This window comes from Anser anser (genome assembly GCF_964211835.1).
Source record: "Anser anser genome assembly, chromosome: 8".
In the NCBI taxonomy this organism is placed as follows: domain Eukaryota; kingdom Metazoa; phylum Chordata; class Aves; order Anseriformes; family Anatidae; genus Anser; species Anser anser.
Window position 1 is genome coordinate 14293412 of NC_139728.1, and position 72089 is coordinate 14365500.

The 72089-nt window shown below is 37.4% G+C and overlaps 1 long non-coding RNA gene across 1 annotated transcript; it reads right to left on the minus strand.

Moving 5' to 3' along the window:
• Window positions 1–39394: 39394 nt before the first annotated feature.
• On the minus strand, window positions 39395–49890 carry LOC310903013. Its single transcript, XR_014587229.1, has 3 exons — window positions 49857–49890; window positions 44897–44982; window positions 39395–39944 (listed from the first exon to the last, which is right to left on the minus strand). It is a non-coding gene; the product is annotated as an uncharacterized lncRNA (long non-coding RNA).
• Between the last annotated feature and the right edge of the window lie 22199 nt (window positions 49891–72089).

The window sequence follows — 72089 nt, forward strand, 5'->3', positions numbered from 1 at the left end:
CCGTGCATGGACAGCTATGATGCTCATGAATCAGCTGCTGAACTTTGATGTTTTATGACACAGCAGCAATTTAAAGTAAACCATTAGTTTTGCCAACCTATACCTTTCTGCTTGTCAGTCAGATTTCTCAAACTGATTAGGAGCATAGGAAATTCCTGTGTGAAGCAAGAGTGAAAAGACTGAGACTCCTTGTTTGATAAGGAGTAGCATCAGTGACAAATGAAAGAGGGTAAGTCACAAATATACACAGTAGTGAAGACTTAAGCACAAATGTTACCCCTTCTGACAATAGAAAAAACAAGTATGGTATGATGACATGGAAGGGTGGCTATCCCAGGGAGAGGGAAGGAAACACCCTGCCTTGTAAAAGAATACACAGAAGAGGACACAGGAAGCAGTAGAATTCTGCTCAACACTTTGGGGGCCCAGAGAGATTCAGAAAAAAAAGATTGGAAATGTAGAAAATAATAAGAGTAAGAAAATAATAGAAATAAAAAAATAATAAGAATAAGAAAAAAAATAATAAAAAAATAAATAAGAATAAGAAAATAATAAGAATAACATGATTCCATTTTGCACAGCTTCAAAGATGTCTCCATAGAAGCTCAGGAAGGCTCACGCTTAATACTAGACTTTAAATCATCTTATTACTGACTCACGTAGGGGCAAAGGTGACCTCAATTCCGTTGAAGATGTTACTTGCATCAGGAGTTCTCTCTGGATGGGTAGTAAATTCACCATCCTGTTGTACTTTCTGTATGAATAGTTTTACCATTGAGGGGACAGCAGGAAATGAAAAATATCTGCATAAGTAAGAGAGCTGGTAGACAGTTTCTGTCCTGCCTGAAGTACAGGAGGAACCAGAATTTAACTCTTTGTAACTACTTCAGTAGAGCCCCAGCAAAGATTGTGATTTGTTTCCTGGAAGTTTGTAAATTATGGCTGCTACCAATTTGTTGCATTAAATTTTAATGAATCCATGTTAATGGTTCATTCTCCACCAATCTGTTACCAGCTCATGGCATCCAATTTACAGACTATGTTACTTAAATTCTCCATCAGTGTTGCATTACTGCCTGTGCAGTTTACGTGGCCCAAAGGAATACACCTTATATGCAAAACCAAGAATGTATTGTTAGCTTAATTAAAGTTGTAACAGTCTAATAAAATATTTTTAGTTCAGTTACAATGAAGCTAACACTGAAAGTTCACATTATATATAGTTAAATCTGATGCATACATTTTTCTTCTACCTCTTTCTCTGATGCTACGCTCTTTGTTGTGCCCCTTTGTCTCCTGAGATGGATGATTTCAGCCAGGGAAAAGAGAGTTCAAGTGAGTTGTCAGCATCTGATATGCTTTGCCAAGAGGTGTATTTTGCTGATGGTATGCATTTCTTCCTTTGCATTTTTGGGTGCACTTGAGCTAATTTTTATGCCTTTGCTAATGCAGACTCATTGCTTGCTTTTGGTTTGCAGTACCATGTTACGTGTAAGTTTACTACACAGTGTTTATTACTGATTTGGGAGATTTGTTCTTTGGTCTCTCTGTTACTCCTGAGGTGGTTTTACCTACCTCCTTAGTTTGTATTTCTCTGGTGATCAATGCCTAACTGCTGATAAGTCTTTATACTCCTGGGGACTCCAGCATCATCTTTTGTCTGTACTTTGTCTGTATTTTCTGGTATCTCCTATCATCCCAGGCTTGTATTCCTGTGTGATGCATTTTATTATCTTTGTTATTACTCTCTATTTGTTACAGAAATATGTATGTAAAAATAGATGTTAACCACACAACTGTACAAAGCTAAGCAAAAGCAAAACCAAATAATAGCTAGTAATTAGACAGTTGTTTCTACACACGCAGACCAGCAATGCTATATTAACTGAGCTACAAAGTTGCAGGGCATCATCAACTGAATGACTGCTGACTTCCCACACATTTCTTCTCACTGTTGCTTGGTGATGTTTCATGAAAAGATGAAAGTGGGAGAGCAACAGGTCACCACGGGGCACTGTTTCCTCTGTATTTAGAGCCTCTTCTGCTCATAGTAAGATCCAGGATTTGGCATTTGGCTAATTGTCATCTGGAAGGAGACGAGTGAACTGCTATAGGAGAAAGCCATCCTTAGTATGGTACAACTTTGTACCACCCTCCAACACACACTTCTAAAAAACATAAAAGCCATATATTAAACCACAAGTTGAAATAATGCCAACTTACTGGTTTTCAGAAGGTGCTGAGAAAACTGACTTTTAACTCTACTTCAGCTTTCAAGCCTTATATACTTTAAGGTTTTCATCTAAATATTTTTCATTTGCTGTGAGGTACATGGTCACCATGGGAAAGTGAATTGAAATGCTAATTTGTGAATGATGAATAATTGTTACAAAAACATTTATCTTGGATATCTGCAAAAACAGGGAAGAAGGAAATAGGGATAATGGAAAGAAAAATAACCATATATATGTAGTCTTTTGAATTTTTCACCCTTTCTTTGTCTTCAGGTATAAACTATTAGCTTTACTTTTGGGTTTAGAGCTTGTGCCTTGCCATTAAGTGCCAAGGAAACTTTTTCTTTTGTCCTTCTTGGCCTGCTTAAACACTTTCATGATGTGAAAAGATTTCTTTATTACAATACTTTGCTTTATGGCAATAAGATAATTACATTTTGATGTAACTGCAGTAAAATTAAAGGATATGATGAAGGGTTGAAAATACTACCAAAGTGGCATAAAATGATCATAAAAGCCTGTCTTGATAGACAATTTACTGGAAAATTGGGGGTGAGAAAATAAATGGAAAATATGCTTCCCTTTTTGCTTATATGATTTAATTTCTCAAAACTTGATTGTATTTGTAAAACCATGAAACCTTATGTCTTTTACTCTATTGCTTTTTTGCAGTCTCTCACAAAGAAAATACAAATCTGGAAAATTCTGGAGTTCACTTCATTCTAGATGAACTATGAAAATCTGAGGTTTTATCTTACAGGTGATATTTTTGAGTTTTCATTACATGGATCTCATTATTTGAGAATGACATATTCACAAATTTCACCTATCCTTCCTAAATTCTGTCTAAGTTAAAAAAAAAAATAAAAAAAATTCAAAATAAGCTGTACAGAAATATTTTTTTTTTCATTTAATTTTATTCTTACTTATCTTACTTATCTTACTTATCTTTATATCTTACTTATCTGAAGATTACCCACCCAAATATCTGCAGTTTAGGTAATGAGATCTGACCTTGCTGCTGGTGATGGCAGTTGTGAGATCTATTGAGTCCTTTGGAATTTTGTCCTTTTCACAGTCATATTCATAAGGATAAACTCTTGCATGACTTCGTATCTTTGCATCTACTCCACGTAAAGAACAAGAAATACAGAGAAGAGAATAAAAATGCTGAGCAGAGAAAACAAGAAGAAAGGAAGAATAGTATATCTCCCTGCTTGACCTTTTTTGTATTCAGTTTGGAAACTGTAGCATCATGTTGTTCTAAATGGTTCTTTCTTTCTGAGAACCCCAAAAAGCTTAATAATATAGATCACAGAATCACAGAACTGTAGGGGTTGGATGGGACCTCGAGAGATCATTGAGTCCAACAACCCTGCCAAAGCAGGTTCCTTAGAGCAGGCTGCCCAGGTAGGCGTCCAGATGGGCCTTGAATATCTCCAGAGGAGACTCCACAACCTCCCTGGGCAGGCTGTTCCAGTGCTCTGTCACCCTCACAGTGAAGAAGTTCTTTCGCATGTTGGTGCGGAACTTCCTGTGCTCTATCTTGTGGCCATTACCTCTTGTCCTGTTCCCACAAACCACTGAAAAGAGGTTGGCCAAATCCCTCTGTCTCCCACACTTCAGGTATTTATAAACATTGATAAGATCCCCAAATCACAGACAGATGATAGGAGGAGGTATTACTTATCTCTAACAATATAAGATGCTTTCTAACCAGAAAAGCATAAAAATGAACGTTAAAAAGTTTCACTTCAAAAAAATGTCAGATAAAAAAAAAAACAATAAAAACAACCTTAGAACAACATTTAGTTTGTAAAATTCACCAGTTCCATGGACACTGTGTATGTGTATAATTAAATGATGTCAGATAAAATTCAAGTCTACACTGTTGACAGCAAAGTTAATTGTGAGTATTATGATTTCTTGTTTGTATCTGGGGAAACTAAAAAGCAAAGATTCACAACACAAGAAATTCAGAATAGCTACAATATCCTTCAGGTACGGATGTACTGGTTCCTCCCTCATTTGTTTTTTATTTCTTGGTTGATGTCATCATGCCATTATAATTCCTTGGAGATTTAACTTGTTTCATAGCATTTTTTATTTTATTTTTTATTTTTTTTTTTAGAACATAATATGGCCAGAAGAAAGAAGGGAATAATATTAATTAAATATGCTAAGAACTGGAGTCAGTCTCACTTTATTCCTTTGTCTGACATTTAGAGAACACTTTCCTGAAAGACTTGAACCAGATTTTGATTTAAAAGGAATAAAGATATATATATATATTTCTATCCACAGTATCATAAAATAGAACAAGAAGCAAAACCTATTGAGTTTCTAGTAGAGATCTGGGATTCTGCCAGCATGTTTATTGATTCCCCTATATTTCTTCCTCATTTGCTCTTGTCTCATGTAATTTCTTGAGATAATTCTGGGAACACCTCTTCTGTCTCACACGGAGTAAGCACTGTATGGTGTGCTCAACTGACATTTCTATCTAAATAATTTAAGTGATTGTCCATTAAAGATTTGCAGCCTCATGACACATTTCCCAATCATGACAGTCAATCATTTAGGTCAGCTCAACCTTTCCTGCATTTACTTTTCAGTAAATTAACATTTCACCATAAAAAAATAAAATTATTATTATTATTATTAATAATAATAATAAAAATACTGCTGTCAGAACTAAGCTAAGTTACTTTAATATGTTGGCGATGATTGAAACTACTGCATACCAATATAAAACTAAATTCCTAGGAAAATATATTTTCACATCCCTTTACCCCAAATCAGTATTGTTTTATTTTCATTGGCACCACTTTTGTAGTAATGAAAAGGTAGGACACTGTGATTTGACTATTTGAAGTGGTCGTGAGCTTTCTTCCAATTGCAACAATAGAAATGAGTATTTTGAGGTTTGAAAAATGAAATCTATTTCTACTATTCCAAAAATTAAGCTTAATTTAATTTGATCTCCATAGTCTTCCTTTCTGTATAGATGGACTGAAATCCAAGGAGTCCCATGTTTCAGCATTTCTTATTCCATAGTGCTCATGGCACTCTGATATGAGTCAGCTGGAGGAAGAGCTCCATATATGGATATATATACATATATATATATATATATATAACTCTGAGCTCCATATATGAAGATGTTCTGGGAGTATGTAGTTAAAAAACTTCTTACGAACACTTTTTTGGGTGTTAGTATACATTTCACGGGATTTTGGTCAGATTGGAAATTAAGAATACTCCCTCTAAGAAAAAATGAGAAATACTCAACTTCTATAATCTCTGGAGTGAGATTCTTCAACTTTTCTAAAATGTCATAGTTGCTATAATTTTATTGTTTGGAAATGACTTGCATTTAAGTGGTCTAATTAATTCCTGCTCTTTCCCTGTCTTTGTCTCACTCTCATCAAACTTCGGAAGAGTCCCCTGTAAGTCAGGGGATCCTCTATGTATATATACATATATATGTATATATATGTATATACATGTATATGTATATATATACACATAGAGGATCCCCTGACTTTTACATATATATATATATATATATATATATATGGGAAAAGGGACACCACCATACTCTTTTAATAGTTGTAATAGGTTAAGGGCTGGAACCAGACTTGGATGTCTTTCCAAGCCAGGCTTTGTTGTATTGTACATCTTCCACTTCCCAGTGACAGCTCTGCTGAACATAAAATAGTAGCAATCTCCAACAGATGTTCCACTAATAGATATTTAAAGAAGAAGTATGATGAAAGCAAATTTGTACTGCTGTCACCCAGTTGTTCTTAGAAGAGAACAAATGAAATGAGGCTACAGGATAGTTCTTGCTGAGGTGTTCTAGCTGTGTTACTGAAACAGTGAATGAGTGTAAAAAGGGATTTCAGATGATATTGCAAGCAAAATGAACCCTAACATACCAAAGAGCTTTTGTGTGAGTGGGTGGGACGCGTGGCATCATTTTATAACCCCCAAATCTTTAAAGAGTTCTTTAAAGGTCTTTCTGAAATACTTTTAGCTTCATCTAGTAATAAAGATTCTTACCTTGTAGTTGATTCTTCCTTCAAACTCTCCCAGTGAGCGAGCTTCTTTCAAATGAACAGGGAGAGTGCAGTTAAGTACTTAGATAAAATCCCTTTGCATAACCTACTATATACTCCAGAATTCCTTCCAACTACAGCCTTCAAATTCACTTTGCAGCATAACCTGTTTTTGTTCATGCCTTTACTAAAAATTGTCCCTCAGAAGGTCCAGCAGTACATAACGAATCAATCACTGCTTTTGACTCATTAGACTCAATTTCCTTCATTACAACTATAAAGCTTGTAGGAGTTAATTGAAAAGCAAAACAGCAAGGAGCTAATGGAGCAAAAGGAACATTCTGCATGGGCAGTATTAGTTGTACCTGAACTATTTTGGAGAGTTTATTTAACATTGTAACAAATAGTTCCATTAGACCATATATATCAGTTTCATTAACTGTCTCTTTTTCTGGATATGTCTTAGACATGACAGAGGGAAAATAAGAGTGAATATGAGTGAAAAATGTCAAATATGTAACTGTGTGTAGATGATTCCATTGTCAGAACGGGAAAGGATTTCAGTGAGCAGGTTCAGAAGAAGACAGCTTGGTTTAAATGCCTTTTCTGCTGGTTACATGTATTTCCTTTTGCTTCTAAAATAGAATATAGCTAATGCGGTATGAATAAGGCAGTTATATTATTTATTTTCTTTTGTTTCTGCATCTCCATTGAAAAAAATAGAGATACTGACCATTATGCTTTGCAAAATCTTTCGCAATCCAGGATTTGTACTTTGTGGGTCCCTTTCAACTTGGGATATTCCATGACTCTATGAACTATTACTAATATATATATATATGCATATGTACATATATATATGATGGTATGCACTTGTATTACAATTATAAATGAGCATATGTCTGTAGATTGACGTTCTACACATAATATGTTTTCAATTTATTTTCTTACATTATTTAATTATGATAGTGATATGATATGACAGTCTACTGAATTCACAAGGTCCAGTGTGAGTTCATACTTATCTAAAGTAATTACTAATAAATTCTGTGAAGTTGTTAGCTTAGTAACTCCAAACTTATGCAACATTTTATTAATACTGCAATTTCAATTCAGCAATTTCTACTGGAGAAATGTCTTTAAAATCAGTCAGTGTATGTAGTATTTTTGAATTTATTTCCATGGTGAAATAAATCTTTTTTTTTCTTCTTTCTTTCTTTTTTTTTTTTTAAAATAGCATTATCCCTGTACTTTGAGATGATGGTTGTTATTCAGGGTATTAATTTAAGAGAATTTTAAAAAGCTTTCTTCTCAGCATGTTTTTTTAAAAATCTGCTTTGAATTGGAAGTTTTCTTATTTCAGTCCGTGACAAACTATTAAAGCAGCTGCAAGTTGTAATGCTTTGTCTTGTATCGTTCACATCTTTTTGAACAGATTTCAACACTTTCCCAATGTGCAGGAAACTAGACTGATGTGTTACGTGCTAGTACTTACAGTGAAAAGTTCTCTGATAAGACAGTTTCTACTGTATTCCAGTATCACTGGATGGTATTTCAAATGCATGTGTGTTGTAAATCCTGACATTATAAGAAACAACTGTAGCACACGAATTCCGTTCCAATTTTCCAGTTTGGAGGAAAAAAACAAACAAACAAACAAACAAACAAAAACAACAAAAAGAACACTTCTCTACTTCCTATGCTGTTTATCTAAAAGTTTGATCCAAATGTTCCAAACATATGGATTTCTTTTTACTCCCATTTATTTGCCTTCAAGGCTACTGAAAAAGTTCAATCTTAATTTGATCTAACATTCATACACATTATGGCTCATTATTCAATATTCCTCTCAAATTTTGTTGTGCTCTCTGCCATGCTGAATTGCAATTGGGCTGGCTAGTTCTGCTTCCTTGTAAGTCCTGTTTGTGTTGTCTGTTCTAGATGAGATAAATTTCTTACAAACCTTTAGAAAAGCAATGTATCAGCACTTCAGGATCTTCTAAGCTCTTTAGAGATTTCCTCTAGATGGACAAAAATCTCCCATGCTGCATAGAAAGAACAACAGAAACAAGTTCATTATCCTTAATATTTCATTGAATCCATTGTGAGGTTAATATTTCTTTGGACAGGTATTGCAAGATCTTTCAAACCAAAGGTTTTTTATATCTTTTAAGCAGAATCAGGTTGAAAGAGCAATTTGAGGGTAGAAACAGTAAACCAAAATAAATTACAACAGTAACATCACCACAACTATCTATCTCATTTTTCTTATTTAGCCCAGATAGGAACATAGACCTACATCATCTTTACTGCCTTAATTGAAGGAAAGTTGATTTATCCCTTGGAACACAGGCAAAATAATTGCATTGGCACTGGCTTTTAAATGCACCTGGTGATTTTCACCACAGAAGGAACCAACATTTTTCTGTTATAATCCTCGTTATGATGATACACAGCTCCTTTATTAGTATCTCATTTCATTGCTTCATCTATCAGGGACTGTTACATAGCCTAAGATTTGTCTCTCTGAGTATTGCTTGATGGAAGGGTGCTTACTTTTTCATGACCCCAGACTGGGTTAAAATCCAACTTGTTCTTTCCACAGATGCATTTCAAACAGAAGTGTTTTGGAGAAGCTTTACTTCTCCCTGATAGAAAGAGAATGTCACTGTTTTAAAATAGTTAATTGCATCTTCCTTGGCACATGGAGTATAATTGCTCTGGATGTTATTTCTGGCTCCTTTCTTAGAGGGTCTTATAAATATACTGAAAGTCTCAACACCAGAACACGTGCATCTCAGCATATCCAGCATTACTTTACCTCAGTAACTGCCTTTTACAAGTATCTCTGATACGTGAGTTTACTACATGTAATTGTAATGGCTGCATTTCTTTCTCAGTCAATAGTTGTAGTCACTGATAACAAATTACATAATACTTCCCTATTCTTAGTTCATTTCCTTTAATGGTCTTAAGATCAATTTTCTATGTAACTTACATCGAAATCATCTTGCAAGTTAAATGGAGGATCTGTTTTCATTCCTATGTCAAATGCTTTTAAAACAAAAACAAAACAAAACAAAACCAAAACAAAACAAAAACCACTCTGATCTTGTTCCCAGGCTTTTGATGTTTTTATGGCTAAAATACCTGGATATCCACTATAATCTTCTACATAGTGTTGCTAGATCATTTCATGATTGGTGTGCAGAACTTTGTTTTGTTTGTTTATTTGTTTTTGTCCTATACATGATCCTTTATATACTGACTGAGAAGGGAAAAATCAAGCAAGAAATGTGAAAGTTGATAGCTGACGAACTGTGAGATGAAATACAAATAAGGTTTATTTGTCTTTGGAACAGCTCTCTTAAAAAATAAAAATGGTCATGAGAGTCAGATGTTAGTTGAAGTGCAGGCAGGTAGTCTCCCATTTTTTATATTTAAATACTTTTTCAAAGATGACCACTATGGCACATTACTTGGGCATATACTTCCCTTTAAGGCTTAACTATTTGAGTGGGATGCGACACAGAAAGCCATAGGATAGTTAAGGACACACTCATCTCATAAAAGACTACTCTCCAATTATTTTTTAAAAAAAGGTAAAATTCAGTTGAAGCTCGTTAGTGGTCACTGAGCAAACTGAAGAATGTGTGACACTAGCATATTTCCTAAAATAAGTTTTTAATATTTTCATATTTATTTGTAGATGTTTTTGACACAGATATGCAACCCTTTTACAAGTGATCTGTTACTATATTTCACAAATAGGAAAACGGAAGGTTTGAGACAGCAACTGGATGGTTGAAGGTGCTTCATCACATTCAGACCAGTCAGTGGATGGAAAATATGATCAAAATAATTTGTGCAACAAAACCATTTATTTTCTTCTTGCATAGCTTCCACATCAAGAAAATCCAGCAACCTGCTAAAAAGAGTAGAGTTCCAACAACATTCTTCTTTAACCCACAGTGGTACTCAGATTCATGCTAGATAGGACCAGCTGTACTATACTGTCTAGCTCTGCATTATAATATGTCAGTTTTGGAGCAACAAGATATGCAACAAGCACATGAACAGTACTTGCATTAAAGTATGTAATGTATGTATTTGGAAAAAATACTGACTGTTAGGTGTTATTACCATATGTATATTTATTATCCATTTGAATTAATTAATATTCAACTTAAGTATTAGTATTGTCTTTTTAATTTGTTTTTATGAACATTTATGAGAAATGATCAAAAGCAGAATGACAGACAATGCCACCGTGTCCTGCATTTTCTCAATAACAAGAGCGCAGCCACTGAAATGTCCAGACTGAATGACGTTGGGTGTTGGACAAAATACAGAGATGTGTGTGTTTGTGTGCATGGGCATCCAAATAAAACCATCCCCTGGCTGCTAAGATTTCCTCTGATTAATGTCCAGTCACATCTATGCCAATTCATTTCTGATTTACAGGGCTTAATGTTGTGCTTATATCACTGCTTGAAAACATCCAGAATTGATACTGTCAAGGAGCTCTGGCTGAGGAGAATAATGTATTATACAAAGTGAGCAACAGTGGAAAGCACCAGGAGCAGCAAAGGCTGCAAGTGGAGAATACACCTCTCTCTCTGAAAAGGCCATCAGATAAGTAACTGCTCCGAGAACAATGAGCTGTCAGAAAGGCGTTGTGGTCTTGCAATAATTACCAATCTTTGTCCATACAGACAACTGAGAGTTGTGACAAGTAATCCTCTCAGTTGTCAGTTATACAGCTGTGTACTCTAACCTCCTGCCTAAGGCTCTCTATGTGTGAGAGATTCTCCATGACCCTCTGTGGGACTTTCTCTTTCTCTCTCCATTAATTGCATGACCAACAGTTTGTGGCCATGAGGTACAGATGTGGAAATAGTAACAGATGTGATGGAGGATTTGGTCTGCCATGTGACAAGAGGACTACTTTCATGAAGGTTTAGGATCTGCTTTCAAGCAAACACATCTACAAAGTAAAAAATCATTATTTTTAATTGCAGTTATCCCAGTAACACATCTATGAAACCTAAAGTCTATGTAAGATTTTGTGTGTAAAATTTCTGGTGCAAGGGAAATAGATTCTGTTTCTAGGGATATTTTTGTTTAATTTTGTAAAGAAGGTTTGTTCTTCTAGAACACACACAAAGAAAAATAGAATAAGTTATGTAGTTTGTGGGAGTTTGGTCTGAGTAATGAATTCAGGATTTTGGAATAAAAGTGATAAGGCTGAACATCTCATAAAATGGTCTCTTTTTTACACCCCACTCCATTCCCCACCACCACCCCCTAAGCATTATAGTGCTCCGATCCATTTGGTAACGGGGGAATAAATATTATTTAATCTTTATCACTTCATTGTTGCTGAAGTACCTTAGAATACTGTTTATTACAGAGATCATAGTTTAGACAAATATTAAATGATGAATAAATAATTCTGAGGCCATCCCCTAAATAAGCTTTAATTTCCTGAGAATGACAGACACCAGCTCTCTTCATAACCCTGGAAGCCCAGGGAGGAATAAATGGTGGTACGTTCCCTTTGTGAGCCTTTGACTTTCGACCCTTAATGATAAAGACATTTATGACATCACAACAAAATTCTCAGAGGCAAACATAAAGCACTGGCAATTCTCTCTCCTTTGACAAGACCATTTGCTGTGGGCCCGGTCTGAGCCAAAGTTGACTTCAGGAGATGAAAACTGCCAATAATAAAGAAGTTTCCCCTGAAAGCTGATAGACAGCAGCCTTCTCCTTAATTCACTACAGACAGTCGGCAGCAAATCTCTCTTGAGTGCTCTTTGTTTGCCTTGCCTTAACCCTACCTGCCAAGCCACGAAGAGGCATAAAACTGGGGCATTCCTCACCCCCAGCAGAAGACTGAGGCAATTTTATGCCCAGGTGATATCTTAAACCTACTCTCGAGCCCTGGAAATGTGAAGAGATGCTAAGTTGGAGCAACCTTCTTTCCACAAAGAATGAGTCAACTTCTGTCTAAAGTGACACCTTCCAAGCTCTTATCTCATAATCACAGCATAGCACTCCTGTAAAGCTGTTTCTGCATATTCAACTGCAATTCCAAACCTAAACTTAACTTATGCTTGACCCAGAAACGAGCTTACCTGCTGTTGTTTTAGTCTTTGTTAGCACCAGCTGACTTTTCTTTATTTGTCCTTCCTGTAGAACCTGAACAAACATATTTGATTTGTGATGATTCTTTTGTTTCATTGTATCCATAATTTTAAGTGTAGCTGTGAACATCACAGCTGTGAACTGGTGATGCATCCCCTTTACACATCCCATCTCCATAAGCAAAGTGCTCTTCTTTGGATAAACTGCATTCTGACTTTTTAACTGACCCTTCAAATGCAACAATATGCATCAGGGAATAAAGATAATTTGAGTTTCCTTAAGTAAATCTGATTCAGGGCTATCATCCTTCAGTGTAAAATTTTATTCATCCTCAGAGTCAGATGACACTGACCCAAAAGCTGTAGCCCTTTGAACATACTACTGAAGTTTTACCTCTTAAACGTTTTGTTATATTACCTGACATAACTAACCTCAAACCCAACCCTAATCTGATGTCTACCCAGAACACAGATATGGGAGAGACATTTCCTTCTCTTAAATTATCTATTCAGTTTCAGGTCCACATAATAGCCAATCTCTTCCACAGCCTTCAAATTATCAACATACTGAAGTAAACTTGGTCCTTGATCCTTTACTTTTCTTGACCCTGACTCATATCTTTGCAGTAACTCAAAATAGATTTGAGCCAGAGAAAACACTTTTTTTCAACTATTATCTTAATTGATCCCAGGTATTGGCATCACCAGTCCCCTTCCTGTAAACAACCCCAAGAACAGATAGCAAGAAATTCTCCACTTGCATCTTAATTTTTTCTAATCCTGATCTGAATCCAAACCCTTATCTAAACCTGCCACAGTAAAATTACTGATTTCAAAGTTCGCATTGCTAAAAGAAAATACTTTTAAATAGCTTCAGGTTTTAATTCTCTATCAAAGTAATTTTCTGTGGCTCTCCATTGTGTACTAATGAGCAGCAGAAAGACAGCTGTGTTTTAGCTTTGATAGCTGCAAGCACTCATCTATTTTTGGGGAAGGTAGATTTTGTAATAACCTAATTAAGCAGAAAGATTATTGGCTATGTGTAATGGTATAGTTCTCCTTTTCTCTTGCTACTTCTTTTTTCTTTTTGGAAAGTATCAGTTTATACTCCAGAACATCATAAATTTCAGATAAACACAGTGTAAAACATTTCTGAATTGCCATAAACAACCCTTAAGGATGTTAAAGCCATATTCTATTTCCTGTACTGAATCTGTTTTGTCTCCAGTGCCATAATAATCTGTCTCACTCATATGCACAGTGGCACTGCTAATTGTTCTTAATTGAGACTAGTAGTATCTAATATGCTACAGTGGCTTTCTGCTGAATTTGGATCGTGTGCTTACTGATAAGGGAATCTAGACTCAGCCATTAGACCTGCTTATTGCTATTTGGACAGTCACAAACATTGCAACATGAGAGACCTCCTCCCTTTATAGGCAATATTTCCAGACTCACATAATTGTCAACAGTTATCTAAAGATTTTAATATTCCCTTCCTTCTCTCTGACTGCTGAAATGCAATCCCTGTGAATATAACGATGAAGAGGCAAATTAGTTTCTTTATGTGGAACCTAGTTTTCCTCAACATTTGTGCTGGGTATTAAGAAATAGAGGGATAATAAAAATATTTCTTCCAAGGAAAGTTATCTTAACAGAGTTTTACATCCTCCATATTTCCCAGGTGGGCATATAAAGGAAGGAAAAGACGGCATCGGAGATTTGATAGTTTCCACTAGCACACATTAAAGCATGATACAAACACCAGTAATTTCAGCCAAGTATGATTTATATTGATGTACCCAGCCTATGATGGGGGCAAACACCTATTGCCTTCAGTAGTCTTCAGATGAGATTTAAATATTAACATCATTTCCTTTGATGTTGACTCATCTTCTCCCCTTTCTTCTTCTACGTGCTGGCTACCCAATATGCATTTTATTCATGATAGCTCTACAGCAACTATCACATTTCTCTTTTTTTCTGAGCCTGCATCTCAGAAACCTGAGCTTTCTGCAGCTACAAGGCAGAATTTCTTTGGCATGGGTTCAACTGGTCAGAGGTGCGAAGAACTGTGACTCCCTGACACTGCTGGGTTGGTAGATGGCTCCAGTACAAATTCAGTTACACCAGCATCAGACAGCATATTTCACTTTTAAAGTATTGATATTCTGTATGAGTACTAATGAAGTTTTATTATTAGTGCTGAGTACACCACAGGAGCACTTTTCAGGTGTGAAATACTGTCTGATGTTTCCAATCAGGTATTGCTTGTGTAACACAGCCTTGTTTTCAAATGTAATCTTATTTTTTAACTTTACACCATGCTTTGCACTGTACATGAGCATGCCTAACAGTGAGAATTAGGGTGAAAATTTTGCAGTATTAGCTTCTGATCATCTTGACAGTGATAGGATTGCTGCAGGCATATGAGATTGTGTTGTGCGATGGCTGCAAGGAGATGCATCAAGATTTATTCTTTGTAGCGTCTATGATAACTCAGGAAGCACCAAAAAGCCAAAATACATTAAAATGTGCTTTTATATGGTATATCAGAAAAACAAAAATTAAACCCAACAGTTTATCCAACTTTTCTCTTCCTATGCAACCTCTCAACTGAGAGTGTTTGCTGGTTCCCAGCTGCAAAAAGTAATTGGTGAAATTTTCCAACTTTAAAGATGATTTATAAATTAATTCATGGTGTAGGTTATGTCACCAGTGGGATGAGCTTTCGGCCTGGCGTAAGTACAGTATCAATTCCTCTGGCATTAAATAACCTTTCTTTTTCTGACTGACATTAATGGCCTTTCAGGTAGTGGCATGTAGTTCTTTCTGTCATTTACTTTCTGAGAAAGATCTCATATTGTTCCCAGTTGTTACAACTCAGTTTAAAATTCTGCTCCATACAGGGTAAAGGCATATATATCATCAAGTCAAAGCCCCATTAGAAAATCAGATGGTAGAACACCAATGCTAAAAGTACATGGCTTTGCCTAATTGTTCATTTGTATTCCACCTTAGTGATGGAGGTTATATTTTCTGTAGGAGGGTGAGTAGAAAACCAGAGGCTGGGGGAGAGGAGTCTTTTAGAATCTGTAAAGGGCAGGCAAATAATTTATCTTACAGGCATGGCTCTGGGTGCAATGTGAAATCAAACAGCTGGAGGCATTTTGGCAGATGGAAATGGCACATGATTATTAGAATATAGTACAAGACAAAAGAGGAATAACCTTCATTTAAAAAAAAAAAAAAAGCTAGTAAGGAAGCTTTCACATACAGACCTCAGCAAGTTGCTTTGTTCAGGTTGCCTATAAGTTTTGGTGCCTACACTGGCCATCAGAGATCAGCTGCTTTGTCAGTATTAGCTGTGAAGCTGAGTTTATTCTCTCTCCCCCTGTCTCTCCCCCTGCCTTCCCCCCCCCCCCCCCCCCCCAAGATTTCATTATCAAACCTTAATTTTAGAAGTAATAAAGGACTAAAAAAATAAGATGTGACACAGTTGAATGGTGCCTCATATGACTTGTGTTTGTTATTATTTTTCCTGTGAAAGCTATTTTGGCTTTGAAACTCTTTGCTATCGTTAGCATTTATATCATTAGCATTTAAAATCAGACTTTTAACTTTGTCTAAGTGAAAAGGCTTGATCATTTTGTTTTTTCCCTGTGGAGAAATGTATTCTTTTCATGCTTAGATCAAATGTGAAGAAAAGAACATTACAAAACTCACAATACTTTGTGAGGCCATTTATAAAATAGGATTTTCTCCACTGTATAATCCTTACAAGAATTTATCATTTCATATTTCTGAATTCAGGAATAAATACTAAAAACAGTGAAGGAAAAGATGTTATAAAAGATACATGCAAGCATCTTTTCCAAAGCGCATAAAGCAGATACACGTATAAAATGTGTAACAGCTTTCAGTGCTCTAAAACTTATTCTTTTTCTTATTTGAATTTCCTCTGTTTTTGTAAGATTACACTAATTATGATGATATTCTTGCCTTCTATTGCAAAGAAACATTAAAATCTGTGCGGTAATTAATATTGCTATTTCAAATACGAATTTCATCTGTATAAGTCAAGAAAAATATATAGGACACTGAATTATAAAACAGAGATAACAGGTAAAGCATTACTCTGCTTTTCTACCCAGTGGTGTACAGGGTTTACATGTCAAAGCTTGACGTGAGCCAGCAGCACGCGCTTGCAGCCCAGAAGGGCAACTGCATTCTGGGCTGCACCAACAGAGGTGTGACCAGCAGGTCAAGGGAGGTGACTGTCCCCCTCTGCTCTGCCCTTGTGAGGCCCCACCTGGAGTCCTGCATCCAGGTCTGGGGCCCCCAGCACAAGAACGATGTGGGGCAGTTAGAGTGGATCCAGAGGAGGTCATGTGGATGCTCAGAGGCTGGAGCTCCTCTCTTAGGAAGAAAGGCTGAGAGAGCTGGGGCTGTTCAGCCTGGAGAAGACTCTGGAGAGACCTCATTGCATCTTTTCAATACTTAAAGGAGACATAAAAAAGATGGAGATCGACTTTTTGCTTGGGCAGATGACAATAGGACAAGGGGTAATGGCTTTAAACTAAAAGAGGGCAGATTTAGATTAGAGGTTAGGAAGAAATTCTTCACTCAGTGGGTGGTGAGGCACTGGCACAGGCTGCCCATAGTTGTGGATGCTCCATCCCTGGAGGTGTTCAAGACCAGGTTAGATGAGGCCCTAAGCAATCTGATCTATTGGGTGGTGTCCCTGCCTATGGCAGGGGGGTTGGAACTATATGATCTTTGAGATCCCTTCCAACCCAAGCCATTCTATGATTCTATGTCACTCTGAAGAGCACAAAATGAAAATGTCTGTTGAGATAGTGTGACAAAAGACCATCCTTTTTTTCCTTTTGTATTTTTTTTTTAATATACTATATAAGCTAACGTATTTATACCCTTTATTTAGATCTCTGTGAGGATAAGAGAAAACACCAAATGCCAGATCTTCTGATCAGGAAAACATGTCTTATGGTCATTGTGGCTGCCATCCCACACCATTTCCCATGAGCACACAGACTGGAGGAGTGATGTTTTACATGCCATGGCCATTCATCAGTGTTTCCCTGCACCTCCTGCACCTTCAGACACCTCTGTGTTCACAGAGCTGTGACACCCCACAATTCCACCGTTCAGCTTGGTCTTTAAATGGCTGCTGGCTTTCTTGCAAAATGCCCTTTACTCCGAGCTTTGCCTGTTGTCCTGGTTTTGGCTAGGGCAGAGTTAATTTTCCTCCTAGTAGCTTGTAGGGTGCTATGATTTGGATTAGGATGAAAAGAGTGTTGATAACACACTGATGTTTTAATTGTTGCAGAGCAGCACTTACACCAAGCCAAGGACTTTTTGGCTTCTCGCTCTGTCCTGCCAGCGGGAGGCTGGGGTTGCAGCGGGAGCTGGGAGGGGACAGACCTAGGACAGCTGACCCAAACTGTCCAAAGGGATATTCCATACCATCTGACGTCATGCTGAGCAATTAATATGGGGGGGGCCGGCCAGGTGGGGGGACTGGCTGCTCGGGGATAGGCTGGGCATCGGTCAGTGGATGGTGAGCAATTGCACTGTGCATCACTTGTTTGCACACATTAGTAGTAGTAGTACTGTTATCGTTATTATTATTATTATTATTATTATTATTATCCTTTCTTTTCTATCCTAATAAACTGTCTCTATCTCAACCCACAGGCTTTCATTTTATTTATTTATTCTTTTCAATTCTCTCCCCCATCCCAGAGAGGAGGTGGGGGAAGAGGGTGAGCGAACGGCTGTGTGGTGCTGAGCTGCCAGCCGGGTTAAACCACTATACCTGACTATTCATTGTGTTCAATTGTCTGGATACAAATATATATGGTCACTTTGATACATCACTTCAAATAACATTTGAAGTAAAAATCTCCAGGGTTTCCTGACAGAAGAAAAAGGACAAAATTAATAAAAACACAAAGCCAAAACTGTTTTAATAACAATTTTACTTCTATTCAGCTAGTGTGGTTAAATAGTATAATAATATAGTAAATCTTGTAACAAAAATATAACCTTATTTTTAAACCTAAGATTACCCTCTGTCTCAAACCTCTTGAAGAGAAAAAATGTTATTCTATTAGCTTGATGCTAGCAGAGGATGATTTGTCACAAAGCCAGAGCCATACTGAATCCTGTTTTACCTTCTTTGGATGCAATAACACATATTTTAAAGTAACTGGGAAGAAGAATATTTCTTGAGATATGGTGGCATGACCACATAAATCCTACAGTACTTAGAGATCCTGGCACTGCAATAATTAGAGATACCAAATCTATAGCAAGTACAGATGTACAGATCCCCAGACTGCACTAATTAGAAATCCCATCCAGCCCTAAGAACAGACACTATTTTTAAGAACAACAGGTCTGGAAAGCAGCAAACCATGACAGGGTTTGAACTGCACTGCCCTCCCACACAAATCACACAAATCACAGAATCGTAGAATAGTTTGGTTTGGTAGGAAACTTAAGGATGATCTAGTTTCAACTTCCCTGCCATGGGCAGGGATACCTCCCACATCAGGTTGCCCAAAGCCCCATCCAGCCTGGCCTTGTACACTTCCAGGGATGGGGCATCCACAACTTCCATTGCCTCAGCACCCTCTGACTAAAGAATTGCTTCCTTACATCTAATCTAAATCTATCCTCTTTTAGTTTAAAGCTGTTACTCCTTGTCTTATCACTATGTTCCCTGATAATAAGTCCTTCTCAAATTTTCTTGTAGGCCCCCTTTAGGTACTGGAAGGATGCAGTAAGGTCTCCATGGAGCCTTCCCTTCTCCAGGCTGAACAACCTCAACTCCCTCAGCCTGTCTTTGTAGGAGAGGTGCTGCAGCCCCTGGATCATCTCCATGGCCCTCCTCTGGAGTCGTTCTAATACTTCCACGTCCTTCTTCTGCTGAGGGCCCCAGGGATGAACACTGCTCCAGGTGGGGTCTGACAAGAGCAGAGCAGAGGGGGACAATCCCTGCCCATGCCCTGCAGGCCAAGCTGCTTTTGAGGTAGACCAGCATACAGTTGGCTTTCGAGGGCTGAAAAGCACATTGCCAGCTCATGTCATGCTTCTTGTCCCCCAGCACCCCCAGGTCCTTCTCCTCAGGGCTGCTCTCAATCCATTCTCCGCACAGCATGTATTTATGCTTGGGATTGCTCTGGCCCAGATGCAGGACCTTGCACTTGGCCTTGTTGAACTAGATGAGGTTCGCACAGGCCCATCTCTCAAGACTGTACAGGTTCCTCTGGATGGCATTCCTTCCCTCCAGCATGTCGACTGCATCACTCAGCTTGGTCACCAACACTCACCATACAGTTTGGTTGAGTCACCATCCTTGGAAATCTTCAAGAACCGTGTAGATTTAGGACTTAGTAGCATGGTTTAGTGATGGACTTATCAGTAGTAGGTTAAAGGTTGGACTAGATGATCTCAAGGTCTTTTCCAACATGAATCTTTCTATGATTCTATGATCTTTCCAGGCACAGAGATGAGGCTGACTGGCTTGTAGTTCCCCAGGTCTTCATTTTTCCCTTTATAAAAATGGGGGTTATGTTTCCCCTCTTCCAGTCAGTGGAATCTTCATCGAACTGCCACAACTTCTCAAATGTGATGAACAGTGGTTTAGCAACTACACCCACCAGTTCTGTCAGGACCTCTGGATCTCATCAGGTCCAATGGACTTGTGGACCTTTAAGTTTCTATATAAAAAATCAGGTGACAACAAATGAAGTTCACCTCCAAGAATAATTGCATGGCATACCTTGAATTGTTTCCGCTAGCAGGTTAGTTCCATCCTCATTCATGGTGGTGGTACTAAGACCAGACACACCAGAGTCATCAGCAGCACTGTTAAAATGCACATTCCTTTACCTGTATTTAATCTCTTTTTCATTTTGAGTAGGGTAGATTTCCCTTTTCCTCCAGCCAAGAGGATTATGTGTTTAGGACTGTTTAATTATGAATGAGGTATAAAAAAAGGTTTTGGTTAAAGCTTGAAAGTAATCGAGTAACTATTGTGCTCATTTAAAAACTGATACAGGAACTCAAATACTACTAAAATTCACTGTAGGCATTTCTGGAAGAACTACCCTTTCAGAAGTTAATATTGTCAAAATTTACATGCCCAAACGTATTTCCAAAAGTGATTTTATCTCCAAGAAAATTACTTATAATCCTAGCCAATACTGTTACTGTGTCCATAATTTGGAGAGGAAAAATAAGTGACATTTACTGCAGACACCCCAAAAGCATTTTGTGGATCTTCTTGAAAGCAAATGTTCACCTGGACAAAAAGAGTTCAAGACAAAGTTGGTCAGTCCCTTAAAGCCCTAAATGGCTAATTCTCCATTATTTCAGGGAGATTGGTAGAGTTTTGACAATATTCAATGACTAGTCTTTCTCTCCCCCCCCGCCGCCCCTCTTAATTGCATCATATTAATTTCCTATTATTTTTGTTAAGGAAATAATTCTTAAAAGATCATCCTAGTTTGAAAAGTTTGTGGAAGACAGTATATAACAGGATAAAGAAATAAAAACCAGAGCTAGTGGTACGTAAGCAGCCTTTGGTGTTGTCATCACCAAACAAGCTTCAGAAGAGAGGGAATAGTCTGACCCCCAGCCTCTGTCAGACTGGTGTGCTGGGATTTTTTTTTATTATTATATATTTATTTTTAATTTGCTTGCATTACACAGTGCATGCATGGCAGGCTTTTCAGGTCTTTTTTTGTAGGTCATTCAGGAATTTTGTCCAACAAATGCCTTCTGCTTTGATCTTTCCTACTCTCATATGGCTAATTGCTATCCTAGATATGGTCTCCTGATCCTGTGGGTATCTTTCTACTCATCCTCATCTTGAGTGCCTAGAACATATTTGGTAAAGGTAAGTGTACTTAGAAAAGAAGTGTGATTAGACACCTCTGCAAAAACTTTGTTGTGCCACAGTGGCAGGAGACCCTCTGGGGCAGGATCTCCATTCCATTACTGATTTTAAAGTTCCCTCAGGAGATCCCCCAGAACTGTGGCCACTTATTTGTTACGTTACACTCATGTAGATGACAGCATTTAAAGTGTAATTTCTATGAATGATTCTCTGCATGTGCCTAGACATGTTTCATTTCAAAAATTATGTCATGCTTCACCAGCATTGCATTTACATGTGCTGAGGCCCTGTTTGATCTTGACTGTTTAGCTTTGTGGGAACTCCTACAGAGAAAAAAAAAAAAAAAAGTAGCTTAACATTATTCTTCATCTGGTGCCTATAAATCTACCCTTGAGCCAGTAGAAAAAACTATTTAACCCAGGGAGGTGTCCTGGTAAGCTTGAAGGGAAGACCTGTCTCATCATAAACAGCTGTCAACTTATATCCTTAAAAGAAGCGCTTATTTCTATGCATGCCAAAGGCTAGGAAAATCATCCCCATACTCAAATCATTTGGGATTCAGGATGTACAATGGTCACACTGATCTTATTTTTTCTCAAAGAACTCTTTTTTGTTGAGTTCATCTCATGTGTTCACCTCATTTCATACTTTGAAATAAAACATCCGGCTAAATATCTAAAGTCTTACTCCAAAAGATCTATCTTGTGGCAGAACTTCTAATATGCCTAATGTTATTTTCAGTCTCTAACTGTTGTTTTCTTTTCCCCTTTTATCATATTGGAGGGAGAACAAAATAAGAAAATAAAGCTTTCACAGTATTTACTGTTTTCCTGTAGTGTCTCTGACACATCAACGTGACTTAAATTGTCACAGAATCACAGAATCACAGAATCACAGAATCACAGAATCATCTAGGTTGGAAGAGACCTCCAAGATCACCTAGTCCAACCTCTGACCTAACACTAACAAGTCCTCCACTAAACCACATCACTAAGCTCTACATCTAAACGTCTTTTAAAGACCTCCATGGATGGTGACTCAACCACTTCCCTGGGCAGCCCATTCCAATGCCTAACAACCCTTTCGGTAAAGAAGTTCTTCCTAATATCCAACCTAAACCTCCCCTGGTGCAACTTTAGCCCATTCCCCCTCGTCCTGTCACTGGGCACGTGGGAGAATAGACCAATCCCCACCTCTCTACAGCCTTCTTTAAGGTACCTATAGAGAGCGATAAGGTTGCCCCTGAGCCTCCTCTTCTCCAGGCTAAACAACCCCAGCTCCCTCAGCCGCTCCTCAAAAGTTGTCACCAGATCAGATTTTGATTGTGCTCCCATTTCTAATTCTTCTAACTTCTGATGTGCCTAACGTTATTTTCAGTCTCTAACTGTTGTTTACTTCTCCCCTTTTATCATAGTGGAGGGAGAACAAAATAAGAAAATAAAGCTTTCTGTAGTATCTCTGACACATCAACGTGACCAAAACTTCAGAGTTTCATAATGACTTTTTTTCAGCATTTTGTAACCTGTTTGACTTCCTCACCCTTTCACACAAATTGCAAAAGTAACACTGCACGCCTACGAAAAAAATGGGCAAGGGGTGACAGAGGCTTTGAGATGTCTCTGCTCTCCCCTGATCCTCCCTAACTGCATGCAGCAACTATCCCTAGGCACAGGCTGACACAGGATAAAAACTGCTCAGAGGGCTCAATGACACCTGAAAGGATGCTGACATGTGAGCAGCGTACCAGGATGTCTGGTAGCAGCCCCTTCTTGCAGCTGCATACTCTGCTTTGGGAAGTAGTGCTCGTCTAATTACCACCAAGCAAGCATCTTATGTTTGATCATACTCATAAAAGCAGCAGAGCTGTGACTTGGATAAACTGTGCATATCTGAATTGTTCACCCTGTGCATCCTTCTCATGATAATGAGTAAGAACAACTTATCTGTTCTTCTGAGGTAACAATTTCCCTCCACAGGTAGAGCCTCTGAGCAGCTGATGGTCTACTAAGAGAATTTATTATGAGTTTGCACTTCTGTTTTGAGAAGCAGTAATTAAATATTTGCTTTTATTTTTTTATTTAGATTGATCCTGCTTTATTCATTCACTTATGTAAAACAAACACAAATAGCAACCTTATTAATTTTCTTATGTGTCATACCACATGCCTTTCATAAATATTATTATCACAGAGAGAAATGGTAGGGTATTTCAGCCATTGTCTCACTGGGGGCAGGTTAGGAGACTGAGAAACAACAGGTGCTTTCAGCTATTGTGCTAGCTGGGGCTATGATGCAAATAATTGTTACTGCCATTATTAGAATATCCCGAGTTGGAAGGGACCCATAAGGATCATCAAGTCCAACTCTTGGCACCGCACATGTCTGACCAATCTTTGAAGCCAGATGCTTGGTGTTCCTGTGAGAGAAAATAGACTACCACTGTATCTAAAAATACTTTTTTTTCTACGTTGTTGCTGAGCTATAACTAAGCAAAAACTGATATAACTAAAGACAGACTTGAAATATGAAGCTTAAAAAAAAAAAAGTTTCTATAAATAGCAGAAAGGACTAATTATATAATTAATCTTCTGTTTACTCGTGGTTTTCTATTGTCAGGACAGGCTAAAAAGAATATAATGGAAAAAAATTGCAAATTATTTCAGCAATGTTCTGTCAGATGAAACTGATAGGAAAAATCTTAAATAAATCGCCTGGCATGTTTTTAAAAAAGAAAAAATATCCCTGTGGAGGCAGCTTGCAGCTGTTTTATTACACTGATAAATATGAGACAAGGCTCAGAAAAAGAAATGTGCTTTCAGAAGGCATGTCTTCAAAAGCTGAATTTCTTTTGAACATCATATCAGAAATGAGAAAAAAGGACAGTGTATTCATCACAGCAATAAGGATAGAAGCGGACATGTTCATCTAAATTGATGAAAACAGAAAAGGAAACAAACAAACAAAAAAACAAACCACCCTATCTCCACCATGTCCACAAACTTTAATTTTGACTTTTGGAAATGTTATTCTCAGTAGCTTGTCCGTACTCATCAGGGTAGACCCTGTGGGAACAGCGGCCACTGCTGGGCCACTGCTGTTGTCACTTTTAAAACACTAAAAGGTGTCAACTATTTGTTTTTTCAATGTGCAGTCTATTCCATCTTACTTTCAGGTATTCTTTGAAATTCATATGCTAATACAATTAAATGTGTAGTGAATGAATGGGAAAGAGAGAATAATGAGAATTTATTTTCATATCCAAAAAGAGAAACCAGGGAAAGGCCCCTCTTTTCATTATTCTCTACTATATGCCTTTTCATGATCAGTTTTACTAAACTTCTTATCAACATACAGCAAAAATCTGGTGTGTGAGCACTCTAGCACTCTCCCTTTGATTTATTAACGATGGCACCAAAAAATGACTGCTCCATCTGCTGCTGCATTCTAAAATTTAGTGTCTCAAATATATGTTTGCATTTTAGAAATGTTTTCCAAAGAGGGAAATGGCTAATTTAAGACTGTAGTCTACCGTGAACCTTGACTGTATACCTAACTAAAGAATATGCATGATGCCACCAGTAGTGTTAGCTGTCATCTAGCTTTGTAGAATTTCCTTGTATACTGCTCTGTCATAAAAAAGTGAGTGTTTGCCAAGTTTCATTCTTTTCCCAGTGACTAACTGGCCTTTCACACAAAATCATTGGACATTATTTTAAAGACTCAATAGAAACAATCACCTGCTTGATATCTATATCTGTGGAAAACTCAAACTGCAAAGTACTCTAAAAAGGCAAATGTAGTTTGACAAAATACACTTACAAAATCATATCCAATGTACTTTTAACAAATATAGATTTAATCTGCATGGAGAGTGAGTTCTCAGGACATTCAACTGAAAGCAGTACAAAATTTTCACCTGAGAAATTTAAACAGTACTGCTCTTCATGGCATAAGAGATTCTAATAGTTTAGAACCATCTAACCACTAACCAGCTGGATTTAGAAAGAATTAATGGTTGTTAATGTACTTGTCTGTCTTCTGGTTCATGTGAGAGTCCTTGAAAGCTTGGCAATGTAACATGGGCTTCAAACACAACCTACAGTAAATAGGACTGTTCTTGGCTTCTAAAAAGTTAGCCATTTAGCCATAATTTCACTTCATGACCTGTTTTGGAAAGAAGTTTAAGTGGAGTCACCTAGGTGCACTTGAAATATGCACCATCGCAGAACTAGCACATTTCCTAGGGAATACTTTGAATGTATCCCTGGTAATTCAACAAACCCTCTGGCGGTCAAATTGCTTCTGATGTGCATTGTTAAATAGCTTAGATAAGGTTAAATATTTCACTATGGAAGGACAACCAACCTTAAAAAGAAGAGCAGATGGCTAACTTAACAGAGCAGAACATATTGCTATACTAAGCAGTAATTAATTCAATTGGAAACTATTGCTTAGGCAACGGCAGATCTCCAAAAGAGAAACTGGTAGACCTGAGAGCGTGCACTGATGTATTGTCAACTGACAATGTGAACTGCTTATCTACTGCCGTTCATAAACTCTTGTTATTTAAGATAATTCACAAAGAAATAATCCAGACTGTGCAGAAGGAGTATGCATACATAACAACCTCTAAACTCCATGGGAGGTGAGGGAGTTGTGCTTTTTGAAAGAAGTGGTAGGTAGACTGGCATGAACCTTCCCTAAGGGAAGACCTCGTATTCTTATTGCCATTCTCTTGAAATTGTAAGTAGAGCAAAACAACTATACGTTACATGCACATACTAGCTCAAAGGGGAATTAAAAAAAATGCTGGCATAAAACTTACTCATCCTTTGGGAAGTATACAGGCAAAATGAGAGTATGTCTGCCTAATGGACTATAAAGGGCCAATGAAGCAACCTGTATAGATACATATAGTGTATCTATCCTGGTATTTCTTTTCTTATGTGATTTCTTTTGGCAACATTTTTTTTTAGATTTTATTTCCACTCCAGCAGTTGTTTGTTTGTTTTTCCTGATTATATTGCTTTTAAATTGTGATTGTTGGTTTTAACTGCTTCTGGTAGCTTCCAGGGGCATTGCTACTAACTGATGTCTCCAAGAAGAGGGACTCCACAACCTCTTTGGGTAACCTGTGCCACTGCTCACCACCCTCACAGTAAGTAAGTGCTTCCTGATGCTCAGACAGAACCTTGTGTTCCAGTTTGTGCCCATTGCCTCTTGTCCTGGCATTGGAGACCCCTGAGAAGAGGTTGGCTCCATCCTCTTTACACCCTCCCTTTAGATATTTTGATGTACATCCCGCTGAGCCATCTCTTCTCCAGGTTGAACAGTCCCAGCTCTCACAGTCTTTCCTCATAAGAGAAATGCTCCAGCCCCCTAAACATCTTACTGGCCCTTTTCTGGACTCTCCTCATATGTCTCATGTATTGTGAAACACAGAATTGAACAAAATACTCCAGATGTGGCCTCACCACTGCCGCAGAGAAGTGCCTAAAGATCATGGAGCCAGGCTCTTAACTTTGTTGTACATTGGGAGGGCAACAGACATTTGTTATAAACAGAAACAGGATGGTTTCCACCTGGATATATGGAAAAAAATATTTTATTTTGCGGGTAATCAAAAGATAGAACAGACTACCCAGAAAGGTTATGCTGTCATTACCATGAGACGTTTTTCAAGGCCTGATGGGATCAAGGCTCAGGCAACCTTTTCTGACCCCAGAGCTGACCTGATATGAGCAGTAGGTTGGACAAGGATCTCCTGTGAAATGCATAAACCTTTCTCAAAATAGCGTTGAATACAACATAGCTTTTCTCTACACGGGAACTATGCATGTGGGCATCAAAATGCCTGGAAAGAAAAAAAAATATGTCTACATATTGTTTACTAATTTTTACATTTTAAAAATTATTTTTAAATACAAGGTAAAGTATTCCAATGGACACAAAACCTAAGAAATAAATTAAATAAATTTGGAAAAATATATAGGATAGGATTATTTGAGCTTAAATTCTTAGGCAGTAAAGAGAGGTCAATAAACTGCATCACTCTCTCTTCCCACATCAAATCTTATATTTGAGGAACCTTTCTTTCCAGTTTTGATAAAGAAAACCCTGCTAAAGGAATATGTTTGAACTTGGAATTTAACTCAGCTGTATTATTTTTGTTATGTTACTGATAGTTATTTTAATTAATCTAGTGATGATGACTATTATAAACTGCAATGCAAACCAACACGGTACACAGAAGACAGAAAGTCCATTAGATTCCAGAGGATATAGAAGACTATCTACTGTCCCTAGTGAGTACAAGGCCAATCATACAATAGTGTTTTTTTTTTTTCCTGACACTCAGGGAATCATAAATCTAATTCCCTTTATTTCAGTGGCAACCAAGCACTCAAAATGCAACCCCTGAATTTGAAAAAGTCTTAAGTATAACAGAGAATAAAACAAATATCAGAACTAATGAAGAAAAACTTACAATGACATCAGTGACTTCATCAGTTTTAAAATAATGACCAAGAAGGCAGAAAATATATCAGAAGATTTATATCTTCATATTTAACACATAGTTGCTTATATAGCAGCAATGAACAAGCTTTTGAGCTTGACACAACAAATATATTTTTAAAGGAACCACATGGAAGCTTAAAAACACTGAAAATGGGACATTTTCTTCAGCTCTAAGCACACAATATGCCTAAAGTTTTATGGGGGTATGTTTTCAGAAATGTGTTACAGGGAAAGAGACAGTTCAGACAGTTCAGTACAGGCAAGGGAAGTTAGGAATATATATTTTTTCTCTTAAGGCTAAAAACTGTGCATTACAGTGTTGGAGCTGAATGGTGAGCACAGTCAGATTGGACTATATCTTTTAAATATAATTGGAAGCCTGAACTTTTTTTTTTTTTTAATTCCAACATAAGAGTTCTACTTAGCTTTTTGGATGGTTTCCCAGACATAGTAGTTCCCTGTGTAGGGTATGTTCTGCTATTTCAGATAAATATTTTGCTGTAAGCACAAAAACAAGGATTGAGTTTAAAAGGGGTAAAAAAATGCAACTCTGTATAGTCCAACAGCCCTTCTGACAGTGGCTTCCTTCCACAAATCACTGCTGCTGACAAAATCTGCAGCCCTAGAAGACAAACTTTTCAATACAGAAATCGCTGTGGTCATAGGAGACCAAGCAAGTCTTCCTCACTCCATTCGCTACATGCCAAAAAGGAGAAGGTGTGTGAGTAGGAATCATGGTAGAAAATCATTAAATCATAAGAACTCAGGAAGTTACAAAGAAAGGATATTAGTGTGAAGACAGGGGAGAGACCTATGTCTAATTTAGCATGAATACAGCATTTATCACCGTGGACATATCACATGGACATGTCATAGAGTCATAGAATATCCTGAGTTGGAAGGGACACATAAGGATCATAAAGTCCAACTCCTGGCACCGGACAGGTCTGCCCAAACATTTAGACCGTGTGACTAAGTGCACAGTCCAATCTCTTCTTAAATTCAGGCAGGCTTGGTGCAGTGACTACTTCACTGGGGAGCCTGTTCCAATGTGCAACCACCCTTTCGTCTTGATGTCTAGCCTAAACTTGCCCTGCCTCAGCTTAACACCGTTCCCATGGGTCCTATCACTGGTGATTAAGGAGAATAGGTCGGCACCTGCCTCTCCTCTCCCCCTTGCGAGGAAGTTGTAGACTGCGATGAGGTCTCCCCTCAGCCTTCTCTTCTCCAGGCTGAACAGGCCTAGTGACCTCAGCCGCTCCTCATATGTCTTCCCCTCTAGGCCCTTCACCATCTTCGTCGCCCTCCTCTGGACACTCTCCAACAGTTTAATGTCCTTTTTGCACTGTGGTGCCCAGAACTGCACACAGTACTCGAGGTGAGGCTGCACCAGCATAGAGTAGAGCGGGACAATCACTTCCCTTGACTGACTAGCAATGCTGTGCTTGATGCATCCCAGGATACGGTTGGTCCTCCTGGCTGCCAGGGCACACTGATGGCTCATTTTCAACTTACTGTGAACCACAACCCCTAGATCCCTCTCTGTGGGGCTGCTCTCCAGCATCTCGTCGCCCAGTCTGTATGTATAGCCAGGGTTGCCCTTTCCCAGGTGCAGGACCCGGCACTTGCTCTTGTTAAACTTCTTTGGATGAATTACTCTTTCTTGAGTAATTGCTAGTCAAGTGAAATACAGGAAAAAGCATTGTAATCCACTTTACAAATGATATTTGAATGGATAACAGTGCAGACACTGCATTAATGTCTTTGATAGCATATTTATCACAGGTGGTATTTCGTAAGAGCAGTTATATTGTAGGCTGGTACATTTGGGAACTATTAAGGGTCAGTGGGTCAAATATTAGACACCCATGATTTTAAAATCTTCTGATAAATAAAACAAATATTGTACACCTTCTTCACCATACAATATACATTCAGTAATGACTTTCCTGTAAAAGACAGGTTTGGATGAAGCAGGATAATATCAGTTTTAGTGCTCATACGCAAATTTAAGTTGCATTCAGCTCTTTGGTAGTCTAATGTGGATGTATATGTAATATGTATACATATGTATATATATGTATAGATGCTATTACCCATGTTTGGGAAATACCTTCTGCAGAAAAGAGGGTAAAAACCTATCCTTTATGTCCACTTTGGATAGGTAGAAAAAAATGGACTTCCAAATAGTACCAAAAGGTACAAGGCTAAACACTGGGAAAACCTTTCACAGGAAGATATTCAACCTTTCTGGAGACATTCAGAACCCGCCTGGACGCATTCCTGTGTGCCTTGATCTAGGTGCTCCTGCTCCAGCAGGGGGATTAGACTAGATGATCTTTCAAGGTCCTTTCTAATCCCTAACTTTCTGTGATTCTGTGAAAGGTAGTTAAGCACTGGACCATGTTATCTAGGCAGGTTATAGTATGTCACCCAAGGTCTTTCAGAACATTCTTAATCAGCTTCTCTGAGAAGCTTTAGAAAGAGTTGATCCTGGTGTAGGAAAGATGAATAAATAAGATGACCTCTTGAAATCCCTCAAGTGGCCTGTCCAACCTCACATATGCAGACTTCTTTTTCTCTTTAAGGCATTACAGAACTGTGGTGCACATGCTAATCTATGTGAGATGGCCATCCGTTTTAATCACTAATTTTTAGGTGCCTGATCCAGGATAAAAATATCCCTTCCTCCAATACTCTTTTACAGTAATAGAGAGGTGTGGCTATATGGGATAGAAGAAAATGTGGGAAAAAAAAGGAAAAAAAAGGAAAAAAAGGAAAAAAAGGAAAAAAAGGAAAAAAAGGAAAAAAAGGAAAAAAAGGAAAAAAAGGAAAAAAAGGAAAAAAAGGAAAAAAAGGAAAAAAAGGAAAAAAGGAAAAAAAGGAAGGAAAGGAAGGAAAGAAAAAGAAAGAAAAAGAAAGAAAGGAAGGAAGGAAGGAAGGAAGGAAGGAAGGAAGGAGGGGAAAGCATAGTGTTTTCCTTTTCATCAGCCAGTGAGATACCTGTGAGACAATTTGGCCTGGAGCTGTAGTTGCCCCAGTGGAAAATGAAAGATGGATCAGAACCTCAGCTGAATTAAAATAAATACTGTAAAAGTCACTTTATACATGTCATGACGTTTCGCATCAGCTAACATAAAGAGGTTAACATCTTGCGCAGATGCCTCAGGTCATTTGATAAAGGAAAAAATTAGACACAAGACCCAGCCTGCCTATACTGCAATCCTGATCCACTTTTCTAACAAAAATACATGCAACATCACTCAGACAAGAGCTGAGGCTGAGGGCCTGAGCTTAAACACAGCACCCAAGTAGCATGTGAAGATTCCAGTTTCCTTTGGGAAAGAAGCTGTGGGTCTTGGTGCACTCAGAGCTTTGCTGTGTTACCCAGATGACTAGGGGTCAGGTGAGGAGAGGTTGTGTCATGGTTTAGCCCTGTCAGGTAGCTCAGCACCACACAACTGCTCGCTCACTCTCCCCAGGTGAGACGGGGGAGAGAATAGGAAAGGTAAAAGCACAAAAATTTATGGGCTGAGACAAAGACAGTTTACTAGGTTAAGCAAAAGCCACACAAACAAACAAAGCAAAACCAGGAAATCATTTGCTACTTCCTGTTGGCAGGTAGGTGTGTGGCCACTTCCAGGAATGCAGGCCTCGTCAAGCCTAAATGTTTCTTGACAAGAAAAATGCCATCACTCCAAATATTACTTGCCTTCCTTCTTCTTTACCCCAGCTTTCATTGCTGAGTGTGATCTCCTACGGCATGTCCTGTCCCCTTGCTCCCTCGGAGTCCGCTGTTGCAGCTGTGTCCCCTCCCAGCTTCTCATGTACCCCCAGGCTCCTCGCTGGCAGGGCAGCCTCAGGAGCAAAAACGTCCTGGGCTCTGTGCAAGCTCTGCTCTGCAACAGCTAAAACCATTGGTGTGTTATCATGACTATTTTCATCCAAAATCCAAAATGAAGCATTGAATGAGCCTCTACGAAGCAAATTAACTCTGTCCCAGACAATACCATAGCAGGTTGAGAAAACAAGTTCAGACTTGAGAGAAGAGGGCTTCAGCAGGAGATCTTGGAGCTGGTTTCTACTACCTAATGGAAAGATGCAGAGAAGGCAGAGCCTCACTCACTACAAGAAGGATATTGAGTGGCTTGAGCGTGTGTAGAGAAGAACAATGAAGGTGCTGAAGGAACTAGAAAACAAGGCTTATGAGGAGAGATTTAGGGAACTGGGGCTGTTAGTCTGGAGAAGAGGGGGCAGAGGTGAGACCTCATTACTCTCTACACCTACCTGAAAGGAGGTTGCAGCAAGGAGGCTTTTTTTTTTTTCTCATGTGACAGGACATGAAGAAAGGGTCTCAAGTTGTGCCATGGGAGGCTTGAGTTAGATTAGGAAGAATTTCTTCACAGCAGGGTTGGTCAAGCATAGTCACATCTTGCCAAGGGAAGCGGTGGATTCCCCATCCACAGAGACATCTAAAAGACATGTGGACATGGTACTGAGGGACATGGTTTAGTGATGGGACTCTATAGGTCAGGTTGATGGTTGGATTTGACGACCTTGGAGGTCTTTCCCAGTGTCTATGATTCTATGACTCTCCTCAAATGACCACAGTGCTAGGACAAGAGGCAGCACAGACAAGTTGCAACACAAAATTCTTATTGTAAAAAAGGATATTTTTCCCCCACCTATTGGGTGGTCAGACAATGCCATGGGTTGTCCTGAGAGCCTGTGAAATCTTCTTCCTTGCAGATATCCATAACTTGACCAGATAAGGCCTCAAACAACCTGCTGTAACTGGACCTGCTTTGAATGGAGGAAGTGGTCTAGATGATGTTCAACAATCCCACCCAATGTGCATGATTCTGTAACTCACAAGCTACGGAAACCCTGGCCACATGGAAAAGATGGAGTACAAAGGGCAGTAGAATGAGGCCTGTAGTACTGGACAGTGGTGAAGTTTATTTTGCCTTTTATATATATACATATACACACACACATTCTCTTCTGTAGAGTTGCTGTTTCATGTACTCAAGCCATATCTAACACTCAGGTGTTTCTTTTCTTACTTTTAGATGGTGATCTCAGAAACAGGTTTCAGTCTTGTTTCACAATGTTGATGAAGAACTTTGATCTATAGTATATTGATGGTATACAAGATCATATTATCTATCAATTCACGTGACTCTACAGAACTCACAGAAAATCAAACTACATTTTGGTAGTGCTATTGAACACCCTTTTTGTGATTTTTTATTTAAACTCCTATGAACTTAAATGTACATGCTGATGTTCCCTCACATATTTAGTCGTGATTAAAAAACAAACAAAAAAATTGATTTCCATAGATTTCACTTTGTCCCCCGTCCCCCCCCCCCCAAAATTTCACCCAGGAGTCAGCCTCACTGACTAATTATTAACAAAGAATTTCTCAAGTTAATCATCCTCTTAAAAGACTTTTGGGACTTTAACTGGTGTTTACTGCAGGGCCTTTTGAAATGCAAATCACTTATGCAAACTTCAGAAAGCCCCAAACTCTATTTGGATTCATTTGTAAGTATTTAAAGATCAAAGTCACTCCATCCCAGAAAGAAGATGCAAAGCAAAGTCTTTTTTCAATATGTTGGTTTACTTTCCCCACAAACTTTCATGGAAATGTTTTGTCTCATAGTTTTTGGTACCCACAAACAGCAGTCAAAAATCCTTCTGATGGCTTGTCTAAAGATTAATAAGTTGTAAGATATGTTTCTTTATTTCAAAACCTTTACTATCTCAGGAGGTCACTCAATCTATGAAAGTGACAGCTTTGGATATAGCATTGCAGCATTCAAAATGGGTGACCCACAGTAAATTATACAGCTTGCTCTTTTTTGTGCATTGGCTGTCAGTGTTTTTCGTCTGTGGATTTTCTGCAATCTAGCCGAGGTCTCACAGCCCTATTCATCATATAAAAAAGACACTGTGGTGGAGCCCATTAAAAAATTCTCATGGACCACATTTTCAGAAGTGAAGTGCCTGAACTTATCTATTACACAGAATCAGAAGGAACTGTAGTAGCTTAAAAATAAATAATAATAATAAGAAAAAAAAAAAAGAACAAACAAAAACATTTGTATCTAGGCCCCTATTTGAAACTATTGCGTTAGTTCTAAACACCTAGTAAATAGACTATTCCAGGCTGTGAGCTCTGATGCCAACTGGATGAATTAATTATAACATAGGTGGCATGTTGAAATCTCAAACACAGTGATTCAGTTATTTAGGCATTGATTTTTCCAAGTTCTTTTCAATTTCAAACAGCTATGAAGATTAATATGTATAGTATAGATTTATTGAAATACTGTAAACACATGCAATTTTCACTTGTAACAGTTGTAACACAGAAACGTATTTGCTGTTGGACCTATAAATCATCTCCACAAGAAGATTTGCTCTGCTGTCCGAGTAACACTGTTGAACATCCAAGCCAAAGGAGATTCAGTGATCCAAGTATGATCTAAATGCATTCAAACATCTGTCCCAGTTGGAAGAGACCTTACAATAGGTATTAATGTCAATACTTGATCTAGGATGTAGTGTGTTTTTAAAGTACACACAAGTTCATGGAAAAAAATATGCATAGTACTATCAAATAATACTGTTAATATTGTCAAATACTATCAAATATACTGTTTCTAGCTCCAGAAGTCCTTGGTTTTGAAGGTACTGAAAACTGTGAAAAAAAGTGTAGTGTTCTTGTTATGCAATGACCTGGACGTTTACTGATAGAGTACAAGTTGACTATTACCTAACATTACCTATGTGTTAATACACATTGTAATGTCATGCACGATGCATCATACACATTAAATAGGTGACAACATGTATCAGGTTCTGACACTACTAGCACAATACAAGTAGCATGTCAGGAGTACATCCTCTCTGCAAGTCAAAACAGCATATTGGTGCCAAAAAGTTTTTTATCGGACTTCAGCATGTGAAATGTTTTTTTGTTTGTTTGTTTTCTGTTTTTAATAGCTTAACTGAATAGTTAAATAGTAAATGCAAGTAATTTTATTTTTAAAAAGGTACAAAACATTTTTTTAAAGCACTGTTTACCATAACTAGAACTGAATTACAAAAATAATGAATGAGCAGAGGTCTTTTCTAGTTATGTCCATGCCACATATGCCCAATGCACTGCCTATAACCAGCAAGTATTTCAGGAGGCATCACAAAAGTCGGATCGGAGACCAGACAAGCATGGAAGAGAATATGAAACATGGGTTGTTCCTGCACGTGGACAGCCATAATTAAATAGTACTAGAAACCACTGCTAACATTTCTGCTGAAATAATAAATAGTCACAGATTTACCAAACTCAGCACACCCATGACACATACACTGGCAGAATATTTGACCTATATACCCATGGGTTTTTACAAATTCATTTTGACCTGCTAACTATGCAATTTTCCTCCATTCTCCTGTCAGCCAAGCCGACTCCTTACTATTCTCCTCCCTTCCTACTTTCTTCATATTAACCCCATTTAAAGTATATATTTACCTTCTTTACTGGGGGATGGAGCTGGTAGATTAGCATGATTCCAACCAGATGACTTCTGGGATACATTTCTTTCAAAGAGAATATTAAAAAGGATGAAGTAGAGCTGGTAAGATATTTTTAAAAGGCAAGAAAAGACTGTCACTGCTCAGCACGGGGGTAGGGAGGGTAAAAAGGTTAATACACTCCATGGAAGTGTTGCTAGGACAAGCTTAAATTAAACATGTCCTTTGAATGCTATCTAGCACTAAGATGCACTGGATACTATCTTAAACTGCCTCAGTCTTGCTTTTTTCCTTCACTCCCCTTTTATCTTTTCAGCAAGTCCTGACTCTTGTCAAAGGCACCTGACAAAAGCCTTAACTCCAAAGCTTTCTCAGGAAATAGCTTATTTTGCTTTCTCTCTTTCCCCTCCACACACACACTTTTTTTTCCTCTGGTCAGACTTTGACTACAAACTGCCAATTTCCCTGTGGAAACATTTAGCCAGAGTTCTTCATAGAAGAGGGAAACACTGAAAGGTGGCTGGGGCATTGAGAAGCAAAGCAGCTTGAGCGGGTAAGTGAGCAAAGCCCTCATGCTCTGATTAAAAATAATACATGCTCAGCTAACCATTTATATTGAGCCACATGGAAAACCTAATAACTGTAAAGTGTTTTCCTTAATGGGGAAACATTGCACAGTGTTTATATAGTTACGCTGTGCTACTGTAGGACAGGAAATTGTCCAATCCTCCGATTGCTTGCCAGACGAGGAGAACTGCACGAGGGCAGTGGTAAATTCTCAGAGTAGGTCTCGCCTCTCCCTTCCCCATCTTCTCTCCTCCCCTTCTTCCATTATCACATAGAGTGAAATATGTAAAAAAAATGACCAGTACTTGCCATCCAAGTAGGATCCGATATTCCTAGCCACTCATTACAAACAAACCGAACAGTACTATTATTTATTCCTATCTGGTGACAAACCAGAGAAACTCATTACATACTTTATTGCTTCAAAGTTAGCAGTTTCTATCAGTTCAGGCTCAGGTTTCAGTAGGCAATTTACTATGGTCACAGTTAAAGAGGTATTTCAAAGTGGATCCACAAATACCAATATCACCTATGAATTTGACCTTAGTACAGGTGTTAAACTGTTCAAGAGTGCTATGAAACTGCTAGCATCTGGAAGGTGTTGGAATGCTTATGAATACATATAGGCAATTGCCATCTGTATTTCCTTGCATACCAAAATAAAAGGAGATAAGGTGATATGCTCAGATGAAAGTCTACTGTCTGTAGTCCTTATTTGCCTTGAGCCTATTGCATTTAAACATTTGTAATTTTATTAAATATGAACTCATAGAAAGAATGCTTCAGAATCATAGCCCACAAGCTGAAGTAGTCAGGAGCTTGGAAGAGGTTAGTAAAGATCTCGCAACCTCAGACTTCAACCAGGCATCCTGGAGTAGCACTTCTATGCCACAAGAGACTCCTAAACTTTTAGGATTTACAACTATTTCAAAATATTCTAATAGCCACACCATAGCTAACAATTCAATCATAAACTGGCAAACATCATAAAGTGTAATTTCTGGATTCTGAATGGAATAATCCATCTCTAATTCAAGAAAATTGCCATATTTACTTAATACAATTAAATACTATGTGCATGGATATTTAATAGATGTCTAATCCATCCAGAACAACAAATCTATCTTCATTTAAATGGAAAAGCAGAGGACATTTATATAGAAATTGATCAATGCAGTCATGATTTATTTTAAGGATTATTAAATCCTTGATAGTTATTGGTTATAAGCTGTTTCCATTGAAGTCAACAGTAAAAACCCCAATGGGACTTAACTTCGAGAATGGTTGCTGACAGTTCATACCAAGTGCCTTGAAAATTCCATTCTTATGTTTCTTCCAAGATATTTACAAACTTCCACAGTGATAAATTTCATATACATTAGCTTAGCTATATCATATTCTATATGCAAACTATCTATGGTATTAGAACAGATACACGTATCCTACATATATTCATAAGAAATACACCGTAGTAGGGTTACAGTTCAAATGAATGCAGTAGGCAGGCTCTCTTCAATTCAGACTGATTACATTTTAAATGGGGCTTCAGTGCATAATGATTAATATTTCACTATAATTACTTGTTCCAATTAAATGTACCATGATTAAGTGGCATTTTCCCCTGTGCAGCTAAACTGCCTTAAAATAAATAAATAAATAAATAAAATAAAATTTATTAAAGGAGTTTTGGCTTGCTTATTTTGCAATTTTAACTACTTTTTTCAATTGTTAACTGAGAAATTTAATTTCTCCAGTATAATTCTGCTGTAAACAAAAGTGTCCACAATCTGATAATTAAAAAGAAAAAGAATGATGCTTTCCACAAACATAAAAAAAGAGAAAGGAGATTTTATTATTAAGATTTATAATAGCTCTTGTTGACTTGGTCACCAAATTTACATTTGATGACAATTTCTTAATATGTTTGGTTTACAAAATACATTGGATACAGTGGCAGAAAGAAAAAAACTGCATTTCCAGTATTTGATAGCTCCATGAAATAAAAATACAGTAAAATGGAAGGAAAACGCCCAGACCTGTGTATTGCCGGACTCACTCTGAGGTTACAAGGGCTGGTCTAAAATGTTTGGTTCTTCCCATGTCATCTGGATGCTGCAACAACATTATAGACTTGTGATATCTCTCATTGACACTAGCATAATATTCTAATACGACAGCAGTGCAAACTGTATGCCAGCACTCCCTGTAGAGCATAGCTATCTGACCTTGAGATGCAACAAGCTGCTACAATTTAGTGCTGAGCAGTCCAAATTAAGCTTATATTGTTTTCTTTCTAAAGACAACACAAGTTGCTGACTGACTTCTGAAGAACTGTCATTCTTGGCTTTTCTGAGAGATCATCACTTGTGACCCCTGACAAAGCAAAGCAACAAAATGGCACTTTAACAGAAGAACTTTTACAGATGAGAAGTTCTGACTTGCTCTGGAATTTCTTTCCCTTGGATATTCATTATCTTCTGGCTGATATTTTTAAACCTGCCTATGGGAGTTGGATGCCCAATTCCCATTAAAATTAATGTAAATTAATGGGAAATGAGTAACCAAATTAATTAATTGAATTAAAATTAATGAGAGCTGGGCATCCATATCCTTAAGGTAAGTTTTAAAGTTTCAGACAGTGAATTTTAGGACAATGCAAGCTTGGATAGACATAAATACACACTTCGGATATGCATTGACCTGTAGGAAATATGGGACAGTTTCTGCGAGATCTTCAAAGGCAGTTAAAAGTTCAGCCCTCTCAATGTATGACTGAAGTTTTTCCAAAGTCTGACCCATGTTTAATATATGATAATATTTAAAAAATCTTATAGATCTATACCTACATCCTAGACAATGGCTGCTCATAATTCAGCTTAATTCCAGATAAGATCTATCAGAATAATATTTAGAGATGTAGTTTGATTTTTGAAGAGGGATTGTCATAATGTATTGAAGTGTTAGAATATACTATTATTCAGAACTTCCCACAAATTTCAGTAGCTGTCACTTACTTTGAGCATTATTATTTTATATTTCCAGAACATATTGATCATTTCCATTTAATATAATGAAAGCCCTTGAATCTCTCCACCACCACCATAGTTCTCCTACTCTTAGAAAATAAATAAATAAATAAATAAATTGTAGGCCAGCAAGAAGCTGGCTAATTACATAAATCATGGATTTCCATGGATTTTCCAGTCAGCATTGGAAGCAGAATTTGGGTCTCCCTGAAATATTTATACTTTGTGCTGACAACTAAAATCACACAGCAATAGAAACTGCAATGTATCTGTGGAAATCTAGTTGATTTATCTTTGTTTTCAAATTTTCAGAGTGGCCTTCCATTTACCAATAGACTTTCAACTGAGTTTTTAACTACATATATTTCCTTTTTTCCATAGTGCAGAATTTGTTCTGTATGTTCAGGGACCTCACTACCACAGTCACCCAAGTATTACTAAAAATAATTTCACTTCTTGTAAAAGCAAAGTTGTCAAATTTCAAGGAATTTTAGCTACTCTGTCACTGACATAAACATAATTCTCTTGCAGGATGAAGGCATAGCAAACATGAAAGCTGCATGCATCATTTTACTAAAGAACAGAGCTTTCTATAAAATAAAGTAATTTCATAGTACTTAAGTAAATATTATAGATTGACTAGCACATAGTTAATGTCTTGGAATTGGAAAGTTCTCAATATACATATTTTTTCATTTACATAGATTGTCAGAGAATAGTTTTTCATGTAGTTTAGAAATGGGAAAACAAACAAGTAAACAAAAACCACCTTATATATTAAAAAAAAAAAAAAGAGACTACAGTCCTGCACATCAGATGTAATTTTATTCTATCATTTTAGAAGAGTAACTTTAAATGGTCTGTTTGGAGCACACTTCTGTTCTTCATACTGCAGTCTTCTATGAAATTTTAGGCTAACAGAGTGGAAGAAAGGCAGTATTAGTTATAAGTGCCTGCAAACTAATATGTAGCTTTGTTAAAAAAAAAAAAAAAAAATGGTTTCAGCCAAAACAAGAATTCCTACTGTATCATAACTCTGATGATATCCTCACATTAAACTACTGTAAACTCCTCTTTAAACCATTCTCTCCTAGAAGGTGACTAACTGCTACAGTCATTTAAGCACAGCAGAAAAATTTGTCTATGTGGAACTTCAGGATTTCCTACACACCTTTTAAAGAGTCTGCAATTCTTATACGACTAAAAAGTACACATGGGTCAAGCAGTTCCAGCCAATACATTGTGTTTCCCAAAATCTTGGATGTGCCCTCGACATGACGAGTTCTGATTCCCCATAACAGAAAGCACAGAAAGCACTTTCTTGAGGGACTCACTGCACATGTTTTATAAAGTCAGATCCTCAAAGCATTATTTAACCTTGTATGCACAGCAGGACCAGGAGAAAGAAAAGTTAAAAAAAAAAAAAAAAAGAGAGAGAGAGAAAGAGAGGAAAAAAAAAAAAAGTATAATAGGCCCATCACTCCTGGAAGGTCTGGATTTCCTGACACTTGGTGAATGTTACAAACTCCTGTCCCCCAGGTAGCATATGATACTGCTGCATATACCACTAAGTCATTGCTACACAGTATTGATTCTGCCCAGAATGTACCCTGCTAAGACTCAGAACTGTAAAAGGGACTTGATTTTTTTTTTTAATTATTTCATATAAGAATTTCAGTCAAGTAGTGTAAAAATAGGCCACCTTATTATCCCACCAGATAAAGCCGGTTGAAATACCAATTGCAAATTCATTGCACAGAACATTTGCCTATTTCTGTGTTTGACTTTCACCCCACAAAAAGGCATCTTTTATTGCAATTGCAATAAGTGATAATAGGATTTATTTTTTTTAAATGACATTGCGTCAGTGGCCCAGTGCAAATCAGCTTATAGGTACTTCCTGCTGCATTCACACACAAACCCAATAACTGCTGGTCAAAAAATAAAATAAGGCTTAACAAAATTATGAGGGTTTAGGAAAAAGACAGCAAAGTCAGAAAGACTGTTCATTGTCCCATGCCCTGTAATACACACCAATATTGGTCAAGGCTGTGCGTCTACTACCTTGAGAGTTTCAAATTTATCTTTTTCCTTCTGCTGCATGTTTCATTATTTTCTCCTAATTTATCACCACACACATCTAAACAAGAAGCTGTGATATATTAAAGGACTTTAAAGGATTTACATTATATGCTTATTACTGAAAATGTTAAGTGTAATTGAATAAAGATGCTGCTAATTTTAAATAAACTCCAGAGTTTCACATAGTAACATGCACAGATGTAAAAGTTAAAAGAAAATCAGATTTATAATGTCATAAAGGATAATTACTGAGAACATTTTCAAGGCAAGATTTCTACTGTACTCTCTGTAATTAGTGTCTAAGGATCTATTTAAAACTTCTGCTTCCTCTAGATAACATAATAGCAATTCAGAAGAAATACAGCACAAGTCATCTACTTATAACTAGTTTATTCTTAGGTTCAGTCTGTTTTTGATGATGGCAAAATATATGCATTCTTTTCTGGCCTTTTCTAGCATTGTAATTACTATGCAACTATGTTTTATGGTAATTCTTAAATGACAACTTTTAAAATACCTATGTACTCTTGAACAAATTTTCCAAGAGAATACAGACCACGTACAGAAACAGATGCAGAAGACAGATTTCTTAGTGGTGGAGTGCTAGAAAATAAAAATGTCCCAAATAGGTTCCAGTGTACCTCTCAGTTTTAGTAAAAAAAGTCAAGAAACCTTTCTTTTTTTTTTTTTTTTTAAGTCTAGCTGAGTTGAAAGTGTATACATCCACAGACTACAAACTCTGAACAAACCCTGACAAATAAAAGATAAGTTTATTTATTTCAGAAGAAAGCTGAAAGCACTAATAAAAAAAAAAAACACCTTAACTTTTGAAAAGTTTCAATGAACAAGTTTGTGTCAAGGATTTATCAGCCAGCAGAGAAATCTGGAGACATTTTGTTTCACTGCAGATTTTACTTGGATTTTGATTCGTATGTAATTACTTTTAATTCCCCTGTGAGTCCTTTACTGCACACAGTTCAACACATCTTGCACCTGCAGGTGGCTGCCATTTTCGCAGTGCCACAGCCCCCATAGCACACGTCAGCCTGCCTGTCCATAGGTGCTGGGGCCAGTTTCTTCCATACCTCTTTATAGGATTTTTGTAGGCAGAAACGTGCAAGTCCCAGCCCTTTACTGGTTTCCAGTTGTCAGCTGCCAGTATGCAGCAGTTTTCTGCACAAAGGAAACTTTGCTTAGTCGCAGAAACACCGTACAGGGGGACAATTGTGACTGGTACTGAAGCTTTGGCTGTCTTTGAATCTCAGCACCTGTTTTCAGGGGTGGCTTTAAGCTACTGCAGATAATGTTTCTAATGCATATATTGGTACTGCACGCTACCTGGCTAAGTACTGACATAATATTTAATGTGTGATGTTAAGAAACAGGGAAAACTACTTCCCAACCAATTTACATCAGCACTATGGTAAGCACCTGGGAGACACTGGCATGGCTAGAATATACAGCAGCACCTCCTAGGAAAGCTGAAGTTCTATTTCTATAGGTGTTAAAATGTTCCAGTTTAGCTACATCTTCACAGATGACACTGGCATTCACAAAGCCACTACAAGCCTTCAACAAACCTCTGGAGACCTTTATTTACTACAATGCTATTCTTCCTGGAGCCAAGATAATTGGAACAATCCAATTTATAGTCTCTCTGACAACAGTAAGACATGTTGAGGTGTTATATTGGACCTTTGACATGACATATCTGTAAACTGTATCTATAATTGTTGAAAGGTTAAAACAAAGTCCAATCTACATTTTCCCTGGAGAATTTTATACTACTCTCCAAACCACTGACCTGTCCTCTATCTCACCCTCGTTGCAAACACCAAGTGATTTATTAACTGCATATTCTTTAAATATTTCTTTCCAACTGTTTCTGGCATACATGTTGTTTTTCCATTAGCAAAAAGTTAGGAAACCACTGAAAATTTGTTTCATTTACTATGTTAGAAAGCCTTTTCTTATTGCTTGCATACTGAATGTCTAGTCCTGTGCTTTGAGGCCAGCTTCAGTTTAATTTTGTCAAGGATCTGTGTTCATGTTTTTCAGTGTTTATTAGTTTTTGCAGTTCTCCCTTGAACAAGCTGGATTTCATAGGGTTTGGAAAAATAGCTGTGTTATATGCAGTCTTATCTGTATTCATGCAAACCCTCCCCACCCTCAGGCCATCATATTACCTTTTCCTCTTAAAAAGAAAACAAAGAGGGGAAAAAAAAAAGTCCTCATTTTATGTGAGGAGTAATAATTGCTGCAATGGGCCAGAGGAATAGTGGCATTTAATTAATGACCATCACAGTATCAACCACAGTTGGAAGAATTATTCCAAATGATACAAAATGAGGCCAAGAGCATGATCTTCTCTTCATAGAAAATTCAGTAGGTCAAGAAAAAATATTCTTAATATATTTTGGAATTCTTGTTCTTAATATATCTGGAAAGTTCAGATCCACTTGCCTGTGAACTCTAAGTTCACCTTAAGTTCACCTTAAGTTAAATATGCCTGTTGTTCATGACTGAAAAAGTCAAGTAATATTGGCATTACATCTTTCTAATACAGAAAGAAAACTTATTTGTCTTTCTCAATTTTGTGTGTGCATTTTTAAAATGTATCAATCATTTTAAACTACAAAATCCAGTACTGAAAATATTTTCAATCATAGATGCATTTGATAGAAAAGTGCTTAATATTTAAAAATTTTAAGCAAACTATTCGATAAATGGAAGCATTTGGTCAGATTTTTGCTTTCATAGTAGATTTTTTCCAACTCTGTAAATACACCAAGATCAATAAAATATCCTCACTTTGACTAATGTTTATGACACTTAAGTCTTCAGATGAAGCTTCGGTTTCACAGGAGATCAACAGTTGCCCTACAGGTTGCATCACATGGAATGCTTTTTGTGCAATGCCATGCCCCAGAAACCTCCCCTGAAAGACAGTCCTTGCCATACTCTCATTCTGCTCTGAGGAGGTACTTACAAGTGACTAGATATGCATATGATATAAGACCCCCTCTATTAGGTCCAATGTGTTGGTCAGCATACCCAGTCAAAGCACTGCAGAACTTTTCATCAAGCTCTGTGCTAGCAAATGATCTATGTTTGTCCAATCAAAACAAAAACAAAAACAAAACCCACCAAAACTACACAACATAGATCACAGAGAGGAAACTCGTGAACTGATAAGGACTACATACATTCATGATTATAAAACATGCAGTGTTTTGAAAGTTCAAGTATGTAAATCACAGTGCCTGGAACCAGTTAAAAGGCTAGAAAACAGATGTCTGAAAGAGCTTCTCTTTGTCTCAATCAGGAAATCTAATCAGTAATAGTTTTCCCAGCAGGAAGCATGCTAAAAAAGTATAACATATTCTTCTGTCAATTATATGTTCCTCAGTTTTCTTTCCTTACTTCTCACATAATATTCACACAAAAAGGAGTAGTAAAAACAGTGAGCATAAAATCAAAGAATATCCCGAGCTGGAGGGGACCCACAAGGATCAAGTCCAACTCCTGGCTCCACGCAGGACCACCCCAAAATCAGACCCTGTGTCTGAGAGTGTTGTCCAAATGCTCCTTGAACTCTGGCAGGATCAGGTCTGTGACCACTGCTCTGGGGAGCCTGTCCCAGTGCCCGACCACCTCTCGGTGCTGAACCTTTCCCTAACACCCAGCCTGACCCTCCCCTGTCACAGCTCCGTGCTGTTTCCTCGGGTCCTAAACATGCCTGAACAGATATTCATACACACCTTTCTTTCTATGAAGAACATACCGTGAGCCTGCATTTGAAGAACACATCTTCCAACAGATATTCAACTGAGTTGAGCTGACACAAAGTTCAGATCATTCTGACTGCACCTAGAGAGAGAATCACACAGCTCTTCCCACATTTCTGTGTCTTGGTCTGTGACTTAACACACAATTATTTAAGTAAAATTAGTGGAAAACAAAAATATATTTCAATATATCTAGTTCAGCAAGTGCCTTGTCTCTTATTATAGATGTGCGTTTTTCACTAGCACTCTCCAGCTACTGTTATTCAGTGGCACTACTGACCCTTAAAATAATGACGTTCCTATTATAGAGAAGATTCACTTAGCAAAAGACACTTCGATAGATTTCTCCAACCTAAAGGACACCCATGTATGCTTGATACAAATTACAACCAAGTTTCTTTGCTTAACCTTATGCAGTGGTTTGACAATGGACTAAATCTGACTAGACTTCCTGCAAGAATCAAAAATGCTATAGGCACATGATAAAGATTGCTTATTCACTAGCACTATTTCTTGATCAGTGTGAACTAGTAAAGGAAATTTTATGCCAGATAAAATTTCACCTGACATTAAATTTTATACTGGATCACTCCCTCTCTCTCTACAGCATAAAAACTTTCCAATCATTTGGGAAAAGCAGGCATGCCAATGTCTGATACAGTTCACATTTTTACTCCTGGAAGGCTCAGTCACACATGGATCGCACATTAAGGACTGTGGCTTTAAAGACTATTTTACCACCATTCCCACTCCCAAGCTGTGTTTGGAAAAGGACTTATTCAGAACTAGATATTCAGTGCGGATGGCAGTGTAATAGGGAATCTCCATTTTACTTCATCATCTTCCTTTTACTTCATTTTGTTTATTCTTCGGCATGATCCTTAAAGTGAGATGGTTATTCTTGCATTTACCTATTTAAATGAAAATATATACGGCTGGCACTTAAATGGAATTTGCCATGTGAAACCCTTGCCCTGGATATATCCTGAATCTTTGCAGATGGATGTAGCAGCTGCACTAAATCTGTTGCTGTGGAGGGAATGATATTCAGGGAGCCACAATCTTCATTCAGTGCAACTGGGCACCTTTGAAGTTCAGGGCGTGTATTTCTCAGTCCTGTTGTTCCTGCCTCGGTCACAATAAGCTACTGAGTTTTTTGATGTCCTATTTGACTTACTTTGAGACTGTAGAAGTAATACTTTTTCATTTCAGCATTTTTACTTCTCTGTTTACAAGCTTATCTGACAGACAGTTGTTTCCTTTTCACCTAAGATGCAAGTACAGTGTAGTCATGAGAAAAAAATTACTTCAGAAATTTATTTTTATTATGCAAATACCTTGAAGGCCCAGAAAATATATAATTTGTTGTGTAAATGCTGTAGATATCCATACATGACAGTCACAAATTAAAAACTTACAAAACGCAACTAGCATAAATGTATAGCAGAATAAAATAAAGTATTTTTATATAGATGCATCTAATTGAAACTGACTTTTTTTTTTTTAAATAGTACTTAAATTCAGGACGCAGTAAAATTTGAAGTTGAACCTAATTAGATTATATGAGTCAAGTTGCTCATTCTAGAAAGCATGAAGAATCAAAAGATTGTTATTATATTCCGCTTTTTATACAAGTCAAATATTTGTTTTCAGAAATCTCCCAGATGTAATAAAAAGGGATAAAGTCAGAAAAGAACTTCAGAGATAAAATTCAATTGTTGCAATGAACCTATTTCTTCTCTAGGTTATTGTGTTTTGTTGTTGTTGTTGTTTCGCCATTGTTTTGTTTTTGGTCAAACCTCATGTTACTATTGCATGATTTTTCATTTTAGCCAATGAACCAAAACAATCAATCAGCTTTGCTGTCCTTCTGAAGTCCTAGGACTCTCAGAAAATGCCAGCCAGAGGAATTAAACAGCTTGTCCAAGGTCACAGAAGAAACTAGGAAATTATATGAGTCACAGTCCAATAGCTTAGACATCCTCCCTCAATAGACCTCATTAATAAAAACTGGATGAATTTTATTAACAGAAATTAATTTTGTCCAGACTAGAGCTGAGCATGAGAGGCATATAATACAACAGTTACAGAGTGTTCTTTATGGCATTTCTAATCCTTAAATATAATATATAGTCCTAAGTCTGTGACGCTATGATAAGTGAAAGATCTCACACAAGCACCATTACAAAAGAAAAATGAAAAATTTAGGTTAATAGGCATTCAAAATCAAATTAGATTTCATGTCTATTTGGACCATGCAATAGAAGTTCCGGTGTTGGTTTTGTTTTACCGTGGCAGCCTGTATGAATGTCCCTACCTGTTGTGCCTAATATCTAGGGGGTTTATGTTGTCATAATCCATGGTATTATACATGGAAAGCACTTAGCATTATTTTACATAGTTTGAAAGTCATATTTCAAAGCATCAGGATGTATGGCTATGAACCTAACAGGATACTAAGTATACATGTTTATTTTAGTCTGGATTCTGTATAGCTATGCTTTTTGCAGAGTTTTAATGTATAAGAGACAAGAAAAAAATAAGATATAGGTGGTGAGAATGCAGATTTTTGTCAAAAAAAAAAAATAAAGACCTTTTTTAATGGTTGCTGTTTGGGAAATATTAAAGCACTAAGTTTCAGTGTTTCCAGATAACATTGGAGAGCTATAATCAACATATTCCTTCTCAGATCACTGGTCTCTGTCCTTTTTTTTTTTTTTTTTTTTGGGTTCTTCCACATGAAGACTGTTTTAATAATCAATTCACATTGGTTTTAGGACCTTCCTTGACAAGATTTTCTCATAGTAATTTTCTTTTACTAACAGTCTATAAACTGTACCTTTTCAAACCATCAACTACAGTGGAGTATTGTCTCTTTATGGAGAGATGCTACAGAGCATCTCTCTCTATGCTTCTTATTCTGTCATCCAATGACTTTCCAACTCAACAAATAACCATTCTGTTGCAATTAATATACAAATACAGCAGTAAAGGTTGGTCTGCTTTAGTTCATAGCTTCTTGATTTCCCTTATGAATTTCCTTTACCTTGCTGCATTAGCTGATGACAACCCTTATAAGATTTATTACTTTTGTCAATCACTATATGATGAGTATTCATCTGAGACAGCTAGATACTAAAACAAACATAAGCTTCCTAATAAACAGCTTGCTTAATTTCTACCAATAGAGACTGGCTGGAATAATGACTTGTGAAAGTTCAGATTCCAGATTATTTTTTTATTATTTTATTTTTTGAAATGGAAATGCATTACTTTGGTTCAGTGTGACATAATTCTACACAATTCCCTTCCTTCTTCCTCCCATTAAAGCAAAATCCTGGAATGGCTTGTAACATGCTGGTCATGGATTTTGCTTGAGGTGTGCCTATAACTGGCACAATGCATCAATAAATACTAAAAAATGAGTTTTTTTCTAAAGTTAAGTTTTATTTTGTTAAAAGGAAAATTACTTAAGAATAAATAAATAATAATAATAATAATCAGCTTAGAACACCCAAAAGCCAAATCAAGCAAGACCAAAGGATCGACTACAGTAGGCAACTGCATGTGATTAAGGTAACAGAGCTACTAAAAATTTCCAAAATTAAGATTGCGACTCTACAGCCATTAATTGGAAGCTTGTGTTTCTAAGGAGTTTATTACTGCGAGGATGTAAACTGATTTCAATCACAACCATGCCTTGTAAACATAGCCTACAGTAAACCACTACTAGTCATTATTAATCAGTAGGGTAATTATCCAAAAATTTCCAAAGTGACAGAAGGCAGAGAAAAAAAGGTTGCTGAAAATAAGTTAGTCTTTTTGTAGTTCCCCAGACCCCATAATTCAGTTTCTTCAGTAGTATCCACAAACTGTAAAACTATAGCCATTGACACCTTTAATAGCTTGAATAATTCTACATTAAGGATCTCACACAGATGAAAATATGAAGGAATACACAGCATATAACTTTTCTAGCTTATTTAACACCACAATACAAGATTTATTCCAAAACTTCTCGAAACCTTGAGAAAATTCTTATTTATTAATACCCATTTCAAATAATTGTAATTTCAAATCTCTCTGCCTTTCCACATTCATAATCATGGTAGTTTGGCTATATAATTTGTGACTGATTTCTGTAGGCTGAGTTCATGACACAGATAAATAGTATCAGAATAGTATCAGAAACAGAAAATCTGTTTGAGTTTTCTTTAAAAGTATTACAATACAAATTTTAAGCACTTGTTCAGTAGCATGAACTAGAAAGTAATTATTCAAAGTTTATGCATTTCATAGCACTGATTGTGTCCCCAAAACATGGTTCTCACATATTTCAGTCCTGAAGTAATTCATGTTTTAAAATGATACAACAATTTTTCATTTCTACCTCTGTACACAGTTTTCCTCCGTAGGACTAGTGAGGATGTAAAGCAGGCTTGCTTCTACTAATTAAATAAGTTCCAATCTGTGTTATGTGTCAGGCATGAATTATTCTTATTTCTTCTTCTAAGACTTTAGCACGTTATGGCAGTACGTTGTAACCCACAGCTGAACTATAGAAACAAATGGCAAGTGAGTTGTTTGTGTAGACTCAATGCCTAACCTTGAGCTTACCCTTACCACAAGCTCTGAGTATTGGTGACTCAGTCATGCAAACAGGCACAAAAGTCTGTAATTCAACAGGGCTCTCAAAATGGCTTAAAATAACAACAACAAATATTTCTGCTATGAGTTTTTTCTAAAAAGAGTTTCTTTTAGAAAAGTAATTTCTTCCTTTTGTTACAATTCTAAGTGATCATTTATTTCAAACAAAAATTAAATGTTCCCTTTTCATATAAGTATATACACAAAGTGCAGGTAGCATGGAAATAACTTTCTTAGTAATTGCCATATCAACTGCTTTCTCCCAAAGGAATTCATTATTGAAGTCAATACCTGGAAGAACTTTCTTACCTCACCCTACATCAGAGCATGGCTTTGTTTCCCCTTTCCAAATCAGTGATTTGGTTGAGACTTTTAATCTTAAACTGGTTAAATTGTCATAACAATTAGGTTGATTTCCTTCCCTCTGCAAGTGCTGTACAAAAAAAATCATCAATCAAGGTGTATCTAATTACAAAACTAAGTTAAGAGGTGTTTGAGCAAGATGGCTAAGATTCTCAAGGGACCAGAGAATTGAATTGGTACTTCAGACATATCAAATTAGTTAATGATTTGGGGACCTTTATTCTGCAAGAGCATGTAAATTAAAAAAAAAAAAAAAAAAAAAAGAAATTCATTAAAGCTTGGTAACACAGAGAAAGGAGGACATTTGGGGGCGTCGCCACATGTAATTTTTAGAACCTGCTTTATCTTAGTAGAATGACAAGTGGGCAAAACGCTTTCCACTGTTGCTCAGACTTGCTACAGACCCTTTGTTGGTGGTGTGGATTTAGTTCTTGAATATCCAGCATCTAGGTAGTTTTCAAGACTTCCCATCCAGCAAGAAGACACTTTTCAGAGGAGGCAGAAATGAGAGTGCTGGAAGGCTGTCAGGATACATGAGTAGTGTAGATACCTACCTTTATAACAACTGTTAGACACTGCACCTGAGGAGACGTTAATTTAAGCCAGATGGTTAGAAATTGTGCTTATGTTAATCTTGCATTCATTGCTTCTTTGTAAGATTCTTTTATTATTATTATTATTATTTAATAAACTGAGCTTACTTCTAATTCTTATGTGCTCATGTGTTCATTTTCTGGCAATGAGCGCTTAGAGTCTGTAAGGCCCATTCTGAATCACTAGACAGAAAGCAGCTACATTCTTTAAGGTATGAATAGTTTGACTGAAACACTAGGGTTGTGGATATGTCTACAAACATTCAGCTTCAAATGAAAAGTAGTTAGGTAGAATGTTTTACCTCACCCTATCCACTGAATCCTTCTAAAACATCTTGAATTATCTTCCAATTACTAATAATTAGGCTTCAGTTTGGCAAATGCCATGCTATTGTGGAATACCTGATTCATGCCTATTTTTGAAATACTCTAGAAGTGCACTATTATAAAGATGGATAAAAAGAAAGAATACTTCAGTGCAACATGAGGCATTTGTCTCCATTTTCAATGGAAAGTAGGAAATACAGCACCTGAATTTTAGTAAGCACCCAGAAGAAGCTTTTAGATGAAAAAAAGCAATTAAATATTCCTTGCAGAGTCATACATGCTGCAGTGTGGTTACTCAGAGACACTGTTTGTATCAGCTGATATAGTTCCTCCAAGAAAAAGGAAAGAGCAATTAAAAAATACAGCAGTTTCAGAACTTGACCTAGAATACGTGCAAATTTAGTAGGTGCCAGCTCAGAGTATTATTGCACAGTTTTATTCTGACCACTGGCAAATAGCTAGCTTTCAAATGTGTGCTCTGCATAAGATAGCCTCAGACTTTAATAGGTAAGTGTGAGTATATCAGCTGAATCTAGCTGTCAGAAAACACTAGATATATTGATATTGATATATTTTCTGTTTTGGCTTCATTTTCATGAATCTGGACAAAGTAATGGAGGATAAACAGCTAAATACCTGTTCTCAAACTCTTCTCAAAAGATTTGACAGGTGAATGATTGAATCGCTAAATGGAGATGGTAGCAGGTGATTTAGCATGAGAGCTGCTCAGCATGACAGGCGCTGAATGTTGTGGCATGCTTTTTAAGGGTCTGTTTTGACCAAGCAATATGGGCTGAAATTTGTGTTTACTTGTTTTTTTTTAACAGAACTCTGAAGTGTTGAAAACTGGTATGTGCTTCAGAGATGGATTCTTATATGCTTGCAGATGGAGACCAGGTTTCAAACTGTAAACACACCACAAGACCCATGTTCATTGACACTACCTTCATTCGAAGGTCCTTCAGAATTATCTGAAGAAGGCAAAGTTTTATTACCCATCATCTTGGAAATAATGTATTTACCCTCCATTGGAGTGATGTGAAAGCCAAACTCAATGTGAGGAGACTGTGTGGTTCCCCTGAAAAGACCAGGAAAATTTTGCAGAAATGAGTAGTGTAGTAAAGCTCAAATTTTGCTTCCATTTACTTGTCTGTCATCTTTTTATGCATAGAATAGGAGGATAACCTGAGTTGGAAGGGACCCACAAGGATCATCGAGTCCAGCTCATGGCTCCATACAGCGCTACCTAAAAATCTAACCCTATGTCTGAAGGTGTTGTCCAAACGTTCCTTGAACTACAACAGGCTTGGTACCTTGACCACTGCCCTGGGCAGCCTGTCCCAGTGCACGACCTTCATCAGTGAAGAACCTTTTCCTGATATCCGGCCTGAACCTCCCCTGTCCCAGCTCCATGCCTTTCCCTTGGGTCCGGTCACTGTCCCCAGGGAGCAGAGCTCAGTGCCTGCTCCTCCACTCCCCTCATGAAGAAATCATCATGTATTTCTGTACATGCTGTTGTTGACCTACAATGTTTTGGGGATCATCTGCTTCAGTCAGATTCATTTGCAACACACAGTTGCTTAGGGTTACCACATAACATATCAAGATGTATTTCCAAATTATTTTTCTTTTGTAAATTAAAAGCACTTATTTAAGTGGCTATTAGGAACACATCTTAACCACTTATGTCATAAATATATATTTAGAGTGGAAGCATGAAAATACTCAGCTAAATACTCACTGTAGAGACTGCTTGAAAACTACTGATTAGAAAATCAGTGAAAAATAACCTCAATAATTGAATCCATATAAAAATAAATAAATAAACAAGAGAACACATTAGAAAGTTCATGCAACCAACAAAGTTAACTTGCACATGGGGTTTTTGTGATTGATGAAGGATTTATTGGAAGTTGCATGACTGGTTTTAGCTATGGAAGGTACTTTTGAGTTCATGGCAGCTGCAGTTTTAAACGCCTGCTCTTTTCTTAATTAAATATGTCCCAGAAAATTATTACACAAGTCCATTTCTGTAATCTACCCAATAAATGTCTGTGTAGCAAGCAAGCTGTTAATCTCTAATATCTGAAAAGTAGATTTTAGTCCCTAAATATGCTGCATCACCAAATTGGTGCAGCACTGTTATGCAATCCACCATCTTCCCCTTACCTAGGAAAACTAAGATAATTCTGACTTAAAAATTCCCTTACAAACCACAAATATGCAGTCAAACCTGTTGCAAGGGTGGCAAATATTAGCCCAATATCATCAAGGGATCAGTAAGAGAATTAAATTAGATCATTCCTCTAGGAGTTCATGCCAGGTTCCACTATATTATTTGTTCTTAATTTATGAAAATGCATTTAACTCCCAGTGTTCACAAAAATTATAGCTTATTCTGTTTCCTTAGACTGTGCTTCTTTATCTGCTTCCCCTTTTTTTAATGTCACTTTCTAATTTAATCAGGTTTTTTTATTATATTTAAGATGACATGATTATAGTTAGCTCTCTTGAGATAAGTGTTGATAGCACTAAGCTGCATTAAGACATTATGCTGTCACATTTCTGCTATGTTCCTTGCTATTTATCTATTTGTGCACAATTCTTTAAAGATTTTTTTTAACGTCACGTTCAGAGAAATGTCACTTAAGTCACAGCAAAATTAATTACGAGAAACAATGTTATGAAATGTAGGCTGCAATTGACTGAAATTTTGTGTGTGTGTATTGCTTCACAGTCAGTAAAAACAAACTGAAGAATTTCTACTGATTTTAGGTGGGTTGGAACAGATCTTCACTAAATGAAGTTTTATTTCTTCAGGGTTCCAATGTAAAATTTTCCTTAGTCTCCAAATCCAGTTTGCAGGAAGCAAGGCCTTGAGTCTTTGTTAGCACAGATATGCCCTGAACAGATATTCTGCAAAGAAGAAAGACTCATGAAAGCACATAACCCTGTAACAAAACTTCTGAAGCCAGTGGGAGTTATTTTCTTTCAATAAAGAACTGGAGGACATAGACATGTATTCTCACTGGCATTAATCAGACCCTCAAACAAAAAATTCAGCAAAAAAAACTTGTCGTTTCTCCACCTTTTGATATTTTGTAATTTCTTTCCATGGAGATGGACCATGCACAAACAAGAGAAGATGACATTATAGTAACTGGTCTGATACAGTCTAACAGGGTAAAAATATACCTCAGGTTTGTGTTCTTATCTTCACTTGTATCCTTATCCTAAAGGGATATCTCCTTTTTATTTTGGTGATTATTAACTTTGATACTTACAGGAATTCTGAAAAGAATTATTTTAGAGAGTAGAAATTAAAATTATTATTAATTTTCATTAAAAATCCTATTTTCGTATGTTTCAGTAAGCTTTTGTATAAAATGCATTCTGATAACATTTTAATGCAGTATTGAATATCTTTCTTTGATCCAAATTACTAACAGGTATTTTAGGGTCAAGCAAATCATTAGGCTAGCTGTACCTCTGGAGATGTATTAAATATTCACTAACATTTAAAACAGTTCCATGAAATGTATCTTTACTATAAGCACAATTCTCTTGTTCATTCACACATTGATAGTAATCAAGACTAGAAAGGAAATTTACGTGGAAAAAGGCTTGTTGGTTTATATGTACATATATATGATTATGTATATACAATACACTTGTATACTGCCCTGGAACCAGAGTTGCACTGAGGCAAACCAGTCCAAGTTGAGCAAAGGAGTCCTGCCAAAGGAGAGTCCTGCTCTGAAATTTAAGAATGCGGCTTGTCATGGGGTGCAGCTTCTGGCAAAGTATAGAAATGACATTTCTAGCCAATGTTTCAAGATGCATCATAGTACACTGTCAAAGATAAAAACATTTGTAAGCAATACCAAGGCTAGTAAAAATAACGTGTAGAGCCAGAAAGGCCTAATTCCAATTAATTCTGTTTTGCACTAATGTGCTATGCACTTCTTCATAGAAACATAGAATCACAGAATTATAAATAGAATGGTCTGGGTTGGAAGGGACTTTAAAGATCATCAGGTTCCAACCCCCTGTCATGGTTGGAACCAGATGATCTTTATCTTTTTCATACCAGATGAGCTTTCTCATGGTCTTTCAGTAGACCAGGTTGCCCAAAGCCCCATCCAGCCTGGCCTTGAACAGTGCCAGGGTTGGGGCATCAACGGCTTCTCTGGGCAGCCTGTACCAGGCCTCCATTGGAGTGAAGAATTTCTTCTTTATATCTAATCTAAACCTACACTTTTTTTAGTTTAAAGCCATTAATCCATTTCCTATCACGACACTCCCTGACAAAGAGTCCGTCCCCCCCTCCCTGGCTTTCCTACAGCCCCTGTTAGGCACTGGAAGGACAACATAAGGTCTCCTTGGAGCCTTCTCCTCTCCAGGCTGAACAACCACAACTCCCTCAGCCTGTCTTCATAGGAGAGAAGCTCCAGCCCCTTGATCATCCTTGTGGCCCTCCTCTGGAGTCATTCTAATATTTCCATGTCCTTTTTCTGCTGAGGGCCCCAGGGATGAACACAGTGCTCCAGGTGGGGTCTGATGAGAGCAGAGCAGAGGGAGACAATCCCCTCCCTCACCCTGCTGGCCGTGCTGCTTTTGATACAGTCCAGTATGTGGTTGGCTTTCTGGGCTTCAGGCACATCTTGCTGGCTCTTGTAGAGTTTCTTGTCAACCAACACCCACAGGTCCTTCTCATCAGTGCTGCTCTCAATCCATTCTCCACCCAGCCTTCGTTTCATTACGAATCTGAAAGGTTCAGAATGGGATGAGAAATTGCAATTGCAATCTGCAATTGCAGAAAAAGACATCAATTTTCTCATGCAATATAGACAATAAAAGAACACAATTTGCTTCATTTGCTTGGATACTTAACACTCAGAGTTTCTTTGTTGTTTCTCCCTTTTTCAGTACAGCCTTCTGTATACATGAAAAGCATGCAGTTTTACACTGAAATATATGATAGATACAACAAATATCTCACTTCCTATGATGTTTATAAACATTACTGTATCAAAATTTGTTTTGCCAAGGGCAAACATTACCTCTGGAAAGAATTCAGCTTTCATGAGGAAGAAAGTAGTATTTTAGGAACTATCTACAGAATTTTCATTATCCCAAGGTACATTATGCATATCTCCAAGGTTACATGCTCTCCAAGGCACATTACTGAATATATGCAAGGTTTCCATTTTCCTGACAGGAACAATTACAAATGCCATGCAAGAATAATTTCATGCAAAGAACAGAAACAGGGACCAGAAATTCTCTAAGGTAGCAGTTACAGATGCTTATACTAATGCTACAATTGCAAAACAAAAATACTGAATAATAAAAAATATATTAATCATAAAAACAAATTATATGATTTTATAACAGGACACTAAGTAGATATGATTTGATCTGATAATACTTAACTTCAAACTTTTAGTATACTCTTTAAACCATTTGTTCTGTTACCAGAATTTTCCATACCATACCTGTTCCAGAAAAAAATGGCAAGAACCACCAACTGTCTTTTTAACTAGCATACATCATACTAGCACTTCTAATTAAAAAAATAAAAATTAAAACTAAAATTAAAATAAAGAAAAGTTTGTTTTGATCCTCAGACACCTGTGAAGCTGAGGAGCCAACACAATTTCACTACATAAAACTGGATTCCTGTTTCTTTTGCTTACTCAGTATTTGGTCTGTACTTGTTAACAAAGTGATTGTATGTGCAGAATGCTCAAGTGCTGTATTTGTCTTTTACAATAATATTTTTAAAAGATCTTTTAAAATATATTTTGAAATACACCACTATGAATATGACATGCTGTTTTCAACAGTCATTTTGTTTCGACCAGAGGATAAGCTAGCACCATAGATTCATTTTTTAATTTTGCTCCGGACAGCTCCGGGATATTTTGGCACTTTTTCTACCATTTATTTCCTCGGCTTCTCTGTCTGCAGAGTGAGGAATAACCAAGGATGACACTTCTTTACTAAAGCTCAGAACTAGGGCAAGGAAGATTTACAAGTAAGTGCTGACATAACTTATCTGAGGCAGCCTTTGTTTGCATTGGAGGTTACTGACATTTGCAAGTAGGTTGAAAAAGGTGCACTCAGAGTTGATAAAAGTCTTGTTGCTTGTGATCTTAAGGCAAGGTTAATGGAAGAGCCTCTCCCACCATCTATTTTTTTCACTGGACTTTAGAATGTTTTGTGATGACTACTATGGAAGAAGTAAACCCTTCTGGATGTGGGTTGTTTTCCTTATTTTATTTTTTTTTTTTGTCTCTAGTTATCTCTCCTCTAGCTATTCTCACTTTCTCCCTTATTCGTCTGCAGAAAAGTGTAAAGGATGCTCATGTTTTCAAAATGTTCTTCAATTTTTGGTTCTTTAACTACTTTTGTGTGAAGACTCCTACACATTAGCTATACAAGCTTCTGAAATGCAATGCAGTAGTTTTTAAATGTTGTATTAAAATCATAGGGCTAGTCAGAAGGACACAACATTAAAGCTATTATCTCAGGATAATAAGCTCATGCCAATTTTATTTTGTTAAGAAATCAACATTCTGTAATAAAGTGTTTAGAATGGTAGATTGTGAGTCAGCCACTGTCATCCCTGAGCTGCAGTACTACTTAGCTTATTTTAAATTTCCCCTGGAGCTATATTCAAACTTCAAAAATATTTTCTTCCTGAGGCATTTAACACACTAACATGTGCAAATATACCAAGATTCAATACAGTGACAAATTTTTTTCATATTTAGATGTGTAAAACACACTGATGAAAGGTAATTTCAAAAGGTGATGCAGACCATTCGAATGTAAAGACAACTTATGTAAATATAGAATCATGGAAACAGACTCAGAAATAAGGAGGTGGGAAGGAACCTGCCAAAGTTTCTAGCGCAACCTTCTACTCTAAACTACCTGATTACCACCAGTTGCTCAGAGTCATGTCTGGTAGAGTTTTGGATACATTCAAAGATGGGGATTCTGAGAAACTTGTAGCAGGGTTTGACCACCTCCTGGTAAATTTCTTCCATCCTTATATGTGTGAGTATATATATATATATATATATATATATATATATAAATTGGAATTTCCCATGCTCTGACTTACATCTGATGCCTTTCATTCAACCACTGTGTACCACCAAGATGAGCCTGACTACTCCGTATCTTCCAGATCAGGCAATTCTAGACAGCAATCATGTCTCTCATGAGTCTTCTATACTCCAGGATAAACAGACCCAGCTCTCCCGGCATCTTTGTCCTGTGCTGCATGCCCCTGGCCATCTCATTGGCCTCTGCTAGACTCATTCCACTGTGTCTATGTCTCCTGTACTGATAAACCCAAATGTGGGCAAAGTACCTCTGTTATAACCTTACAGGTGACAAGTAGACGGCAAGGATCACTTTCCTGGATCTTTTGGCTACTCTCTCACCAATACAGCTCACTCTGCAGCTGGCCATATTCTCTGTAAGTGTACTTGTTCATGGTTAACTTCTTGTCCGTCAGGAATCAGGTCATTTTCTGCAGCTGCCTTCCAACCAGTTAGCACCCAGGCTGCACAGTGTTATTGTGTTGCAGGGGCAGGACTTCACACTTGGTTTATTTGAACATCATGAGGCTTCTGATGACTCATGTCTTAGGCCTGCTGAGGTCCCTCTGAGCAGCATCAACCATTTTCCCCAGTTTGGCACTGCCCACAAAGTTTAGCAGAGTACTCTGTCCATCGTCCAGATCAACAGAAATGATGAACTGAATTGGCACCAATATCAATCCCTGAGGGACACCACTAACACCAGACTGCCAGATGTACTTTGTAGTGTTGGTCATTACCCTTTAAGGCTCTAAATCCTACCTAACCAATTACATATGCAGTCCATATCTCACCATTTGACTGTGCTGTAGAACATCATGCCAAAAGCTTTACTAAAGCTAAGATAAACAACATTAATTGTCCTCCACTTATCCACAAATCCAGGCATGTAATGGAAAGTAATCAGGTCAGTTGGGTATGATTTTCCCTTGGAAAATTCACATTGCTTCTTGCCAAACCTGAATTATTCTTCATGTGCTTGAAAGCATCTTTGAGAAGTAATTGTTCCATGGTGTTACCACAGACTGAGGTAAAGCTGCCTGGCCAGTATTTTCCCAGATCTTCCTTCTTCCGCTTCTCATGAAGACAGATTAGAGGGGCACATAAAGTCACAGATGTGTTAAAATTTACTGGGGAAAGAACACTGAAGGACAGGAGTAGACAGAGAAATTTAAGATACACATGCAGTGTCTTGTCTCTAATTCACTACATAAAGGTGTTGTGGTTTAACTCAGCCGGCAGCTCAACACCACACAGCCTCTTGCACGCACACATACACACACCCCAGTGGGATGGGGAAGAGAATAAGGGGGGAAAAAAAAAGTAAAAGCTTGTGGGTTGAGATAAAGACAGTTGAATAAGACAGAAAAGGAAAAGAAATAATAATGATGATAATAGTAATAATAATAATGTGTGCAAGTGATGCAAAATGCAATTTCTCACCACCTGCTGACTGATGCCCAGCCTGTCTCCGAGCATATGTGTTTCCCCCCCCCATCCCCTCCCCCAACCAGCCACCCCATATTAATTGCTAAGCATGACACCACTATCCTTTTGGTCAATTGGGCTCAGCTGTCCTGGGTCTGTCCCCTCCCAGCTCCTCATGCACCCCAGACTCCTCACTGTGGTTTGTTGTGAGAAGCTGAGAAGTCTAGCTTAGTGTAAACATCGTTCTGCAACAAATAAAACATCAGCGTGTCATCAACATTCTCATACTAAATCCAAAACACAGAACCATACCAGCTATTAGGAGAAAAATTAACTCTATCCCAACTGAAACCAGGACAAAAGGGAGGACCTTAATGATCCTTTCTTCACTCTCCCTTCTCTACCTCTTGCAGAGTCGCAGCCACAAGGTATTTTTTAGTCTCACAGGAATGAGCTCCTTGCAAAAGCTTCTGCAGACAAAAGCGTGCTTCCAGGAAAAGTGCAACTTATAACGAAAGCACCTAGCTTCTCTTCCTCAAACCATATGTTTTTAAGAGCCACAGACAGAGCAAGCCTTTCAAAACCTTTTAAAATCCTTTTGGATGTACTGCTTTGATGGGGCTCCACCTACACCCATCTGGACAGGATCATGCCACTGAACCATTTGGGGACTCTTTCTGGTCAATAGTCCCAGTTCCTTGAGTTGAAAATAAGGGATCTTTGAAAAGCAAGCTAATTAAAATGTTTCAAACATCACTTTCAAAGATTTAGTCTTCCATCTACAGTTGCAGAGCACACACACAGACAAACACAAAATAAAGAGGGGGGGATAAAAATCAATAAAGATTAATAAATATATTTTTGACATTTAAGTCTTTTACACACAGCTTGGTTGAGCCAGTTAGCTGCATATTCACACTGGGGAAAGCAGACTGATCTGTTGTTTTTTATGCGAGTCTTGAATTTCTGTCAACAGTACCCTGTGCCAATGCATCCACTTCCCAACGAATTCTCGTTTCTTTCAAGTTTTGGAAACTAGTAGTTTAGCATCTTCTTTATTTTTCTCCAAGAAAAACCTTGGGATGAATAAGCCATTCCAGCCCAGACTGGACCATACAGACAGCTCCATATCAAATAGTAAGCCCTTTGAACCTGTTTTTCCTCAAGAGAGTTACCTACGCCATTATTTAGCTTCCTTCTGTATTTCCTCTGATTTAACGCTATTCATTCAAGCAGGATCCTATCACAGAGGGATTAAACCATACATGACAGGAATAAATATGTCCTGCATTCTCCATAGGGAAAATAAAAATAAAATAAAATAAAATAAAATAAAATAAAACAAAGTTTACAAAGCTTTGAGATTTAAATGGAAAGTTAGTCCATCAATTTAATTACACAGTTACATTTAGATAAAGACTACCCAGCTTTATTAAATATAGCCAGAAAATGACATTCCAGCACTAACCTACAGCCCCTAATGCCTGTCTCATTTGTTAATTGAGGATTATCACATCCTTTTAATCCCTGAGCATAGCAAGTAATTTGTGGATGTTTGTATGGTACTGGCAGAGCATTGCTTTTGAACAACTTGTGAGTTGCAACAACCTCTTATCTGTGAATCTTCCATGAAAGAAACAAAATAATCCAGCCGCACAAACCCAATTAACAAATGTCTGCAGGTATTCCTGTAGTTCTGTACAGGAGGTGGTGTTTCCAAGTATTCTGCTGCTTCTACTCATGCCCCGGAGGATCATTTTGATGACCCTTTTGAAGGATATTAATCTAAGTGTGTCTGTACTGTACAGAGGAGAGATCTACTGGAAATCACAATACATAATTCCTTCTTTTCCTTTATTTGGATTGTTTTGCTGGGAAGGAGAAAAAAAAAAAGGGCAGCATCAGAGCATCATCTCATTGATGAACAAAAGAGAAAGCCATAATGGAGAAGCACCTTATTATCAAATGTCCTACATTTCCTTTATATCTGTGATTTTTCGTTGATAAATGAGTTATCCTGTGTTTTAAGTAGCTACTACTAGGACATTGATAAATATTTTGAAGAGGACTGGATCAATGAATTTTAGGCACGAAGCTTTTCCTAAGCATGTATACTCAAGAATCTATTGTGAACTGTTACTGACAAGGTGCCTAAAGGGTGTTGCTGGCCTCAGTATTTAGAAGTGCAAAGTGTCTTTTCTAACTGGGAGATAAAGTCATACATTTGTGGAACAGGATGATCGTTTATGGTTTGGATGTCTTATATTCAGCCACAAGTGTACTGAGATTTTCTTTAATAAAATAAATCCTTTTTGTTCCAACACAGCAGAAAAAAAATGTTTAATGTTCTGTTCTTTAAGAGATGGATTTCAAATTTCCTAAATCTTGCAGAGGCTTCCCAACATGCCATTTGTTATGCTTTGGGAATTTCTTCTATATCCCCCCAAATTCACTCTATTTGATCTTGAGTTATCTGGGTAGAGGATTGAGTCTATTTCCAGTGAAAAGCCTTTTCCTGTTCAACTAAATACTTATTTCTCTTCTGTCCTTCACACAGATGAAAGACTGGAGAATATGTGAGATGTTTTTATCAAATCTTTCACTTTAGCCACCTACAGAAGACTATCACAGTTCCAAAAAATCAACAGTCTGAAGACAATCAGCAGGGCGGTATGCTCTGATATCTCTGATATTTAGAACAGAAGCAGAATGAAATGTTAGAACTTATTTCTCAGAATGGGTTTAAATAACATTTTGGCTCCAGCACTGATTTTCTAGAAGTTATACAAACATTATTTCTTCACTAGTTTAAGCCAGCATCTGAGTTCTGCTTTGCTTTTGGTTATTTATATATATAAATATATATATATATATATATATATATATATATATATATATATAACCTTGCTTAGCAGCTTCTTCTTGTCTTAAATTACAGCTATTAATTTTCTGAAATTTCCTCTTTGGTCTTACAGCAGTCAGATGCTGCAATAACCGAGGTTCCTCTCTTCCTGGATGTTTTGCAGGCCATGGTAAGATACCAGCTCTCTAGCTCTTCACAAGAGAAACTCCACTCACAACAGATTAAAGAAAAAAAAAAAAAAAGACAAAAACCAAAACCAACCAAACAAAAAAGGAGTCTAGTCCTACTGCAGTGATAGATCTTAAGATTAGGAATGACTCTTTTCTTGTATGTCCTAATCAACTGGAACAGCATTCACTATTCACTTTAATATCATTCCTTCTGAAAAAAACAGAAGTCTCAGGCAGAGAGGTTTGCACTGTTTGCACTGGAGTCATGTTTTGAAAAAGCAATGATTTCCTCTTTTTTTTTTTCTTTTTTTTGGGGGGGGAGGGGGGGCAGATTTTGACTTGAAAAGGTAAAAACACCTCAAAAGTGCCAATTAATAAGACAATACAAACCAGACAAATCTAAGAGAAGACATGATGATCAAACAAAAATAAATTATCTAGAAAACGGGGTTTCATGTAGCTGCTTTGCATATGGACAGTGCTAACCTCCAACAGTAACATTCAAACAACAGCCACAAGTTTCACCTGTCTCTTGCCTCAGGATTAACATCTATTTTCATGTGTGTGTGGTTGCAAAGCCAGCTAGCTCTTCAGTCCCACATCAAGCAAACATTGTACCACGTCTACCAGGATCACAAAGAAGCCAGAATTTATATTGTATGTAGGTTTTAGACTGACATTAAGAATCCCTTTTAACTGGATGCTTTTACAGTAAAAGAAATATTACACATTTTCTGGTGTTCTTGCTGTGAAAGAAAGCAGCCCTATTTTCCATAAGCCCTTCAGAATGTGTTAGGAAGCATGTTTATTTAATCTATAGTGAACCTTAATCAATGTTCTGCATAGCTGTGCTGTACCATACTGCAGCATTAGACAATTACACCATGAAGTATTTTTAAATTAACAGCCTGTCAGTTGCAGATAAGCGTGTACATAATCATGCTGAGAACAAAAAACAAACAAATAAAAAACACCTCTGAAAGTCATAAAAAGAAGTGCAATTAAGAGCTATAATTACGAGTTGAAACTTCATTTTTTAATGTTATACTTTTCCATAGGACATTTTTTTAATCAGGAAGCATAAGAACAACAAGCATGCTGCTTGTTTCCCTGCAGTAAATGACATGATAGAAAAAGGAGTGTAGGGAGCCATGAATAAACACCCAATTATGTCGCTTCGTTGTATTTAGGTTACAAAAGTTCTCAGCCCACCAAAGTGTTTGGCACATGAGATAAAAAAACAAACAAGCCAAGATAACAATAGTAAAAAGTCTAGTCAAGTGACGTTGTTTCTTCTGGCACAGTTCTACAAGGTAACTTCAGGGGACACAACTCAGACTCCAGCCCAGGTATAGCTCACCACGTCAAGAAAAGAACAAAAGACTCAAAGGCCCTTGAGCTCAAAATCCTTTGCAAACTGGTCATGAGAGTGGTTATAAATGAGTCATGGCACAGTGACAAGAATACCTGGGGAGAAAAGGTGAACATTTCCACTTAGCGGACACTTTGTTATGCAGCCATTTCAGAGTCCTTAACCTATTATTAAAGTAATTGTGCAGGTTTCTAACAAAAGTTGTCACTGCAGGGTGGAATTTCCAGAACCATCTTGCTCTTCTCTGAGGAAGTACAGTAAAGACTTACAATAAGGAATAAAGATCAAGACAGGAAACTGAAAATATTTCTCACCTTTCCTTCCCCTCCTCCTTTCTGACCTACAGATCTTCTCTGCAGTACACTAAATAATAGCAACATCTAGTACATATCAACAACTACTGCTACCTTCTTAGCACATGTATTTGTGAGAGAAGTAATCAGAGGCATCTGCTATTCCGTGCTGCCAGTTCAGATGATCTGCCAGGCTCAGGTGCTTTTTCAGGAGTTAGTGCTTTTTCACCCCTAGAAGTAAGGGCACCTCTGTCTCATGCAAGTTTTGCACATCTGCTCAGAAAATATATATAGTAATAATAATAATTCATAATAATAATACTAAAAAGAAGAAGAAAAGTTCTGTAGAAGCGGTGTTTTAAACACTTGTGCTTCTAAAGGAGACCAAAGTGTCAAAGGAAGTGGATTTTATATTATTTGACACTGACTACCCCTGACTAACCCATACAAATACATGCTTGTGTTTTGATCTCACAATGCATTCTTAAAGACCTCTGAAGACATCTTTTTAACAATGTAATTTTCCACTTGACAAACCTTTTTTTTTTTTTTTTTTTCAGAAGAGAAATTGGTAACGCTCCTGTTCTCTTCACCTTCATCTACATTTACATGACAAGTATCTTCTGTAACAGGTCTGGCACCACTTCGGTGGAGGAAAACTTCTGTTAGCAAGAGAATCAGATCCATAGCCACTGAACAATGCAATACGGTAAGCCTCTTATGCACATCTATTCTTCCAAAATTGTTTTCGTCACGTGCCTATGAATTCTAGTAAAATTTCTACATAGCACTGTTGATACTAATGAGAGAAATGTATAAAAGTAATTTCCATCCAGGGTAAACATGTTTTTTTGTTTGTTTGTTTGTTTAAAAAAATCAGAAAATTCTTACTTATATTTCTGGGTACAAACTGTTAAGGGAAGTATTAATTGTACATCCAATGCAAATAATCCTTAAAAACTCGCAGTGGATAGACCTTGGCCAGCTGCCAGATATCCACCCAGTCACCCTCAATCATGTGCCTTAACAGGACTGAAGGAAAAAATAAGATGTGAAAGCTCATGGGTTAAGATAAAAGACAGGGAGATCACTTACCAGTTATTCTAACAGGTAAAACAGACTTGATTTGGGGAAAACACATTTAATTGACTGCCAGTTAAACTAGTTTCTGGTTGTGAGAAACAGAAACACGAACTAAAATACCCCACACACACCTCCGTATTACCGTAACTAATATTTTTTTTGTAGATTTATGAAATGAAATGGATTTTCAAGTCTGAACTCCGTAACCCCTTTCCTCCTACAACCATGATAATCAGTGTAAGGTTTCAAAATAATCATGACGTTAACATTTCTCAAATATGAAATATTGCTGGTATGTGGTCTTCAGTTAAACATTTCTATGAGAAACTGCTTGGTTTCTTGCATGGAGGCATTCAGACACATGCAGAGAAAGAAACCGAGGTAGAGTACTACTGCAAGGCTTTCTCAAGCTGTTAGGAGTAAGCTAACATTAGATAATTTTAGCTTTTGGGGTCAGACTCATTTGTGCTGTCTGCTTTCTTTGTTTTGTTGCATTATGCCAGATGGGCAGAAAGTTGGATTCACAACTATTCTGCATCATCAGGGTAGCTTCAAGCAGCAGGAGCTTGTGATTCACTGCTAGCTAAAATAATCTCTAGCTCACATTTTCCTGTCCTTCACTCTGTGCTGCCTGGTATGAGTTCACACACACCCCTCCCACACCCTATCCCACCCCACCCCATCCCCAATAACAAGCTTAGCTGAAGAATATTTGACTCCAGCCAGGAGATGAGAATAAGAAAAAAATATATAATAATAAAAATACAGGATGCACTTAAGGGTGAGCTATTTTGGGAAAAGGCCCAAAGAGAAAATACTTTATGTTTCCACTACAGTTTGTCGGTATTTCCTGCAAGGAGAAATATATACCCTGCATACGTATTCCATCATTATGGAAAGATTTCCAATGCTTATCTTGCCACTATGATCAGAGTAAATTTTGATGTGTTTCTAGGAAAACTGTAATGGAAAACATCCTCTCCAGTCAGCTGTTAAGGTCAGACATTTGTCCTCAGCCTTACATTAGTCATGTAGTAGGTATACTTGCGTTCAGCCATCGACTTGCTGGTCCTGACCCTCAGATTTTATGCCCGAGCTCAGCCTCTGTCCTGCCTCATCATTGTTGACTTCCTTAATGATCACTGGGCTGTGGCTGCCACTGATCACTGCCACCAGACCTGCCTGCTCATTTCACTTGGCTGCTGCAGGATGATGTCCCTCCTTGACAGGAAGGGTGACAGTCCAGCTAGCACCTTCATCCCCCTTTGCCAGTAAGGGCTTGCTGCTTCCTGGCATCACATCTCCCAAAATCAAGTGGCCATGCCCTCACATTATGCATATCACAGTGTTATCTCCACTTAAAATGCGGAGAACAGGGAAGGAAGGAAGGGAGGAAGGGAGGAAGGAGAAAAAAGCTTATCCCCTATTGAAGTTTCCCAGTATTAGCTATGCTGGTAAATTTCCCATCAGATGCATCTCTAAGACTTTTTCTGTGATTCTACTTAAGCCATTTCTCAGCAAATTGAAAGAAAGCTGAACAAGAAAGCTCTTTGATTCTGGGGAAAATAGTGTCTATATGGGAATATTTATTAACATTCTAGTGTCACTGTAACAATATAACCCCATTAAAATAATTTTCTCCAGGTAAATGAGCCCTATGGTAATGTTGTAACATCTGTGACTGTGTTATATATATGACATGATGATGCTGGTTTTGCAGATTCTTTTACATCCATATTAAAAAAAAATGTCTGCAGCCAATATACTTATGGGAAGCAACAGACAAAATCATGGATACAAAGCAAAATCAGTAGATACCCTAAGAAGACACTTGACAAGACTCCTGCTACTGTTTAGAGGGAGAACATGAAATTATACGGGAAAGTGCTTTCAGGCAAGTAGAGCAAACACAAATCTAGTACACATAGGAAGGACTAGAAAAGGATCCTTATAAACTCAAAGTTAACAGATATTTTTATTTCACAGTTACTGGCTTTCACTCTCATGTCTTCCAGTGTTAGGGTCACAAACAACTGAGAGAGATAAAGTAGTAAGGAGACAGACACCCAAGGAATACAACTTTCTCATCTCTTGTCTAAAAGGTGATCATGAGCTCACTACAACTGCAAGCATCTGTTATGGTCCAAATATTGTCTCCCATCTCCTACACATTTGTCTCCCTGAAATGCCTCCAGAAATTTTCCAACTACGTTTTTTTCCTCTATTTTTATTTTGTCACAGGTTCTGTGAGCTTGGCAAATAAGCACCACCCTGGATACAGCACAGAAATTGTAAAGGATATATATTGTCATTCATATTGTCTGCATGACAAACTTAAAAGTCTGTTTGCCGTTATGTTCAGCTGCACGTGACTAAGAACATGATGGCAAGCCAGGAATTGTTTTTAGCTTAGGTGCCTTTGCCTGGCCTGTGCCACAATAAATTTTCCTTAGCAAGTCAGTGTGGCAGGCATAAGTGTTTACAAGTAAAGATCATTGAATGTATTTATAAAGGAAAACATTTTTGCATTGTGTCCATTTTTTTTTGTTGTTTCCTTTTTTTTCTTGATGGTTGTTCACCAACTCAACATATTCCAAAGGCATTTTTTCACCGTGCCCTGCACTGGCAAGGTAGCTGCAGCAGCACATACAGAGATGTTCCAGCTTGCTTTCAAATACATAAGGCAGTGACAGATAGCAGTGCCACTACAACTGCCAGCAGCTTAATACAGGCTAGTGGCTTTTTCATTAAATCGTCTCCTTAAATATGCTTTTCAACCAGCCCTGAGCTGCATGGCTCTATGGAGCCATGCAGCCACAGCGCAAGCCATAGTTCAGGCAGGGGTTCACAAGCCTCTGTCAGCAAGAGGAAAGATTAACAATTGCACCAAAGACAGGGGAAGAAATAATTAAATACGTTGCCAACCCTCCTTTCACATAGACCTTTTTCCAAAGTGACTTGGAACCATAGTGTTTTTACAACAGGTAATATCGATTAAGTTGCCCATGCAACTACAGGTAACACTGCATCTACTTAAATTTGTTGTCATTTTTATATGGATTTAAAAACATATGAATCTGTACATAAGCTTTGAATCAGTAGTATTCACTGCGACCAGAGCTCTTCATCCCAGTCTAAACATTTTTAGATATACACTTAGCAGAACAGTTGCCAGATGCTCAATAATATGTCACAGCAGTACTAGGGCCGTGTTCTGAAGGACTGTCTCCTAGTATACAAAGTACAAACATATACATGGAGAGGAAGGTTGTTTTGCTAGAGCCCAGGCTGCACATAAGGATTTCACAAACAGCGAATATTTCACTAGAATATAAAGTCAATATGTTGTCCTTAGGTTCACGCCCAAACAAAGGGGGGAAATTCACAATAGTTTCTAATAACTGATACATTTCTGCTGAGTTCTCCCTATAAGGTCCAACACAGTGTTTCCACTTTAACATGTCTGCTGTTGTAAATGGAACATGAACAAAAACAGGTTCTCCTTCTGGACACACTGCCTGTCTTAATGGAGCCTGGATAACCGGCCCTGCCCTTTGTCAGTTGCAAAGTGCTATTGGGCTAAAATTAGAATCATCCTGGGCCCTAGGATATGTCTTTGATGTCCTTGCAGAAGCATTTGCAGCCCAAACTGCAGGGATGATTTCTGATATCCCTGCAGAAACGTCTGCAGAAATGCCCACAGACACTCGCAGCCCAAGGTTCAGGAGAAATCTCTGTACCTGCAGAAATCTCTGCAGAAACACCTGCAGTCTAAGCTTTTGGGAAGACTTCCGATGTTCTAGTAAAGACCTCGGAAACCCAACTCTCAGGGGAAGTCTCTGACCTCCCCACAGGAGTCCCAGAGATAGGGGAAGCCTCTAGTCTATACAGCAGTAGTGCCAAGGGTATCAAAAACTAAACAACTTCTTGTTCTTGATCTGGGTAGATTTTAGGGGGTTTATCATTCCCTTTCTTCCCTTTCTTTTCAGCACATAACATAACATGATGTTCCCACGCTCCATCTGACTTCTCAGGTCCTGATACAACGACATGAAAGCACTAACATACATCACTTCATCCCATTTTCCTTCCCACCAGCAAAATAACATTAATTGCAATATGGTATCATACTTAAAGGATCCGTTTTCCGGCCATCATTCTCCATCATCTAAGTTGTACTGAGTCCACTCCTGATCACAATATTGCTTCATTTTATCCTTTGTCAAATAATCACCACAAAATTTAAACCTATTTTTGAGGATGCATCCAAGCATCCAAGTGGAGAGAACACAACACAAGGAATGGGACACGAAATCCACATTAGCATACAATAGCATTTTGATGGGTGTGATTTTTAGCATGTTAATGACCCTTAATGAGCAAAATGTTACCATAGGCCAGTCTGGATTCCTCCTGCAGGTGTTTTTCTCCTTTTTTAAAAAAAAAAAAATTTTTTTTTTTACATTTCATGCCTTATCTTCGTTGCTTCTGCTAGCTGAAGGTTACCAGTCTCTCTGTTTTCTTCAAGGTTTCTTTATTTTCTCAGCTAAAGACTATACAGGCCTTCCTATTTTCTTCAAGATTTCCTTGTTTTTTCCCAGCTTGGGACAACAAATCCAAATCACTTTTCTAAGTTTTTCTAAACCAGGTGCTTAAATGAAGGTCTACCCCACCTTCAAGGTCAGCAGCCCTTCTTGTTGCCTTCCTTTTACATTCCAGCATTTACCTTCGTAGAAAGCAGATGCTAAAAGTGCACAGACTTATGCAGAGAGTTTGCAACCTACTTCATTTGAGGATACCAGCACACAAGATTTCACATTTTAGAAAATTCACAAGACCTTCTTTTCTGAGGTCTTGGAAGCTCCTTGTGATTTCACCTGTATAGACACGTAATACTGCCTTTCCTTTTCCTTTTCCTTTCCTCTTCTTTCCATTCCATTCGATTCCATTCCATTCCATTAAAAGCAAAGGCTCTTGAACCTCAGCTGGAGAAGACAGTTCAGCTGGAGCTCTCTTCTTCACATCCTGCCAACACCTGATAGGTGATTGATTAAGCTTTTACAAGCAGCTGGGTCTTTCTTCCTGAAGGAAATGTACCGTAGCAAGTTCTCCTTGATGTATACTGGGCTGTTGTCTATGGCATAGAAAGCCTCAGGAAGTGGTATGTTTTGGGGTTGGGTCAATCACCCACAGGAATTGCAGGTAACTGGGGGGTTATAGAAGAAAAGAGAGGCAAAAGTTGCCAAAGAGTTAAAATGGGTTGATGTGAACACATGGAGACATTGTTACATAAAGGGGAAGCTGCAAATCCAAACCACCAGAGTTGTAGACTTTGCTGCTCAGTGAGAGCGGCAAATTATCTAAAGTGGGTTATCATCTACAGGGTAACCGCTCCATAATGTCACTGGAAGAAGTTGTGTTGTGAGCTGGATTAAGCCCACAGATCTTAAAGAGATATCTTTTTCTGTGAAAGAGATTAAGTCAATTATATTAATTGCCAGCTATTGTAATTATCAGAAATCAGTGATAGTACAAAACAGCTATGAATTATGTCCTTCTCCTTGACACATTAAGGATGCCAGATCTTCTCAGAGCTTGTATTACATACCAACAATTAATTGTTGCACAAAAATGACAGCAAGACAAGGCCCATAAACTTTAGCAAGTGCCACTGAAAAAACTTCGAGAATGAATAAAAACCTGGAAGAACTCATTACTCCTCCACTTGCAAGCAAAGCAATAGAAGAAAATAAACAGGAAGATAGGAAGAACATGTTTTATTCCATCAAGTTTTAACAGCACCGTTGTTTTGCTTGGCCCTTTATGGGCCAACATAAAATATTTTTAGGTGCTTATGTTAGGTAAGATCAATCATTAATTTATAATATGTGCTTTGTAAACAGGTTCTCTTTTCCTAGCTATCAGTTACCTAAATTACTTCACAGTGCTAAATCTATAAATATTACATGCCATCTCTTCAGGGTTCCAATGATGTTTTTAACTATTAATCAAGCTGCCCCATTTCTCGAGTTTTGTTGTCTGGCAATTAATTTTTTGTTTGGCATTAGGATATAAATACTTGGAATCACCAAATGACATCGATGCTAGCACTAATGCCTGGTTAGTACTAAACATGAATATCTAAACACGATAAACTTCTATTTTTGACATGATAGAAAGAAGTTACAGAAATAATTTTGAAAACTATTTCAGATGCCTTTACTGTTTTATTCTTCAGGTATATTGTCCAATACCATTTTAACCCACACAAATGTCCACAATATTTCTGTTGATATTTATAGTTCTTGTATCAGGAGAGAGAATTGATAATAATCTTTCCATATTCATTTTCTCTATTCCACTCATGATTTAAATATCTCTAGCTCATCCCATTTCCTAAGCTTGAAATGCCATTCTGTGACTTCAGTGATCTTTCCTGCCATTCTGTGTTCCTTTTCTAGCTTCTTTTTTTTTTTTTTTTTTTTGATGTGGGGTATCAGAAAAGCAAATAATATTCAAGATACAAGAACATTCTATATGTATACAGTGCTGTAATTACATTTTCTGTGTTTTTTTTTTCTCACTCTCTGTTCATTTCCTAAAAATTCCTAACATGATTTGATTTTTACTTTAATGAAGAAATTATATGAAGTTTTGATAAAGGTATATGTTATAGCTTCTCAAGTAGAAATATTTTAGAGTTCAATATTGAAGTCAGGACTTTTTTCTTAGTATTCTTCACGTAATATCCATCAATGTTGAATTTCATCTACTATTTTATTATCTGTTAAGTTACTGTTCCTTCTTCAGCTTTTTTTTTTTTTCCTGAATAATTTAATATCACCAGAAAACTCCATCACATCACTGGTCAGTCTGTCCTCCAAATCACTAGCAACCATCTAAACAACACTCAGTACAGATGCCTGGGGGAC